Here is a 72,089-nt window from a genome sequence, read left to right on the forward strand (position 1 = left end):
TGGGGGCTGGAGGACTGCTCTGTAGGCTGGAGGACTGTTGTTGAGGACTGTCTTGGAGCTGGAAGCCTCCCAAGAGCTGGGGGACTGTCCTGGATCTGGACGCCTGTCCTCAAGACTAAATGTCTGTCCTGGAGGCTGTCAGACTCTCTTGGAGACTGAGAGGTTGTCTGGAGGGTGGAGGATTTAGCTGGAGGCCAGTCCTCAAGGCTGGGGCCTGTCCTGGAGTTGGAGGACTGTTCTGGAGATTGGTGTACTGTCCTGGATATGGAGGAATGTGCTGGAGCTGAAGGCCTGTCTTGTGTGCAAGGGATCACATTTGTTATGCTGTAGTTGCTGTTTGTTTCTTGTTGCGTTCTGTGTTCGTCTGCTGAACCTGCAGACACAGGAAAGTTTGACAACCCCTGTGGGCTTCCCTAGCACATCTTCAGGTGTGTTGGTTGTTACTACTGATGATGCAATTCACTGTTTGTTTCAATATACATGCTATAAATAAGTCCAAATCTGAATTTAGACAATCCTGTGTGTGATTGCGTGAATCTCTGTGCGTTTGTGAATGTAGAGAATGTGGCTTCATGCTTATGCTCTGTTTGTATAACTGAGGGTGTGTATGAGGGTGTGCCTACAGGTTCTTGCAGCCTGCTTCTGGGTGGTGTGGACCCCACATGGAGCGTTGCCCTTTTAAGAGCACAGGTGGAACCCAGGTGTTATTACCTGAAGCAGGAAGTAGCTGTTGTGGGAGAGCAAAGGTGACAGATTTTTGTCTTTTATTTCCCTGAGTCCCATCCCCACTGCCCCACCTTCCCACCCCTGTCGATTTGCCCCTACCACCCGCACCTCGACCCTGCCCCCCACCCCCCCGTGCCTCATGCTGGGACAGGACTCAACCTCGAACCTTACTACTCAGACTTGGGAGTGGAATGTATTGCAGGTAGGCAGGGGAACAAAGAGGGAGGAGGAGGGAGGGTGAAGGATGGAGGGAGAGGAGATGGGGTGGTGAGAAGGTGATGGGGAGGTGAGGGAGGGAGCAGAGCGGTGCTGAGGGGATGAGGAGCAAGTGAGAGAGAGTGTGATGAGAGACCTGTCATTCAGCCATCAATCCATTCACACTATTTTGCTCTTGAGCCAATACTAGTCCATTGAGGGAGCTCCACTAGTCCTTCCGCTCCAAACCACAGAACTCCTGGGAACAGGAAGAGTCCATTTGTTCATTCAGCGTCTACTAGCTCCCCAATGCCCCATACTTCCTGAGACTTCCCCCTCCTTACAGCCATAGGGGACCTCAGGTTAGGGGAAATTCCTATGGCGATCTCTCCAGTGAAGATCCCTACAATGGAGATCATGGAGCGGTCCACCTTCACAGAGATCCCCATGCAGATCCATCATGTGGTGATCCCTGTGGAGATCCACGGGAGATGCCTCCTGGTGAGATTCCTCCTCTGTGCACTGGCTTGTTCTCTCTCTGAAGAATAGGACACAACAAAATTTAAAAAGGCCACTCTGCCCCTCTAAACTACACCACAACTTAATACCATCACGGTTGACATGACCCACACCTCATTCCTCCTACCCCTTACTCTCAGGCCCCATCTTTGCCTCCTTCCTTCAGGGCACTGGGCTAGGATTTGGGATGTAATGGCACAGCTATCTGAAGCATTGGTGGCAGCACAGCTGAAGTAACGTTCACGCAACGCAATGCAAGTAACGCAAACATTTACGTTCTGTTTGCCCTGCTGAAGAAAGGATGCTGCTGAGATGGGAAGGGGAAACAGGTGGGAACGGCAGGGTTAGAGGGGTGTGTGGGTGATCGGTGGATGGAGAGGGTGGAGGAAAAGAAAGCAACAGGGCAATGGTGTTGGGGCTGGTGGAACGGGGTAGATCAGGAATAGAGTACAAGGGAAGTCTCCATTCGGCAAGGAACTGAGCTCAGGACTCAGACAGTTATGTTGCAGATTTATAAAACTCAGGTCAGGCCTCATCTGGAGTGTTGCTTACAGGAAAGATGTTCATTCCGATTGTCTCTTTGACAGGCAGGGTATCGGTATTTGCTAAAGAACGTGTGGAATTCTTGTCTTTTTGTGTCAATGCATTAAGTTCAAGAGTCAGGAAGTTAAGTTAGAGCTTTGTAAAACTGGTCAGGCCACATCAGCAGTACTGCAGTCAGTTCTAGCTGCCCTATTACAGGAAGGGTGTGGGAGATATGGAGACACTGCAGAAGAGGTTCACCAGGATGCTGTCTGGATTAGGGGTATGAGCTGTAAGGAGAAGCTGGACAAGCTTGCAACACACTTGAAATGTTCCAGGAAATCAACACTTCAGGCAGCATCAATGGAATTGAATAAACAGTCAATGTCTCAGGCCGAGACCCTTCTTCAGGACTGAGAAGAAAGGGGGAAGGCACCAGAATAAAACCGGATTGGAGAAGGGAAGGAGGCTAGCTGGAAGGTGATAGGTGAGCGGGAAAGATAAAGGGCTGGAGAGTAAGAACTCTGATAGGAGAGTAGAGTGGACCATCGGAGAAAGGGTAAGAGGAGGGGATCCAAGGGAAGGTGATAGGTAGGTGAGAAGAGGTAAGAGGCCACAGTAGTGAACGGAAGAAGAGGTGAGAGGGAGAGAAGAATTGTTTTACCAGAAGGAAAATTCAATGTTCAGGCCTGCATGTTGGAGGCTACCCAAAAAGAATATAAGGTGTTGCTCCTCCACCTGAGAGTGACCTCACCTTGGCCAAGAGGAAGCCATGGACCAACATGTCGGAACAGGAATGGAAATCAGATTTAAAATGTTTGGCCACTGGGTAGTTTGTTTTTTTTGGCAGATGGTGCAAAGGTTCTCAATGATGCGAATTGACCCTTCCCAATTTACGAAGGGTCTCACCAATGTAGAGGAGGCCGCTTCAGAAGCACCAAGCACCCTGAGCAGATTCGCAGGTGAAGTGTTCACCTCACCTGAATGGAGGTGAATAGGCACTTAGGCTGCTCGCAGGGATCAGTAACAGGAGGGAAGGTTAGCGGGGAAGGACGAATGGACAAAGGATTTACAGAGGAAGAGGTCCCTGCAGAAAGCGAGGGTGGATGGGGTAAAGTTGTGTTTAGTGGTATGATCCCTTTAGAGGTGGTGGAAGTTGAGGAGAGTGATGTGTTGGATGTGAAGGCTCATGGGGTGGTAGGTAAGGACAGAGGACCTCTATCATTGTTAAAACAGAGGGAGGATGGGGTGAGCGCAGATATCTGAGAAAAGGATGAAATGCGATTGAGGACAGCATCAATGGTGGAGGAAGAAGGAGGACATCTCTGCTGTCCTGGAAAGGAAAGCCTCATCCTGGGAACAGATGGGGTGGAACTCAGAAAAGTGAATAGAATTTTTACAGGAGACAAAGGTGGGAAGAGGTATAGTCAAGATAGCCACGCAAATCAGTAGGTTTATAAAAGCTGTCTGTCGACAGTTGGTCTCCAGTGATGGAGACCGAGAAGTCGAGAAAGGGGAGGGAGGAGTCAGAAATTAATCAAGTGAATTTAAGGGCTGAATGGAAGTTGGAGGCAAAGTTGATGAAATTGACGTGTTCAGCACGGATGTATGAAACAGCACCGATGCAATTGTCAATGTAGCAGTGGAAGAGTTGGGGAACATTACCGGGGAGAACATGGATGTTTTTATCTGGACTAGTGGAGCTGACGGGAGACCGGATCAAATTTTTTTAAACACAGTAAAATTTATTCATAATTAAAACATTATCAAATATATTACATTTATGAATATAAATATTATAGAATTGAGGTTGAGAGGTATTAGACATTTCCCCCAAGGTGGAAATGTCTAATACATGGGAAATACTAGTCAAGGTGAGAAGGGGTAAGTTCATAGGAGATATGAGGGGCAAGTTTTTACCGAGTAATGGGTGCCTGGATACGCTGTCTGCGGTGGTGGTAGAGGCAGATATGATGGAAGGAATAAGATGCTGTTAGATGTTTGGATATTTGGGAAAACATTGAAAAGTTCATTGTGTATTGAGTATAATTGTTTTCACTCGTTCAGAATAGCACCAAAGGACAAAGGACCTGTTGTTTTGCTGCAATGATTTATTTCCTGTGTCCTGCGTTCAAGGAAGGGACAGAGATGGAGCTGTTCCCAGAAAGCTGGGAGATCTATGTCTATAGACCACCCAGAGCATACCTGATGTGGTGTTCCTCTGGGGGTGTGCTGTGTCACAGCCTGAGGAAAGGCACTTCAGGGAGGGGATTCAGAGAGAAGCTCCAGACTCCATGGCAGATGGAGTACCAGGAAGAGGAGGCAATAGATCCCGAAATTGACATCACGGGTATATAGGGTTGTAAAGAGAGCTTTATGCACAATGGAGTTGTAAACCAGAGCACTGAGTACAGGAGTCAGGATGAGATGCTGGTGAGGTTGAGTTTGTAGTACTTCATGCAGTTCCAGTTACCTACCTACAGGAAAAATATATCAGTAAGATTGAAAGGATGCAGAGAAAACCTACAGGAATTTTGCCGGGACCTGAGTTGTAGGGAAAGGTTGAATAAATTAGTACTTTATTCACTGGAGTGTAGGAGAATGATGGAGATATACAAAATTATGACAGGTATACATAGAGTAGATAACAGCAGCCATTTCAGATTCAGATTGTTTATTGTCATTTAGAAACCACAAATGCAAAGCAGTTAAAAAATGAGGCGACATTCCTCCAGAATGATATCACAAAAGCATATGACAAAACAGACTATACTAGAAAATCCAATTCTTCTTACACTGGGTGAGACTAGGACTAGAGGTCACAGGTTAAGGGTGAAGGGTGAACTATTTAAGGGGAACCTTCGGGAGCTCTTCACTCAGAGAATGGTGCAATTATAGAAAAGGCTGCCAGCAGAAGTGGTGGATGTGGGTTCGATTGTTACACTTAAAAGAAGTTTGTATAAATCTATGGATTGCAGGGGTATGAAGGTGCAGATAGGATTAGGCATATCAGGCCATCATGGACTAGATGGGCTGAAGAACCTGATTTTATACTGTAGTATTCTCTGTCATTCTACGACTCAGCATTTGTCAGTGGGGTTACCTCCCGTGATTGCTTAGTGGATGATGTAGTCTTGGTGGGCCAAAAGGCCTCTTACTGTGCTGTCGTTCTGTTGTGATAGTAGATGGTTGCCTCTCTGACTGGAGACCCGTGACTGGTGGAGTGCTGCAGGGATCAGTGCCGGGTCCGTTGTTGAGTGCCATCTATATGAACAATCTGGATGATAACGTGGTTAACCGGAGCAGCAAATCTGAGGATGATGCTAAGAAAATAGGCTGAAAAATTGGAGACTGAATTTAATGCAAACAAGTGCGAGGTTTTGCACATCAGTAGGACCAACCTTGATAGGGCGCTGACGCGTATGGTATAACAAAGGGATCTGGGAATGCAGGTCCATAACTTATTGAAGGTGGCATTACAGCTCGATAGGGTTGGAAATAAAGCTTTTGGCACATTGGTTTTCATAAATCAATGTACTGAGTACAGAAGATGAGATGTTATGTTGAACTTGTATAAGACATTAGTGAGACCTAATTTGGAGTATTGTGTGCAGTTTTGGTCACCTACCTATGGGAAAGATATAAATTAGGTTGAAAGAGTGCAGAGAAAATTTACAAGGACGTTGCCAGGTCTGGAGCTAAGATTGAATAGGTTAGGACTGTTTTCTTTAGAATGTAGAAGGTTGAAAGGGGATTTGATCAAGGTATACAAAATCATGAGGGGGTGTAGATAGGGTAAATGCAAGTAGGCTTTTTCCATGGAGGTTGGGTGGGACGACAACCAGAGGACATGGGTTAAGGGTGCAAGGTGAAAAGCTGAAGGGGAACGTGAGGGGAAACTTCTTCACCCAGGGTGGTGAGAGTGTGGAACGAGTTGCCAGCATGTGCTGCGTATAAGCTCCATTTCAATGTTTAAGAGAAGTACATGGATAATAGGGATATGGAAGGCTATGGTCCCAGTGCAGGTTGATGAGAGAAGGCAGTTTAAATGTTTTTGGCATGATATGCCGAAGGGCCTGTTTCTGTGCTGTACTTCTCAATGACCGTGTATGACTGTATGACCCAGTGGTAATCAGCGGGATTGAGCACTGGACGGCCGGTGCAGAATAAGAAGGGCCTGTTTGATGGGCTGTATGGCCTCACCCTCTTGCCCACAGCACCCTCCTCCATGCTGTGGTTGGTGTTCCTTTGAGGGGATGTCAGGTTGCGTTTCCGGTGGAACCAGTTTGTGTGGGTGTGTCACATACTTGCCTGTCCCAGTGCCATCCAGAACGTCATTACAGCACAGTGCTGGTTACAGACCCTGGATCCAGCACCCAGCTGGAGCAGGCTCTCGCATACCGCTCAGGACTGACATCCTCCCTCCCATCAGCCGACAGAACAGTCCCAGCTTCCAGCACCATACCTGGACAGAACCCCAATCCTGGCCGTGGATCAGAAACTCGACTCTCCCTTTCCCTCTGGTCTCTAGGAAAGCAGATACAGGTTGATAAGAGGGGCCACTGCCACCCTGCAGGACGGGTGAGTAGAGAGGGTTCAGAAAAGATTCACCAGGATGCTGCCTGGATCAGTGGGTCTGAGCTACTGTATAACGAGTGCTTGGACAATCTTGTGTTGCTTTTTCTGGGGCACTGGAAGCTGGGTGGAGATCTGATAGAGATTTATAAAATTATGTGAAGCATAAATATTCAATCATGGTTGAAATGTCCAATACCAGAGGGTGACATGGGGAAAAGTTTTGAGGAGATGTATGCGAGGCACATTTTGCAGGGTAGAGAGGGATGGGTGCCTGGCTGTCGTAGACTGGGGGAGTATTTTGTCGAGCAGCTTCACTCCATCTGCAAGTGGGATCTCTCGGTAGCCACCTATTTTAATTCCAAGCCTCGTCAGTACCTCATAGTCCATCTAGGTTGTCTCCTGCCTGATGGCACGAATATCGATTTCTCCAACTTTTGGTAATTTCTCCCACTAACTGTCTCCTTTTCCATTCTCCATTCTGGCTTATGTCCCACTCTTTTCCCACCTCATCTGAGCAAACACCTCCCACCCCGCACTTCGGTGCCCTTCCTCCTTCCCTTTCTCCCATGGTCCACTGTCCTCTCCTTTCAGATTTATTCCTCTCCAGCTCTTTACCTTGTCCACCTACCACCTCCCAGCTTCTCATTTACCCCCACCCACCAAACTTCCCGCTCACCTGGTCTCAGCCAGCACCTGACAACGCCCCTCTTCTTATTCTGGTGTCTTCCCCCTTCGTTTCCAGTCCTGATGAAGGGTCTCGGCCTGAAAATGTCGACTCCATTCCTCGCCTTAGATGCTCCGTGGCCTGCTGAGTTCCTCCAACACTTTGTGTGTGTTGTTCTCCGATGCAGTGCCAGGGGTGATAGTGGAGGCAGACGTGATAGAGGCGCTTAAGAGTTGTTGACCACACGTGGAATGGAGGGATATGGACCATGTCCCATGAGGAAATGTTGAGTGAACTAGTATTTTCTCTCATGTTCAGTGAATGAGAGTTAACTTGGCCTTCGTTAATCAGGGATTGAATTCAAGAGCTGTGAGGGAATGTCACAACTCCATAAAACCCTGGTTAGGTGAGACTTGGAATATTATGTATGATTCTGGTTGCCTCATTGTGGGATGGATGTGGATTCTTTAGAAAGGATGCCGAGGAGATTTACCAGGACGCTGCCTGGATTGGAGAGCATGTTTTAAGAGAATAGGGTGAGTGAGCTGGGGCTTTTCTCTTTGGAATGAAGGAGGATGAGAGGTGATCCGATAGAGCTGTTCAAGACGATAAGATAGAATGGACAGCCCGAGATTCCTTTTTCGCGGGGCAGCAGCAGCTGGCACCAAAAGACATCATTTTAAGGTGAGTGGAGGACTGGTGTGAACAAGGATCACTTTAGGGGAATGTTCAGGGTATGTTTTTTACACAGAGTGGTGAGTGTGTGGATCGTGCTGCCAGGGTTGGTGAGAACACACACGTAGATTAAGGACATTGGAGAGATTCTTGGATGGACACATGGATGAAAGAAAAATGGTGGCTCTGTAGGAGTGTATGGTTAGATTGATCTTGGAGTAAGTTGAAAGGTTAGCACAACATCATGGGCCAAATGGCCTATACTGTGCTGATCTGTGTTCTCTGTACAGCAGAGGGGATTAGTAATAGTGTTGTCATGGACAGCACAGATCTGCAGCTGTGCTATAGTATTCTGTATTCTCTCTGTATGACACAGAGGAGGTCATTTGGCTGTCATGTGAGATGTTATCTCTGCCTCATGATAATGTGTTGCAGTGAGATCACTGTTCATCCTCCCAAGACCCAGAAACTCTCTGCCACCAGCACATAATTCTCCAAAATTTCACTATCTCCAACAGGATCCCACCACTAAGCACATCCTCCCCCCCCCCCCCCCACCCCGCCACACTTTCCACAAGGATCACACCCTATGCACACCCTTGTCTACTCATCCCTCCCCACTGATCTCCCTCCTGGAACTTCCTTGCAAGCGGAACAAGTTCCTCACCTACCCCTACAACTCCACCCTCTCTCCCATTCAGGGCCCCTAACAGGTGAGGTGGCACTTCACCTGCGAGTCTATTGTATCCAGTGCTCCAGGTGTATATTGGTGAAACCGGACGTAGATTGGGAGACCGCTTCGCCGAGCACCTATGCTCTCCATCTGCTAGAAAAAGAGAAATCTCTCAGTGGCCACCCATTTCAACTCTACTTCCCATTCCCATTCCGACATGTCAGTGCATTTTCAAAACTTCTCTTCTTACCTGCCCATTGCCTCCCTCTAGTGCTCCTTCTCCTTTCCATTCTTCCACGATCTTCTGTCCTTGCCTATCTGATTCCTCCTTCTCCAGCCCTTTATCTCTTTCAGCAGTCAATTTCCCAGCTCTTTACTTCACCTCTCCCCCCTCCTGGTTTCACCTTTCACCTGCCATCTTGTATTTCTTCCTCCCCTCCCCCCACATTCTTATTCTGTCTTCTTCCCCCTTCGTTTCCAGTCCCGATGAAGGGTCTCGGCATGAAAATGTCGACTCCATTCCTCTCCTTGGATGCTACCTGACCTGCTGAGTACCTCTAGCATTTTGTGTGTGTTGAGGGGCCAGATTGTGATGAACTTGTGGAATTCATTGCTACCAGGCTGGTCTGTTTCTACACAGTGATCCTTGCTCACACCAGGAATCTCCATCCCCACACATATTGCACAGAGCCCTCAGGAACGTGGTCATCAAACCAGTCCCCTCTCCATCCACTCAAACACATGGGTACAAACCAAAATGGTTTGACCTTCCCCATAGACATCCCATCCTATCTGAGGATAAGTCAATAAACCATTTCTAAACCACTCCTAATGGATTACTACTGAGCTTAAATACAGTCCACGGTGCTCCAATGTGGTCTCTCTGACTGTTTGGAGTACTCCAGATGTGATCTCTCTCTAGATTGTTCCCAATGTGGTCTATCTGACTGTTCAGAGTACTCCCAATGTAGTTTCTCTGAGTATTCAGAGTGCTTCAAATATGATCTCTCAGACTGTTTGGAACGCTCCTGATGTGGTCTACCTGACTGTTTGGAGTACTCCAGTTGTCTGTCTGACTACTCACAGTGCTCCTGATGTGGTCTCCTTGGTGGGATTGCTTCCAATCTTGTCTTTCTGATTATTGGGAATGCTCCAGGTCTGGTCTCTCTGACTGCTCGGATTGTTCCTGATGTGTTCTTCACTTTATGAATCCTCAGGATGTGGTGTGACCATTGTGTTGATTAACTGCAGCACCACACACCCTCCAGCCCACTCCCTGTGTTCAGTCTCCCAGCATTAGAAATAGGATAAGAATTAGGCCATTCGGCCCATCGAGTCTGCTCCATCATACTAACATGGCTGAATTATTATCCTTTTCAACCCTATTTTCCTACCTTCGCCCTATAAACCTTGATGCCTTGTCTAATCAGGATCCTATTAACCTCTGTCTTAAATATACGCAGACTTGTCTTCCACAGTCCTCCACAGATTCTCTACACTTTGGCTAAAAGAAATTCCTCCTCGTCTCTGTTCTGAAGGTACTCCCTTCTGTTCTGAGGTTGTGTCCTTTGGTCCCAGGGTCCCCACCTTTTGGAAGCATTCTCTCCCTTTCTGTCTAGGCTTTTCAATATTCGATAGGTTTTATTGAAATTCCACCCCCCCCCATTCTTCTAAACTCCAGCAAGTACAAGCCCAGAGTCAAATGATTCTCATACGTTAACCCCTTTATTTCCTGCAATCATTCTTGTGAACCACCTCTGGGCCCTCTCCAATACCAGCACATCCTTTGTTAGATAAGGTGCCCAAAACTGCTCACAATAAACTAGATGTGGTATGACCAACTCTTGGCCACTGGCTACACTGCCAGTGTCTCTGGGTGCTGGTACCCAGGGTCCCAGATCGGACCTTACATCAGAGCGCACCCTGTTATTGAACAGCGGCTAAATACCTGCTCCCATTTCCACACAAACCTCCTCCCATCTGCTGCAGAAACACTCTGCACCAATCTCCCCCCCCCACCCCCCCCAAATCGTGAACACCCTACTGAACGGTCCCTTGTGAAGACCCCCAGGTATGCTGACCCCACCCACATTGCGTGGTCTCCCAGTCAGGCGACACCTCCCATTCACAATGTGTGCCTCTACCTGTGGGATGGTCCATCTTCAGAGATGGCTCAGAGACTGGTGGAGCTGTCCACAGGATGCGGAGAGACGTCTGTGCGTGGGCGAGGCAGCTAACAGATGGGGATTAATCCCGATGAACATGAGGTCATGTAGTGCTGAGGCCTGGACACACACCACAAATGCTTGAGTCACTCTGAGTGCTGGGGAGCAGGCACTTCTGTGTAACTTGTGTCAGGAAGAGTATGGTCACGCACTTCAGTAGAAATAAAAGGGTAAGCTATTTTCAAACTGGAGAGAAAATTACCAAAAATTGTGGTGCAAAGGGACTTGAGAATCCTTGTGCGGGATTCCCTAAAGGTTAATTTGCAAGTTGAATTGGTGGAGGAAGGCAAATGCAGTCTAGCACTCATTTTGAGAGGACTAGAATATAAAAGCAAGAATGAAATGTTGAGGCTTTATAAACCATTGATGAGGCCTCACTCGGAGTATTGTGAGAAGCTTTGGGCCCCTTATCTTAGAAAGGATGTGCTGACTCTGGAGAGGATCCACAGGATGTTCAGGAAATGATTCCAGGTTTGACATATGAAGATGGTTCTGGGCCTGTACTCACTGGAATTCAGAACAACGAGGAGTTACATCTTTAAAACCTATCAAATGTTGAAAGGCCTTGTGACACAGTGGATGTGGAGAGGATGTTTCATATAGTGGGGAAGTCTAGGACCAGAGGACACAGCCTTAAAATAGAGGGTGACTTTCAGAATGGAGATGAAGAAGAATTTATTTAGCGCGATGAATCTGTGGAATTTGTTGTCACAGGAGGCTGTGGAGGCCAAGTATTTGTGTATAATTAAGGCAGAAGTTGATCGATTAGTCAGGGCATGAAGAGACAGAGCAAGAAGCTGGGTGATTGACGCTGAGACGGAAAAGGGATCAGCCATGATGAAATGCTGTAGCAGATGTGATGGGCCAAATGGCTCAGTTCTGTTCCTACATCTTATGGACTCTTGGTCATGTTCAAGGATAGAACAGGTAGATAATGATTGGCAGCACATGGGGTACTGGGTTTGTTTTTGTCACATGTAATGAGACATGGTGAAAAGCTGGTCTTGGATACAATTCATACGCTACCAGAGCCTTGGCGGCCACTTTTTGTCAAGTGGTTGAATTGGAGGAAAGATTCTGTGAGTAGTCCCCACGTCCTTCTCACAGCCCAGGTTTTTTTGTGAGGCCGAGTTGCGAGCTCGACACTCAGCCCGGCACGGATGGAAAGCGTGCCTGGGAGCGGCTGGATTGGATCCAAACTCGGGAACATTCACTCCGGAGACCAGCGCCACCAGCCGGCATATGAGGTCATTACACAGCGCAAAACAATAATACAATAAGGTGTAATGGTTCCAGAGAAAGTGCATTACAGGTAGACAATTATACGGAAGATCATAACGAGATAGATTGTGAGGTCAAGGGTCCATCTCATTGAACAAGAGATGTATCCAAAGGTCTGATAATCTCAAGACAGAAACTGCCCTTTAGCCTGTGGTTGGAGCTTTCAGGCTTTTTCTGATGTGAGTGGGGAGAAGAGCGAATGACCGGGGTCATCATCAGTTGGGGCAGGGAGGGTTATGCTCCAATTTTAAACAAAGTTGTTCGGACCACAGTTGGGGTACTCCGTGCATTCCTATTCATTGCACTGCGAAGGGAGGTCACTGCACTGGAAATGGTGTGGAAGAGCTTTGGTGAGAGCTGGGAGAGGCTGGGAATGTTCCCTCAATAGGAGGTTAGGAAGGGCCGTGACTGAGGTGGATAAAGATACAAAGGGGTAGGCTGCACAGAGAGACAGTAGAGAGATTCAAGGGCATCAGAGTGGTACCAGAGAAGGGTAACTAACTGATACACACTGTGGGGAGAGTTGGTGTAGTTGGGACACCATGTCTCTGGACACCCACTGGAATGGGTCAGGGACCAAGGCCATGTGCTAGGACAAGGGTAGGCAACCTACGGCCCGCGGGCCAATAATATGCTTATCCGGCCCACGAGCGATCTTTCCTTATTCTGAGTGTTTCATGCGACCACACTGATGGACATGCATGGTGTCTTGTTACACTGGCTCCAGGTTCCGTTTTGTTCCAAACCAAACACTGGTATATGCGAAAGACGGGAAGACAGACTACCTTATTAATAATGTATTAGATACTCTCCGCGCACGCGCAGCTTTTCAGATGGGATCATTCAAATTTGTTAAGAGCGTCACTGTGCTTTAATAAGAAATTCACGCTAAATATCCAGATATTTACATGGGCTACGATGCTTGTTGAGTAACTCTCGTTTCGAAAAAAAATCCAAGAAAAAATTTCCAATGGCAATGAATGGAAAACGCAGGAAGGTAGACACTGAGTGCCGACATCAAGCAAGCTGGGAAACCAGTTTGTCTCATTTACCTAGAAAATGTTGCTGTGAAGAAGGCGACATTACGAGACCCGCCATAGTGGAAGTTTTAGCAAGTTTACAGTGCAAGCAAGGAAAGATGAAGTTGAGCGAATGAAGGCTAGTTTCGGAAAACAAACGTCATTTTTTTTTTTGTCAAGAAAAGCAGTGAAAATGAAGGAAATACCCGTGCCAGCTGTGAAGTCTCAAAACGTATCGCAGAAAAGATGAAGTCTTTTACAGATGGAGAGTTTGTCAAGGAATGTTTACTGGCAGTGGTGGATATTGTTTGTCCTGAAAAGAAAGCTTTACTTGCATCTATCAGCCTGTCAGCAAGAACGATCACCCGGCGAGATGAAGAAGAAATGTCAGCAGATGTTAAAAGTTGTTTCAGGGATGCCTGCAACAGATTGCAATGTTTTCCAATTGCCCTTGATGAGAGCACAACTTGAGAGACACTGCTCAACTTGCAGTGTTTGTGCGAGGAGTGACCTCCACTTCTCAAATTTTTGAAGAGATTCAATTAATTCCTATGAAGGACACGGTTACTGGATCCAAGTGGGAAGTATCCTAATCTAGTTGACCATGCAAAAAAGACGCCATCATTGTTTGGCTGCACTTATCTGTGTGAGCAAATATTTTCAAAAATGAAGCACACCAAGAGCCATTTGAGGACAAAATTGACTGAGGCCCATCTTTTGCTCTCGGCATCAACAAGTCTGCCACCCAATATCGAGAAGCTTTCAAGCAACAAACAGCATCAAGTTTCATATTGATTTATCAACTGTTTGCATTATTTTTTTTATACTTACCATCATTCAATGCATCATGTTCATACGTTTCATGTTTAAAGATTCTTTGTGTCCTTTTAATCGATTCAAAAGATGCCTTGTTTGAAATAAATTGCAACTAAACTGAGTTCTTTGATTATTAATTGGCATCCTTGGTTAAGCACAAATGATTGTCTAGCATGCGTTATTCATTAATTTGAGGCAACACATAACTAGATGTATTTAAATGGATAATTCCCATATTTCAAGATTTTTTTGGCATTTATCTGGCCCACAGAGGCAAAAAGGTTGCCGACCCCTGTGCTAGGAGATGGGATTAACAGGATGGGGGGCCCACCAGTCAGGATGGATGTGATGTGCTGGATGGCCTGTTTCCCTGCTGTACCATTCTTTGACAACCTACCTTGGTCACAGATATCTGTGGAAGAAGTGCGAGGAGAGAAAATCATCTATGGCACCTCGGCAGATGCTGTTGTGGCCGGTCCTCCTCTTTGGTAAGTTGGCACAGGGTCACAAAGTTATTAATGTCACCCGTATTTCATTTTGTGCACTGTCTAGAAAGATCATCCCATACAACAAAGACAACAGAATGCAGAGTAGAGTGTTACAGTTCCAAAGAAAGCACAGTGATGGGAGACAAGAGGTGCAAGGACCAAGATGGGAGGTAGATTGTGAGGTCGAGCCCATCTTACTACCCTAGGACGGTAGGACAGTAACAGTGGGGTAGAAGCTGTCTTTGAGCCTGGTGCTAGGTGTTTTCAGGCCTTTCTATCTTCTGTCTCATTGACAGAGAGGAGAAGAGGTAATGTCTGGGGTGGGACGGGTTTTTGTTCATGCTAGCTGTGTTACTGAGGCAGTGGGGAGTGTAGACAGCGGGGAGACTGAGACCTGTTCCCACGATGTGCTGAGCCCTCAGCAGTCTCTTGTGATCACGGAGAGAGCAGCTGCCATGCCAAGCCAAATGGTCTGGGGCGAAGGCTTCAGAATTAGAGATCACCCAGTGTGGGTGGAGATGAGGAGGGATCCCTCCTCTCTGAGGGCTGAGAATGTTTGGAATCCTCTGTTGGACAGATCCAGTGTTGACCTATTAACACCAAAGCCATTCCCATTCCCCAGTCCACCACCAACTGAGCCCACATTCTACACCTCCCTCACACTGGGCAGGGGAGCGGCAATCCACAGCAGCTGACTAATTCACTGATCCCGCCGTTGATCAAACATTGAGTTACATTGTAGCTTTGTCAAACTGGTCAGGCCACGCCTGGAGAATTCCAGTCTTGCCATTATAGGAAGGGTGTGGAGACCTTGGAGAGGGTGCAGAAGAAGTTCACCAGGATGTCATCTGATTAGAGGGCACGAGCTATGAGGAGAGGTTGGCTGTACTTTTTTTTTCTCTCTCTGGAGCGATAGAAGTCAAGGGGAGCTCTGGTGGAGGTTTATAGGATTATGAGAGGCAGAGATAAAGAGAGCTAGTATCTTTTTCTCCTGGGAAAAAATGTCTAATACCAGAGGGTATGCATTTACAGGAGGAGGGAGGAAGTTCAGAGGAGATGTGCGGGGCAAATTTGCTTTTCACACAGAGAGCAGTGGGTGACTGGAATGAGCTGCTGGGGTGGCATTGGAGACAGATTCGACAGAGGTGGTTAAGAGGCTGTGAGGCAGACACGGTCCTGTGCAGAGATTGGAGGGAGATGGACACACTGCGTAAGCAGAAGGGGTTAGTTTAGTTCGTTTGATGACTAAAAGATGAGCCAAAGGACCCATTCCTGTGCTGTAACGAGGGCAGTAGGAGAAACGGAGCCATGATGGGATGTTGAAACAGGGTCTGTACTGCTCTCCGCCCTGGTTATGAAGGGAGTATGGGAATGGGGTTGGAGGGCGGTGTTTGTAGTTTGGACTGGAGGCCTGTGAACAGTGTCGTGCCACAGGAGTTGGAGCTGGGACCCCTGTCACCGGTTGTCTGTGATCTGGCTGAGACTGTAGCCGGCATGGTGAGTCAGTTGGTCAGTGGGAGACTGTGGGGTCAGTGCTGTTCCAGACGGTGAGGAGGCTCTCTGTGTCTACAGTTCCCTGGCCATTCCCTGATGTGATGGGAATGCCAGTCGAGGTGACGGTGGGGGATAATCCGGTGCAGACAGGAGTCGGCTGGGATACTACACTGTCCGTCTCCACCACCTCCCAGCACTTCATCGTGGAATGGCAGGATCCCACGGGCAGCACCATCCTCACCCTGATCAACGGGCAGCTCTTCATCAAGGCTGGCACTCGGTACACGGACAGAGTGAATCTGCTGCCCAATAGCTCCCTCACCATCAGCTCCACCACCCAGGCGGACGAAGGCAACTACTCAATCAAGGTGGAACCAAACAGTGGGCAGGGACTCACCACCACCACTCTGACCATCAGTCTCCTGGTTTACGGTGAGTCCTTAGACCAAACACCTGATTACTGCCATTCTCAGTCTGTACCCTCTCACTCCCGAATGGAACCGCTCTTCCTCCACAATTCAGACTCGCCTTCTCCGCCACCTCATCACCGGCACCCCTCCCCCCCACAATTTCCTCTCACCTCTTTCCCCTACCCTCCCCATCTCATCATTCTGACTCCACTTCTCCCCCTACCCACCACAATCCTCTCTCCCTCCTTATCATACACTTTCCCCCTTATCTTCCATTGCTCCCAACTCTACACCTCATCCCTTCCTCTGCATCCTCACTGTCCTCCCCTCTCCCCTTTTCCTTCTCAGCTGCCTCCTCACTACACAATCCACTCACTCACTGTTTTCCCCCTGCTCCCCACTTTCCTCAATACCACCACAGGATGGGGGTCCCTCCCCTCCATCCCCTCTTCAGTCTCTCTCCTATGCATTCCCCCATCCAACAGGACAGACTATCTTCTCCCAAAGACCCGGAGAGGGATAACATGGACTCTCTGCCCATCTGCCCATCCCACACACTCCTTCCTGCACTCATCCTGGCTCCCCAGTCTTCACCCTCACACTCCTCCCTTACCCATTCCCTTTGGCAATCTCTCTGCCATCTGCCTGTCTGCTCACTCCAGGCCTCTGCCCCTCCCTATTCCCTCCAGATCCCTCATCCTGCTCTTCCCCTCCAACTCACCCATCCACCGAAAAGTCCCACTTATTGTTTCTGTCTCTCCCAGAAAGCTGGTGATGGGGATGACACACTCTGTCCTTTTTCCCTCCCTCTCCCCCTCTTCCCCAATGACCCAGTCTATCTCCTCCACAGAGCCTGTGACAGGGCTGACACACTCTGTCCCTTTTACCTCTCCCTCCCCCTCCCCCCTCTTTCCCAATGACCCACTGTCGTCTCCTCCACAGAGCCTGTGACAGGGCTGACACACTCTGTCCCTTTTACCTCTCCCTCCCCCTCCTCCCCAATGACCCACTGTCTGTCTCCTCCACAGAGCCGGTGACGGGGGTGACACACTCTGTCCCTTTTACCTCTCCCTCCCCCTCTTCCCCAATGACCCACTGTCTGTCTCCTCCACAGAGCCCGTGACAGGGGTGACACACTCTGTCCCTTTTACCTCTCCCTCCCCCTCCTCCCCCTCTTCCCCAATGACCCACTGTCTGTCTCCTCCACAGAGCCCGTGACAGGGGTGACACACTCTGTCCCTTTTACCTCTCCCTCCCCCTCTTCCCCAATGACCCACTGTCTGTCTCCTCCACAGAGCCCGTGACAGGGGTGACACACTCTGTCCCTTTTACCTCTCCCTCCCCCTCTTCCCCCTCTTCCCCAATGAGCCACTGTCTGTCTCCTCCACAGAGCCCGTGACAGGGGTGACACTTTCTGTCCCTTTTACCTCTCCCTCCCCCTCTTCCCCCTCTTCCCCAATGAGCCACTGTCTGTCTCCTCCACAGAGCCCATGACGGGGGTGACTCTTTCTGTCCCTTTTACCTCTCCCTCCCCCTCCTCCCCCTCTTCCCCAATGACCCACTGTCTGTCTCCTCCACAGAGCCCGTGACGGGGGTGACTCTTTCTGTCCCTTTTACCTCTCCCTCCCCCTCCTCCCCTCTTCCCCAATGAGCCACTGTCTGTCTCCTCCACAGAGCCCGTGACGGGGGTGACACACTCTGTCCCTTTTACCTCTACCTCCCCCGCCTCCCCCTCTTCCCCAATGAGCCACTGTCTGTCTCCTCCACAGAGCCCGTGACGGGGGTGACACACTCTGTCCCTTTTACCTCTCCCTCCCCCTCCTCCCCCTCTTCCCCAATGACCCACTGTCTGTCTCCTCCACAGAGCCCGTGACGGGGGTGACTCTTCCTGTCCCTTTTACCTCTCCCTCCCCCTCCTCCCCTCTTCCCCAATGACCCACTGTCTGTCTCCTCCACAGAGCCCGTGACGGGGGTGACACACTCTGTCCCTTTTACCTCTCCCTCCCCCTCCTCCCCCTCTTCCCCAATGACCCACTGTCTGTCTCCTCCACAGAGCCCGTGACGGGGGTGACTCTTTCTGTCCCTTTTACCTCTCCCTCCCCCTCCTCCCCTCTTCCCCAATGAGCCACTGTCTGTCTCCTCCACAGAGCCCGTGACGGGGGTGACACACTCTGTCCCTTTTACCTCTCCCTCCCCCTCCTCCCCCTCTTCCCCAATGACCCACTGTCTGTCTCCTCCACAGAGCCCGTGACGGGGGTGACACACTCTGTCCCTTTAGACCATAAGATACAGCAGCAGCATTAAGCCATTAGGCCCGTTGGGTTTTCTCCACCATTTCATCATGGCTGATCCAATTTTCCTCTCAGCCCCAGTCTCCTGCCTTCTCCCCATATCCCTTCATGCGCTGACCAATCAAGAATCTTTCAACATCTGGCTGAAATATACATTCAGATCTGGCCTCTCTAGCTACCTGCGGCAAAGAATTCCACAGATTCACCGTGCACTGGCTGAATTTCCTCCTCATCTCCGTTGTAAAAGGGCCGCTCTATTCTGAAGCTGTGCCCTCTCCGTCAAGACCTTTCACCATTCGATAGGTTTCAAAGAGGTCAGACGTTATTCTTCTGAATTCTGACAAATACGGGCCGTTCTATCCTGCAATCATTTTCATGAAATTCCTTTGAACCTTCTCCTGTCTCAGCACATCCTTTCTAAGAAAAGGGGTCCAAAACTGCTCACAGTACTCACCTGTGCTTTATAAAGTCTCAACATTACATCCTTACTTTTACATTCTCGTCCTCTTGAAATGAATACTACCACTACATTTGCATTCCTCACCACACTAACCCTGCAAATTAACCTTTAAGGAATCCTGCACAAGGAGTCCTTGGCACCTCAGTTTTTTTGTATTTTCTCTCCATCCTTCTACCAAAGTGCATGACCTTAAACTTCTCGTCACTATATTCCATCTGTCATTTCTTTGCCCATGCTCCTAATCTGTCTTTCCTTATGTAGACTCTCTGCTTCCTCAACACTACCTGCCTCTCCACCTATCTTCACATCATCTGCATACTGCAACAAAGCCATTAAGTCCATCATCCAAATCATCGATATATAATGTAAAAAGAATCGGTCCCAACACTGACCCCTGTGGAACATCTCTAGTCACTATCAGCCAACCAGAAAAGGCTCCATTTATTCCCACTCTTTGCCTCCTGCTAATCAGCCACTGCTCTGTCTATGCTAGAATCTTTCCTGTAATACCATGGGCTCATAGCTTGTTAAGCAGCCTCATGTGTGGCACCTTGTCAAAGGCCTTCTAAAAATCCAAGTATACAATTCAACTGATTCTGCTTTGTCAATCTTGCTTGTTATTTCTTCAAAGAATTCCAACAGATTTGTCAGGCAAGATTTTCCCTTAAGGAACCATGCTGACTGCTGCCTATTTTATCGTGTGCCTCCAAGAAGCCTGAGATCTCATCCTGAATAACTGACTCCAACATCTTCCCAACCACTGAGGTCAAACTAACTGGCCTATAGTTTCCTTTCTTTGCCTCTCTCCCTCCTTTAAGAGTGGAATGACATTTGTAATCTTCCAGTCTACTGGAACAATTTCAGTATCTAGAGATTCTTGAAAGACCATTACTAATGCCTCCACAATCTCTTCAGCCACCTCTTTCAGAACTCTGGGGTGTACACCATCTGGTCCAGATGACTTATCTACCTTCAGACCTTTCAATTTCCCAGAACCTTCTCTCTAACTTCACACCCTTCATGCCAACTGACAACAGAACTTACACCATACTGCTAGTGTCTTCCACAGTGAAGACTGATGCAGAATACTTATTAAGTTTGTCCACCATTGCTACCTCTCCAGCATTGTTTTCCAGTGATCCAGTAGCTGCTGTTGTCTCTCTTTTACACGTTATATGTCTGAAGAAACTTTTGGTATCCTCTTTAATATTATTGGCTAACTTACTTTCGTATTCCATCTTTATCTTCTTAATGACTTTTATAGTTGTTTTCTGTGGGATCTTAAAAGATGCCCAGTCCTCTAACTTCCCACAAATTTTTCCTCCCTTTGGTTTTAACTTCTCTTGTGTGCCACGGTTGTGTCATCTTTCCTATAGAATAATTCTTCCTCTTTGGGATGTATATATCCTATGCCTTCTGAATTGCTTTCAGAAATTCCAGCTTTGTTGCTCTGCCATCATCCCTGCCAGTGTTCTTTCCTTATCAATTCTGGCCAACTCCTCTTTTCATGCCTCTATAATTCTCTTTACTCCACTGTAAAACCGATACGTTTGACTTTAGCTTCTCAAATTTCGGGGTGAATTCGATCATATTCTGATCAATTTCCCTGAAGGGTTCTTTTACCTTACGCTCTGTAATCAATTCTGGTTCATTGCACAACGTCCGATCCAGAATAGCTAATCCCCTAGTAGGCTCAACCATCTCTCATAGGCACTGTAGAAATCCCCCCTCCTGGAATCCAGCACCAACCTGATTTTTCCAATCTACCTGCATATTGTCACCCCCCCATAACTATTGTAACATTGTCCTTTTGTCATGCATTTTCCATCTCCCATTGTAATTCTTAGACCGCATCGTTAATGGGCCATTTCGCCCTTGCAGTTCCTTAGCTCTATCCACAGTGATTCAACACTTTCTGATCCTATGTCACCTCCTTCTAATGATTTGATTTCACTTTTTACCAACAGAGCAAGTGGCCCCTTCTGCCTTCTGCCTGTCATTTTGATACAATGTGTATCCTTGGACATTAAACTCCCAGTTATAATCTTCTTTCAGCCTTGATTCAATTATGCCTACAACATACCCGTCAATCTTTAACAGTGCTGCAAGTTCACTTACTTTATTCCGTATATTGTGCACATTTCAATTATGGTGGTGGCATCTGTCGGTCTCAAGCGACCATGGATCTGCGCCTGGAGTTTCCAGGGCGCAGGCCTGGGCAGGGTTGTATGGGAGACCGGCAGTTGCCCAAGCTGCAAGTCTCCCCTCGCCATGCCACCAATGTTGTCCAAGGGAAGGGCACTAGGACTCATGCAGCTTGGCACCGGTGACGTCGCAGAGCAATGTGTTGTTAAGTGCCTTGCTCAAGGACACAAACACGCTGCCTGAGCTGAGGCTCGAACCAGTGACCTTCAGGTTACTAGTCTGATGCCTTGTCCACTAGGCCACGCGCCAACACGTTTCAATTATAATACCTTTAGTTCAGTATGTACCCTTTTTGAATTTGTCTGCCTCTTACATTGCAACTCATCCGTTTTGCCCTGTCAACAGCCTTTCCTTACATCTTGCCTCTGTTTGTAAACCAGCTCTGTCTTTTTAACCTTCCACTCTCCCCCAAAGAGTTCCACTAACTACGTGTGTCTCCCCCACAGAGCCGGTGACAGGGGTTACCCTGAGCAGGCCCCAGAGCGGAATCCCAGAGCGTACAGCCAATTTCTCCCTCTCCTGTTCGGTTCTCACTGGCACCCGCATCTCCTTTTCGTGGCTTAAGGACGAACAGCCCCTGGTCAACTCGAGCCGGGTCAGAGTGGCGGGCAATGAGATGAGCATCCGGCAGGTGGTGCGTGCGGATGCCGGGCAGTACACCTGTGTGGTGAGGAATCCCATCTCCAGCGGCTCCCAGCAGCGGAGCCTCACCGTCTACTGTGAGTATCACTGAGGAGGGCGAGCGAGGGAGGGGAGCTGGTTGTGTAGAAGAATGGAGCGAGGGACGGCAGTAAGGAAGGATTCGAGTGGATGGGAAGAAAGCCAGTCAGAGGAGAGGGCAGTACAGAAGAATGAAAGAAAGGGCAAGGGAAGGGGAAATGACTGGGAGTGGGCAAAGTGGGAGAAGGGATAGGAAATAGGAGAGGAGGAGAGAGGGAGTTTGGAAGGGCAATTGGAAGGAGGAGGATGGGGAAGGGTAGAGTGGGAGGAGGAGTGAAGACAGAGAATGAAGGGGTGGGAGGGGGAGGGTTTGGAAGGGGTAGAAGCGAGGTTTTAAGTGGGCAGGTGGAAGTGGAGGGTTTGGAAGAAGGAGAGGGAGAGGAAGGATGAGGAAGTGACAGAAATGAGGGAGGGTTGAGTTTTGAGGAAAGATGAAGAGGGAGGGAAGGAAGGGGAAGGTGAGGGGAAGGGAGGGGTGTTTGTTTTGAGTAGGAAGAGGAAAAGAGAGGGGAGGGGCAGGTTTTGGAGATGGCGAGAGAAGGGATGGGAGAAGGTGGCTGGAAGGAGAAGGGAGGGGGAGGAAGGGGAAGGGGGAAAGTGGGAGATGGGAGAAGGGAGGGAGGGGTGGGTTTGGGAGAGGGAGGAGAGGAGGGAAGGTGTGAAAGAAAGGAGTGGTTTTGGTTTTAGGTAGGAAGAGAGAGAGGAGGAAGAAGGGGAGTGGTGGGTTTTGGGGATGGAGAGGGAGAAGCGGGAGAGTCAGGGGAGAAGGGATGGAGAGGGAGGAGAGGAGGGAGGAAGTGGTTGGTTTTGGGGAAGAAACAGAACAAGGATGGGGGAGTGTGGAGTGAGGGGAGGAAGATTGACTGTAGGCCAAGGAGGAAGTGGGAGTGAGTGAGGTGTGATGTGGAAGAAGGAGTCGGAGAGGAAGAGAGGCTGAAGGAGGAAGTGGAGGGGATGGAAGGAGGGATGAGGGCTGCATGAATGCCAGGTGGTAGACGTGTATGGTGGGTTACACTGTCAGCCAGAGCTCCCTGTGTCAGTGTCTATTGTGTCGGCAGGGCAGAGCAGGGTGGGGAGGAGGGTTGAGGAAAGGTGTTTGGGCAAATGGGAATGAAAGGGATTGGAGCAGGCATAGAGAGTGTGGGTAGGAAGAATGTTGGGAGTGGAATGAGGGGAAGAGACACAGGGACTGTGGTGTGAGCACTGTGGCAAGAGGAGGTAGGGACAGAAGGGTAGGAAGTAAAGGGGAAGGGAGAGAGAGAATGTGGGAGAGGAGCGAGCGAGAGGGGTGAAGGAAGGGAATGTAGAGAGGGTATTTAGGGAGTGGTTAGAGGAGGGAGACTGGGAAAGGAGGGAGGAGAAAGATAATGGAGAAAGTGTTGAACTAGGGTAGGGGAGAGAGTGTAGGAGGGAGAGTATGTGGGAGAGGAGGGAGGGGAGAAGGATGAGGGAGGGAGAGATGTGAAGGAGAGGAGGGGTTGGGGAGGGGGGATGTGGACAGAGAAGGAGGGATGGGAGAGGAGTGCTCAGATCAGAACTGATTGGGAGTAGAGTTCAGGGACAGAGAGTAGGCCCAGAAATGGCCCAGAAATGGGACCAACCTCAGTGATACAGAAACAAACACACACTCACTGACAGAAAAGACACTTTCACAGATAATCTACACACCCTTCAGATATCGCACAGACTTACACCCCCCAGACACATTCCTCACAGACACACACCCCTCAGACAGATATCTCTCAGACTCACACCCCTCACACAGATATCTCAGAGACTCACACCCCTCACACAGATATCTCGCAGAAACTCACACCCCTCACACAGATATCTCGCAGAAACTCACACCCCTCAGACAGATATCTCTCAGACTCACACCCCTCACACAGATATCTCAGAGACTCACACCCCTCACACAGATATCTCGCAGAAACTCACACCCCTCACACAGATATTTCTCAGACTCACACCCCTCAGACAGATATCTCTCAGACTCACACCCCTCACACAGATATCTCAGAGACTCACACCCCTCACACAGATATCTCGCAGAAACTCACACCCCTCAGACAGATATCTCACAAACACCCCTCAGACAGATATCTCACAGACATCCCTCAGACAGATATTTCTCAGACCCACACCCCTCAGACAGATATCACATGGACTCACACCCCTCAGACAGATATCTCTCAGACTCACACCCCTCACACAGATATCTCTCAGACTCACACCCCTCACACAGATATCACGCGGACTCACACCCCTCAGACAGATATCACACGGACTCACACCCCTCAGACAGATATCACACGGACTCACACCCCTCACACAGATATCACGCGGACTCACACCCCTCAGACAGATATCACATGGACTCACACCCCTCACACAGATATCACGCGGACTCACACCCCTCAGACAGATATCACATGGACTCACACCCCTCAGACAGATATCACACGGACTCATACCCCTCAGACAGATATCACGCGGACTCACACCCCTCAGACAGATATCTCACAAACACCCCTCAGACAGATATTTCTCAGACTCACACCCCTCAGACAGATATCACGTGGACTCACACCCCTCAGACAGATATCTCTCAGACTCACACCCCTCAGACAGATATCTCGCAGACTCACACCCCTCAGACAGATATCTCGCAGACTCACACCCCTCAGACAGATATCTCACAGACACACACCACTCAGACAGATATCTCTCAGACACACCCCTCAGACAGATATCTCACAGACACACCCCTCAGACAGATATCTCACAGACACACCCATCAGACAGATATCTCACAGACACACACCCCTCAGACAGATATCTCTCAGACACACACCCCTCAGACAGATATCTCACAGACACCCCTCAGACAGATATCTCACAGATATATGTACTCTCACATGCCATGGTGTATCACAGATACACGCACACATTCAGACACACTCACACACACAGAAATGTTTCCAAAGACACACAAACTTTCACACTCAGAGCTACATCACAGACAGGCACAAACTCTCAGAGACAGTCACACAAACACACACACACCCAGATATGCACACTGCGACACACACACTCGCAGGAAGATAAAGAGAGTGATGCCCACAAACAAATACCCAGATTGTCATTCTTCCAGACACCCTTATGGTCTCTGTCTATCCCACAGATGGCCCAGAATCGCTAGTGGTGAGCCGTCGGTTCCAATCAGACTGTGTTACCCCAGACCAGGTCATTCTGGGACGAGGCGGGAGTTTGATTTGCCAAGCAGACTCCGTGCCTCAGGCCAACTTCAGCTGGACTCTGCAGGGACAGGCGCAGGCACAAGGCAGCACCCTCTCGATCAACAGTTTGACCTCCAGTGACTCAGGATTGTACACCTGCACCGCATCCAATGCCCAGACAGGATTGGAGAGGGCAGTGTCCACTAGGGTCGTCGGTGTGGGTGAGTGAAACCGTTCTCAGAGTTGGAACCATGGCAATTCGATCAGCGAGGCTGTCTCACACACACACGCCACTCTGTCCCAGCCCAGGGTCTGGATCAGATCGCACTCTATAATCCACTCTTGGGGATCTGTGATTCTCTGCATCAATCCACTCATCCCCTGGATCAGATCACATCCTATAACCTACTCATGGGGATCTGTATTCTTTCTATCCCCTCGATTAGGTTCCTGCCTGTAACCCAGTCCCAGGAATCTGGTATTCTATATATAAAACTGCCAGACACCTGGATTAGATCCCAGCCTGCAACTCACTCCAGGGGATCTGTTATTCTATACATAAACCCCCGACATCCTGGATTAGATCCCAGCCTGTAACTCACTGCCTAGGGGAGGGGAGGGGGGGCGCCTTTTTCTGTCTCAGCTCAGACTGACCCTCCCTTCTGTCTGCAGGTGGATGTCTGAGTGCTGGAGGGGTGGCGGGGGTCGTTATTGGAGCAGTGGCTGCCCTAATCCTTATTGTCCTGCTGATTGTCTACCTGTTGAAACGCTGGAGTGAGTATAACTGCAGTCTGTGTCTGGACCAAGGGGTAATCACGCAACCACTTTCAGTCACTCTCTGACATACACACATACATAACCCTGCATACACACACACTCAGACACACCCACACAGAGAGACACCTACACAGCCTCATACATACAGACAAATGCATACTCATAGATACACCTGCACACATGGCGCGTGCACACGCACATGCACGCACACCCACAGAAAAACACACACACCAGTGCACACCCACACACACACACAAACACATGCGCACGTGCACGCAGAAACTCTCTCTTTCTCACACACACACAAGCGTCTGAATGGGAGTCACAACAGCCGGGCAGAGACATCACCAGTCTGCCCTGTACAGCTTCGTTCAGGGAGCTGATTATTCAGAGAGAAGGGATGGGAGAGTGCAGATGGGGAAGGAGGTGAATGCTGATGGAAGGAATAGGAAAAGAGGGAGTGGGGAGGGGGTAAAGTAGGGACAAAGGGCCAGGGAAGAAGAGGGGATCTGTGAGAAAGCTGTGGACTGGGGGGGGGAAACAGGACTAGTGAAAGGTGATGTGGAAAGTGGAAGGGGATGGAGCAGGGAGTGAACCAAGGGGGTGCAAAATTGGAGTCATGGAATAATTTTGGTAGAATGGGAAGCGAAGGTGGAACCAAGGGTGAGAGGCAGGCGTGGGAGAGGGGGATGTTGTGGGCAAGGGGGAGGGTTACAACAGGACACGAGGTCTATGCCCCCAAATTTCTCCCTCCCCTGCTCCACTGACTGTCCTTCTCTAACCCTACAGGAAATAGGAATAACCCCTCAAAGAAACAAGCAGAGGTTGCAAGATCAAGAGAGGTGGATGCCAAGGTGAGATGCCCTCTAATTGCCCCCTCCTGTCTCTGTGATCCACTCCAGCCCCTACATTTCCCTGTCTCTTTGACACACTATGACCCCTATATCCCTATCCCTACATCTCTGACCCCTGTCCTGCTCCTACACCCGTTCCCCTCCCTGTGAACTCTCCAGCCCAACACCCCACCTCATCTGTGACCCGACCCCCACACCCTCACTGTCTCCTACACCACCTCCTGTGGTCTCTACCCTGCTGCCCGTCTCTGTCACCCTGTCACAGCACCAGACACTCATTCAATTATGACCTTCAGCACTGTGTGTGTGTGTGTGTGTGTGTGTGGAGTGGGGAGCTTGTTAATGGGCCACTGTGAATTGCCCCTCAGTGTGTGGGTAAGGGGTAAGATTTTGCTGGGTGTGTGTAGTGGTAGTTATATCTATGTCACTCAGTTAGCTGCTCCCTCATGGGAGGACCTCACATACTGTACAAGGAGCATTATCAATAAAGTTCAGTTCAGTATCCTGCACGCTGACATCCTGACGTGCTCTGCACTGTCCCTCTATAAAGAACAGAACATCGTAAAAAAGTGGTTGATCTATGAAAAATATTCAGAGACTTATCAACCTAAACTGCCTATGCTAGTTTCCAATCATACGCACCATAAGGCTGAGCAGATAGCTAGCCTGGGCAACACCTTCAAGCTACACCCAGAAGCGGACACATTGACTTCAGACCTGTTGCCCTGACGTCGCACGTGATGAAGTCCATGGAGCGGCTGATAATACAGAATCTGAGGCCACAAACCAGGCACGCCCAGGATCCTCTTCAGTTTGCGTATAAGGAGAAGGTGGGAGTGGAGGATGCTATCACGTATTTGCTGCACAAATCACTCTCTCACCTAGATGGGGTCAGTTGTGCTGTGAGGATTACATTCCTTGACTTCTCTAGTGCCTTTAACACCATCCAGCCCAAGATCTTAAGGCACAAACTAACGGAGATGGGAGTAGACTCTCACATGGTGGATTGGATAGTGGACTACTTGACAGATAGGCCTCAGTATGTGCGGTTGGGAGACTGTAGGTCTGACACGGTGGTCAGCAGCACAGGGGCGCCGCAGGGAACCATACTCTCTCCGGTCCTGTTCACCCTGTACACATCAGACTTCCAATATAACTCGGAGTCCTGCCATGTGCAGAAGTTCGCTGATGACACGGCCATAGTGGGGTGTGTCAGGAATGGACAGGAGGAGGAGTATAGGAAACTGATACAGGACTTTGTGATATGGTGCAACTCAAACTACCTGCATCTCAATATCACCAAGACCAAGGAGATGGTGGTGGACTTTAGGAGATCTAGGCCTCATATGGAGCCAGTGATCATTAATGGAGAATGTGTGGAGCAGGTTAAGACCTACAAGTATCTGGGAGTACAGTTAGACGAGAAGCTAGACTGGACTGCCAACACAGATGCCTTGTGCAGGAAGGCACAGAGTCGACTGTACTTCCTTAGAAGGTTGGCGTCATTCAATGTCTGTAGTGAGATGCTGAAGATGTTCTATAGGTCAGTTGTGGAGAGCGCCCTCTTCTTTGTGGTGGCGTGTTGGGGAGGAAGCATTAAGAAGAGGGACGCCTCACGTCTTAATAAGCTGGTAAGGAAGGCGGGCTCTGTCGTGGGCAAAGTACTGGAGAGTTTAACATCGGTAGCTGAGCGAAGGGCGCTGAGTAGGCTACGGTCAATTATGGATAACTCTGAACATCCTCTACATAGCACCATCCAGAGACAGAGAAGCAGTTTCAGCGACAGGTTACTATCGATGCAATGCTCCTCAGACAGGATGAAGAGGTCAATACTCCCCAATGCCATTAGGCTTTACAATTCTACCGCCAGGACTTAAGAACTTTTTAAAAGCTATTATTAATGCTTTTTGAGATAGTGATTTAGATGCATATCTTATTTTCTACTGAGTTAAGTATTGTATGTAATTAGTTTTGCTACAACAAGTGTATGGGACATTGGAAAAAAGTTGAATTTCCCCATGGGGATGAATAAAGTATCTATCTATCTATCTATCTATCTATCTATCTATCTATCTATCTATCTATCTATCTATCTATCTATCTATCTATCTATCTATCTATCTATCTATCTATCTATCTATCTATCTATCTATCTATCTATCTATCTATCTATCTAATAACCTGTGGCCACTAGCCTGGAGAAGTGCCCAGAGACACAGACAATGCAGAGAAGTCAGTCAAACTCTTTGGGGGGTAAAAAATGACTTTTGGAGTCCAAATAAGTAAAATACTAAACAAACGAACATGAAAATGAAGCAATAACATGCAGTACCTACATCTACTCACCTCACAAGCTTCTCAAGAAATTTGATTTCTCTAAACTAAGGGCTCAGACAGTTTGAGAAATTTAGGGTAGCAAGCAATTTCACTCAAGCTTCAGAATAGCAGCAAGTTAGCACAATGGTAGTCATCATGGGTGAGAAAGCAGATGACACCATGGGTGGATTAGGACTGATAGATGCTCAGGTAAAAGAGTACAAATCAGACAAGGAGAAATTTAGGAGTATTTCACAAGGTGGGATTTAAACTAGAGTTGCAGGGGGATGGGAACCAGAGTGCCAGAACAGTTCATGAGAGGTTGTGGAGAGAGATGTTGGTAAGACCTCAGACGATGTCAGGAATCAGAATGTTGAGCAGTATGTGAATAGAGTCCTGAGGTGTGTATATTTTAATGCAAGAAGTATTGCAGGAAAGGCGAGTGGTCTCAGGGCATGGATCGACACCTGGAATTATGGTATTGTAGCCATTAGCGAGACTTGGTTGCAGGAGGGGCAGGACTGACAGCTCAATAATCTGTGGTTCCGTTGTTTTAGATGTGACAGACTGGGAGATATTAAAGGAGGAGGGGTGGCATTACTAGTCAGACAGTCAGGACAGACTGAGAACTCGTCTGGAGAGGCACTATGGGTGAAACTGAGAAATAGGAAAGGTATGACCATGTTAATGGGGCTATATTGCAGACCTCCCAACAGTCCAAGAGCAAGTTTGTAGAGAGATTGCAGATCATTGCAAGGAATATGAGGTTATTATAGCAAACACGAGGAAATCTGCAGATGCTGGAAATCCAAGCAACACACGCAAAATGCTGGTGGAACGCAGCAGGCCAGGCAGCATCTATAGGAAGAAGTACTCTCGACGTTTCGGGCCGAAACCGTACTTCTTCCTATAGATGCTGCCTGGCCTGCTGCATTCCACCAGCATTTTGTGTGAGGTTATTACAGCAGGTGATTTTAACATTCTGCACATTCACTGAGACTCCCATACTGTAGAAGGATGAGATGGGATAGTGTTTATCAGTGTTCAGTAAAATATCCTTCATCAGTACATTGATGTCTCAGTGAAAGAGTGTGTGAAACTGGATCTGCTGTTAAGGAACAAGACAGGCCAGGTGACAGAAAATTGTGTAGGGGAACACTTTGCATCTAGTGACCACAATGCCATTAGTTTAAAAGTACATATGCAAAAGGAAACATCTGGTCCACATGCTGAGTTCTAAATTGGAGAGGGGCCCAGACTATCAGAAATTATCTAGCAAGTGTGGATTGGAACAGGCTGTTTTCTGGAAAAGGTGTACTTGGTAAGTGGAGGCCTTCAAAAGAGAATTTTTGAGAGTGCAATGCTGGAATGTGCCGGTCAGCATAAAAGATAAAGATATCAAGTGTAGGGAACCTTGGTTTTTTGGAGAGATATTGAGGCCCTGGTTAAGGAAAATAGGAGGTGCATAACAGGTATAGGCAGGTAAGAACAAATAAGGTGCTTACAGAGTATAAGGAATGTAAGGGAACATTTAAGAAAGAAACCAGATCGTTTCTGATATGACAAAATTGGTCCTCTGGAAGATCAGAATGGTAATCCATGTGTGGAGCCAAAACAGATGGGGGTGATCTGAAACAATTTTTTTACATCTGCATTTAATCTGGAAATGGACATAGAGTCTATAGAAGTGAGATAAAGTGGCATCAACTTGATGGACCCTGTACAGATTATAGAGGAGAAGGTGTTTGCTATCCTGAGGCTAATTAGGGTGGATAAACCTCCAGGGCCTGATAAGGTGTTTCCTCGGATCCTTTGGGAGGCGAATGCAGAAATTGCAGGAGCCCTAGCAGAGATATTTAAACCATCCTTAGAGACAGGAAAGGTACCAGAGGATTGGAAGATAGCCAATGTTGTTCTGCTGCTTAAGAAAGGTTCTAAACATAAACCAGGAACTTGTAGGCTGGTGAGACTGACATTAAATGTGGGGAAAGTTATTGGAAGGTATTCTAAGGGAACAGATATATCAGTATCTGGATAGACATGGACTGATTAAGGATAGTCAGCATGGCTTTGTGCATGGTAGGTCATGTCTATCCAATTTTATAGAATTTTTGGAGGAAGTTACGAGAAAAGTGGATGAAGGCAAGGCAGTGGATGTTGTTTACATGGACTTTAGTAAGGCATTTGACAATGTTCTTCATGGTAAAGACGCTTCAGTAGCTCGACATTCGGAATGAGGTAGTAAATTGGATTAGACATTGGCTTTGTGGGAGAAGCCAGAGAGTAGTAGTAGATGGTTGCTTCTCTGACTGGAAGTCTGTGACTAGTCTGTCAATGGATGATATACTCATCATTGGAGGCTCAAGAGTGGAACATGACAAAAGAGTTGAAGCTGCCTCGCAGAAACTGAAACAGACTGTAATCTACTGAACAAAAAGATTTGCAAAGTTGGAAGTAAAGTTCTCAGGCCATCAACTGGTCTTAGAAGAAATGCAAAAAGATTCAGACAAATTGGCAGGAGTTCAGAACATGAAACAATGTATCAGAGGTCCGTAGTTTCCTTGGCATACTAGACCGGCTGGAAAAGTTAATTCCAGATTTAGAAGAGAAAACAAAGCCACTACGTAACCTCTCAGAGGTTACTATGTAACCCCGCATAACTTGTCCACTCTATCATCCTGCCTTTTATCAACTTGTACACATCTATCAAGTTACCTCATCTTCCTTCATGCCAAAACCCCTGGTTCATTCAACCTACATGCTCTCTAATCCAAGCAGCATCCTGGTAAATCTCCTCTGAACTCTCTCTAAAGCCTCCGCATTCTTCCTATAACCAGGCAACCAGAATTGAACATAATATTCCAAGCGTGATCTAACCAGGGATTTATAGATCTGTTCCCAGCTCTTGAACTCAATCCCCTGATTCATGAAGGCCAACACACCGTCCACCTATCAACTTGTGCAGCAACTTGAGGGATCTGTGCCCCTGGATGCCAAGATCCGCCTCATTTTCCAAAGAAGATGGCACATGTTGCAACTTGGAGCAACAGACTGTTTTCTGGAGGGGCTCAGTGAGTCCACCCTCTGAGGCCAGAACTGGGCCCGAAACATTGACTGTCCTGTTTCCTCCATTGATGGTGCCCGATCTGCTGAGTTCCTCCAGCACTTGGTGTGTTCCTTGCCCAAGGTCAAGAAGAGACTTTGGTCAGTATGGACTGGTCAGGCGGAATCACTCGTTCATGTGTTGTCTCATTCTATGGCAGGTAGCAGAGGATAAGTATTTACTGCCTACTATCTGACTTCCTCTGGATCTCAGGGTGGATCCACACTAACTACACTAAGCTTGAGCCAGGGATAAAGAGCAGTGAAGGTAGGGGTCAGTGTCCTTGGGTCCCACATCATCAGGTTCAGGAACAGTTCATAATCTATGACCATCGGACTGCTGAACCAGAGTGGATAACTCCAATCACCTCGACACTGAACTGATTCCACAACCTACAGACTCACTTCCAAGTACTCGACAACGCACGATCGCAGTATTTTTTGCACAGTTTATCAATCTTTGTCTACTTATGTATAGATTTCTGTAAAATTCATTGAATTCTTCATTTTCATGTAAATGCCTCAAGCAAATGAATCTCAGAGTTGTATATGACAATAAATTTGCTTTGAACTGTGAACTTTCAGACATCTCGATCACAGGACAGATGAGATGTGGAGATGTCATTCCCAGTGAGAGTCTCAAGTCAGGACAGTCATTTAACATTGGGCTGGGAGGTGATGTCGAGCAGAGGGTGGGCAATCTTGGGAACTCCTTGCCCCAGAAGAAGGTGGATTTCTGGGAATTTGTACAGACAGAGGGGTATAAATATATCCAAGGCTGGAGGAGGATAGGGATCAGAGACAGATAGTGAGGAAGTCTGCAGCAGACTGACTGTGGAGCAGGATAAAAGGGGCCAAGTAGGCAGCCTCTGCATCGGGAGGGAGGGAGGGAGGGAAGGAGAGGGAGAGAATGGTATAGGAATCTGTGGTCAATAGGCTGAAGGGTCATACTGGGCTCCCTTCTGCTTATTGAAACTTCCTGCTGTCCCTCCCTCCACAGGTCCTGCCCTGGATCTACAAGCACCAACAGGAGACTCCAGGGTTCACTACACCGCCACCCTTCGAAAGAGGGGGTCCAGATGGGAACCACAGCAGCTACCCGGTGAGTGAGGAGGGTCCTTTCCTACCCACCCTCATCCCTAAACTCATCTCTACACCTACACGACCCCTTTAGCCATCTTCTCCTTACCCGCACCCCCTCTTTCCTACGGATCTCTGCTCCCTCTCTACCGCTAGTGAGTGAGGAGCTTTCCTAATCCCACCCACCTATACCCACACATTACACCAAACCCAACTCCATCAAACCTTAACCACACCACCCCTACACTCCCTTCCCTTCGCCTGCCCTGCCTGGGTCCAGCAGGAAGCGGGTTGGTTATTATGTTCGGTTACAGATCTTACGCTGGTGGTTCTGTGTAGAGGTGTGGGATGTGATCCCACATGGACAGGGTCACAGCAATGGCTGGGAGGAATGGGAGGGGAGAGGTTGTTGGGATGGCAAGAGATGGTGTGTGTGACTAGACTGGAGGGGGTGAATGGCCTGTTGATATGGGAAAGATTATGGGATCTCCTGGAAGCAGGTCTGATGTGATCTTTCTTTCTTTCTCCCTCTCCTCACCCCTCTCACACCTCCTCCTCCACTCTTTCTTTCCCTCCTGCTCCCCTTCTTCCCTATCCCTACCCCTCCTCCACTCTCACTGCTCTACTTCCCTCATCCAACCCCCCTCCTCCATTTCCCTTCTCTGTCCATCACTGCTCACCTCTTCCCCTGAACCCTCTTTCCATCTCCCTATCCCTCCTCTCATCCCCTCCACCCTCTCCATACCTCGCCCAATCCTCCCCCGCCCACCTGCACTGGTCTCCATCACTCCTCTCCCTCCTTCTGTCTCACATCACTCCTCCCCTCCCCACCCTCTCCCTCATCACTCACCTTCCCTCCAACCCCTCCCACAGCCTTCCACAGGATCCATGGTTCCCTCCACTCTGAATGGAGCATCTGTACCCCACAGTGTGGCCCCAACCAGCGGCCGCCAATCCACCCTGGTCTGAGGGCTGGGGCAGCGGAGGATGGGGGCAGTGGGAACGTGGACCACTGAGCCACCCCTCCCGTGATACTGGTTATGGAGAACTCAGCGGAATTCCACAGAACCATCATCCTCCCCGATTTCTGGCCCCGACGGGGATATTAATACGGACTGTGAGGGTACGGACAGACGCCTCACATTGATGTGTGATTGAGTGTTTTCACAGGTCCAGCATATTGAGGAACCCTACCTCATGGAACAAGCCTCGAGGGCCAATGCCTCACTACAAACAAGCCATCCCCACCCCTCAGTTCACATGAAGGATTCTAATACAACCTTAAACCTCATCCTAGTCCGGTTCCCGACTCTGAAACCAAGAATTCACCGGGGACAAGGGCTGGACCATATCAGGATTGAACTGGATCGGGGCCATATACAAGGTCCCAAACATGGATTTATCCAAAATGGAGGCCTGTGCACGTATCAGGCTGCACTGGGTCACGGACCCGGAAAAGGCCGGATCAGTGACCTAAACGTGGACTGGGCCATAGCGGGTCCTGAACACGGATTGAGCCGTTTGACGCTTGAACGTGGACTGCATCTGATTCAGTCCTGGAATCCTCAGGGATGTGTGAACTCTCACATCGACTCAGGGCTCTCCGAGCCCATTACACATTGTTGCTGGATGCTCCAAGTTTCAGGTGGAGAGGGTGCATTAACCTGGGGCACATGGAGTGAAGCATTGAAAGACTTAAAGGGGATTTGAGGGGCAACTTCTTCACCCAAAGGGTGGTGGGTATGTGGGATGAGCTGCCAGGGGAAGAGGGCAAGGCACAGCGAGAAGCTCTCTCCAAACTGTTCCACTCCCGGGATCAGACACAGAATGAGATCCCTCTACACTGTCCCATCACACATTCTCAGGGTCAGACACAGAGTGAAGCTCCCTCCACACTGTCCCATCACACATCCCCAGGGTCAGACACAGAGTGAAGCTCCCTCCACACTGTCCCATCACACATCCCCAGGGTCAGACACAGAGTGAGATCCCTCTACACTGTCCCATCACACACTCCTGGGGTTACACACAGAATAATGCACACCGTCCCATCACACATTCTCAGGGTCAGACACAGACTGAAGCTCCCTCCACACCGTCCCAGCACACACTCCCGGGGTCAGACACAGAGTGAAGCTCCCTCCACACTGTCCCATCACACACTCCCGGGGTCAGACACAGAGTGAGATCCCTCCACACCGTCCCATCACACATTCTCAGGGTCAGACACAGAGTGAAGCTCCCTCCACACCGTCCCATCACACATTCTCAGGGTCAGACACAGAGTGAGATCCCTCTACACTGTCCCATCACACACTCCTGGGGTTAGACACAGAATAATGCACACCGGCCCTTCACAGATTCTCAGGGTCAGACACAGAGTGAAGCTCCCTCCACACCGTCCCATCACACACTCCCAGGTTCAGACACAGAGTGAAGCTCCTTCTACATTGTCCCATCACACACTCCCGGGGTCAGACACAGAGTGAGATCCCTCCACACCGTCCCATCACACATTCTCAGGGTCAGACACAGAGTGAATCTCCCTCCACACCGTCCCATCACTCACTCCCGGGTCAGACACAAATGAAGCTCCCTCCACATCATCCCATTACTCACTCCCAGGGTCAGACACAGAGTGAGCTCCCTCCACACCATCCCATCAATCACTCCCGGGATCAGACACAGCAGGAAACTCCTTCCACACCGTCCCATCACTCATTCCCGGGGTCAGAAACAGAGTGAATCTCCATCCAGACAGTCCTGTCACACACTCCCTTGTCAGACACAGAGTGAATCTCCATCCATACTGTCCCATCACACATTCTCTGAATCAGACACTGAGTGAATCTCCCTCTGCACTGCCCCACACACAACCCCGGGATCAAACACTGAGTTAATGTTGCTCTACAGTGAGGTTCCTCTACACTGATTCTCTGTCTTCCCCCATTCCCTCATTCCAGACTCCACTTCCCTCACCCCTATGGGAGAGAATGCCCCCTCTGATCCCACTCTGAACCCCTCACCCTATCCTGTACCCTCTGGCTTTACATACCTCTGCCATAGGGATAGGATTCCCGCTATCTGCCCTATCTGTGACCACATAGTATTGCACAACCCCGTCAGGTCTCCCTTCAGCCTTCTCTGTGCACGTAGAACTGTCCCAACCTTCCAGTCTCTCCCCAAGACTGTCCTCCGTCCCAGGGAATGGACGATGAGAGCTGAATTGATAGAGATGTACAGGATTATGAGAGGCATTGATAGAGAGGGTAGCCGTAAGGTCATGGGACATTCATTTAAGGTGCGTGGAGGAAAATTCAGCAGAGAAGTCAGAGGTAGGCTTTTTTAACAGAGTGGCAATTGCCTGGAATGCACTGCTGGTGGCGGCATTGGAGGCGGATACTTTGTGGAGATTTAAAAGACCAATTTAAAGACAACTGGATTATGGGCTATGTTGGAGGAAAGTTTTAGATGGATCATGGAGTCAATCAATAACATCGTCAGCACAACAGCGAGGGCCAAGTGACCTGTACTGTGCTCTGTTGTCCTATGTTCTATATCCAGCATGTCCATGGGCCCTCTATGGACCTTCCAGAGCTGCATCGTGGAAAGTATCCCGTTGGGTTGTACCACACATCTGGACCATCAGAACCCGTAGAGAGAGGTAATCACTACCCACTCTGTCACAGGATCCTTCCATCTTGTTCATCCTGTCCATCCTCACCCTGCATAACCTCAGAACGGCCAACAGTACGGTCAGGCATGCCAGCCACTCTTGTCCATTTCCTGATCTCTGTTTTACCTTCTTAGAAATCCCAGACAATCAGACTCTCGGAACAACTGGTTCCAGTCTGCGGATTGACTCCTGAACAGATCAAGTCTTTCGCACGTCCTCTTCCCGGTGGGGCTGCCCTGTTCTCGGACCCTTAACTCTCCCTCCCTTGGTTACTCCATTACTGTCACTTTGTCAGTTCTTCATGCACTACCTCAGTTTACATCACAATCAGTTTGTGTTGAGTTTTTCATTGCATTTATTATTGGAATATCTGCACTGTTTATTTTGTCAGCCTCATACAATCACCTAATGCAATTAGAGTTTAAAAGTCCACAGTCCTGTTGTGATTTTCCTAGATTGTAGATATGAACATGGTCACTTTGTTGAGCCACTCTTCCTAATGTGTCCATTGGGCTGTGTAAAGGCATGCCTAAATACTTATTTAATAAATAACTAATTTGAGCAAATTGTCATCTGTGGAGGCAAGAGAAACGGGAGGGAGAAGAGGGAGGAGGGAAGTGGGGGAGGGGCGAGGAGGAGGTGATGTGTGAGAAAAAGGAGAGGGAGGGAGAAAGGGGAGAAGATGACGAAAAGGAGAGAGTGAAATGGAGAGTAGAGGGAGTGAAGGGTGGGTGGGTGGTGGAGGAGACCATAATATATAGGAAAAGAGTTAGGCCATTTGGCCCATCGCGTCTGTTCCGCCATTTCATCATTGCTAATTCATTTTACCTCTCAGCCCCAATCTGCTGCCTTCTCACTGTAGCGCATGGGAAGCGGAAGAGGAGGACACAAACTGGGCAGAGAAGGGAGAAGGTCAGAGAAATCAAGTTAAGATTAAGGATTACTTTTGTTTGTCACATATACATCAAAAGATCCAAGCATACAGTGAAATGTGTCATATGCATCGGCGAACACAGTCTCAGGATGTGCTGTCCGACTCTTATCACGCTTCCTGGGCCACAACTAACCAATCCGAACGTCTTTGGAATGTGGGAGGACACCGGAGCACCCGGACATGGTCAGACTCCTTACCGTGACGGGTGATTGCTGGTACAGTAATCACTACGCCTCTGTGTTGCCCAATGTCCTGCACTCAGCATCAGAAACCCCTTCTCCCCTATCATCCCTCTCATGCACCATGCCATTCCCCCTCCTCAGTCCAGCCGCTTGACCATTTTCCTGTGAGAGCGCAGCCCGCATTCCCACCTGAGAGGCAAATTTAAGATGGCCCTGCTGAGGGCGAACAAAAACTTACTGGTTATTCCCAAAACAAGAAATACAATTACATAAGAACATGAGAAATAGGAGCAGGAGTAGTCCATCTGGCCCGTCGAGCCTGCTCCGCCATTCAGTCTGATCATGGCGATCTGACCATGGACTCATCTGCACCTGCCCGCCTTTTGCCCATAACTCTTAATTCCCCTACAATGCAATAAATAAATGCTTTATTTATAAGGCTTTTTCCGTAAAAATAACTATGGCCAACAATCACCACAAAAAACGAAGAGGCAAGCGAAGGCAAGGCTGGGTCGAGGGTTGATGCGTGCAAGTGCGAGTCGTGGTCAGGGCAAGGTCAAGACATATTCGAAACGAAGTCGGAGCAAGTGGAGTGGAGAAAAAGTGGAAAGGCAGATTCAGGACCCATCCACCTAATCCAAGAGCGAGGTTTGATCAATCTAAGTGCTGGGCTGCTTTGGAAAGGGCAGGTACGCGGTGTCCAGGCCCAGAGCGTATCAATGCAACAAGGCCCAGGTCCTGGTGCATAGAACAATCCGACGTTCAGACAGTTTAAACTCCGGGCCAGGTGGATTGAAAAAGCAGAGTGTTGACTAAAGGCGAGAGTCGAGCTGGTTCTGCTCACTGCCCCATGATGTTTACTCCACTCTGAGGCTGAGGCTGAGGCTGTGAGGACTTCTCCGGGTTTCACGTCTGAGGACTTGCTTTAGTACATTTGCAAGATTTGTTGCTTTTTCTCTCTCTACGTATTGGGTGTTTCTCAGTCTTCCTTAAGCAATAGGTTCTTTTGGCCTTCTTGTTTTGTGTCTGTCTGTAAGGAGATGTATCTCAAGGTTGTATCATATATACAGGTGTCTCCCCCCCCCCCCTTACAAAGGTAGAGCGTTCCTATGAAACCTTTCTTAAGCCGAAATGGCGTAAAGCGAAGAACCATTAATTTATATGGGAAAAATTTTCGTAAAAGCAAAAATCTCTTTGTACAGCGAAAACAAGTTACTAATGTAGGTCTTTTGTAAAAGCGAAGTGGTGTAAAGCGAACATTTGTAAAGCGGGTGACACCTGTACATACTTTGATAACAAATGCACTTTGAGGAGAACACCACCGCCCATAAGTTCCCCTCTGCCGTCCCTCTTGGAAACCTATTGGCGGTTTCTTCAGTGACTCTGGTTGTGAGCCCCAGATGAAACTTCTCACCATCGAGGAGTCAGGGAGGGAGGCGGTGATACGTACAGAACTGTGCCAGGTCCCGGGAATGACTGAAACCAGGAACAGGGAGTGTGGAAGGGCGTAGGGCTGGAGGGATGTCTCCCCTCTCACCCGTCCCACTCCATTACAGTTTCCTGGGGTAAGTTGTAGGGGGCTGAACAGGTGGCGTGATGGTGGTGGTGTCACTGCCTAATGGTTCCCCCGTATGGGAGATGAGTGTGTCCCGTCCTCACTCTCCCTGCTGTGTTTACACAGATGTGTGTGGGTGTGAATGAGTGAGTGTAAGTCCTTTCCAGCATGAAAGTGTGTCCGGACATGGTTGACAGTGAATGGTAGAAGGCAGGTGTGCAAGGACTGTGTGTACAAGCCAGTGTGAAGTGGGTGTGTAGACATGAAGTCAATGGTGAAACGTGACTGGAGATTGGATAAGGAGAGGAAAGGGGATTACAGGCTGAGTGGGGTATGGATTTGGTGATCATACCACAGACTCACCACAGTTATACTGAGAGAAAGAAATTCTTACTTTTCAGAAAGTAGATATTCAATGCACCAATGATTGTGACACCAGTCAGTTAACCCAAAGCAATTCCCAGCGACATTGAGGCACTCAGACCATCATCTTGATGGAGGTAGGGAAGATCAGTCCCATTGGGAGTTTGGACAGAGTGTAGCAGAACCCCAGGAGTGGCTCACAGGTTGGGATCTAATCCAAGGGTTCGGGAGGGTTTGTATATAGATTAACAGTGTGTTCCAGCCTCAGAACTAATCCCAGTTTTGGGGTTTATATACTATAAAATAGATCTCTGAGTATGGATGACAGGTTGAGGTCTATCTGGGGTGTCACGGGGGTTTATATATGGACTAACAGATTCTGGACGTGGTTTACAGGCTGGTATCTAATCCAGGGATTCTGGTGGTTTATATATACAGTAGAATAACTACTCCTAGAGACTGGGTTACAGACTGGAGACGAATCCTGGGGCTGGAGGGTTTATATATAGAATACAGGTTCCCTAGAGTGGGTTACAGGCTGGAGATTAATCCATGGGTTCGGAGGGTTTATATACAGAATAATATTTTGCATGCATCAATCCTGAGGTGACATAGAGGGTGAGAGTGTTTTAAAGAAGGGGGTTCAGGCAGTTGGCACTCATTGCACACCACACTTCATGATTCGATTGTGTACAGTTAAAGATTTGGCAAGGATGAAGTTAGGTTTAAGTGGAGTGGCCGTAGTGTGAGTGGGCCATTGTTAGAGTGCGGAGTTGAGGCTTTAGCTCATCAAGAATTCAGCGAGGAGGGGCAGAGGCTGCTGTAGTTATTTTCATTATTTATTCTTTATTATTATGCACATTTAGAGCAGTGCGGTAGCCAAGCAGGAGAGTTGAATGCTCCTCTTGCAGGATGTGGGAAGGCAGGGAGACCTCCAGTGTCCCTGACAACGACACCTGCAAGAAGTGCATCCAGCTGCAGTAAGAATTGGATCAACTCTGGATCAGTCAGGAGGCTGAGGGGTTGACAGACAACATACAAGGAGGTAGTTACATCCAAGGTGCAGGACACAGGTAACTTGGTGACTGTCAGGAGGGGGAAAGGGGCAAGTCAAAGAGTGCAAACTACTCAGGTCGGCATTCCCCTCAATAACAGGTATACCACTTTGGATGCTGTTGGGGAGGGATCGCCTAACAGAGGAAAGTCACAAAGGTGAGGTTTCTGGCACTGAGTCCAGCTCTGTGGTTCATAGGGAAGTGGGGAGAAGAGGCAAGCTGTAGTGATAGGGTATTTACTGGTTTGGGGAACAGAAAGGAGGTTCTACCAGATCCCGCTCTGGGACATGGTCAGGGTCACTGGCTCTGGGGGAGAGACAGAGGAGAGGTCTCATTGAGGAGAGGAGGGGGGGAGGGGACAGAGTATGTCACCTCCATCACTGGCTCTATGAGGGGAGACACGGTTAGTGGATCTCATTAATGGGGGGGTCAAGGAAGCGGAGGGAGGGTGGGCATTGTGGGAGGGGAGAGGAAGGAGAAGGGGTCACTGCAATATTGGGAGGGTAGTGAGGGAGAGAAGTGAGGATGAGGGAAGGGAGAGAATAGAGGGGAGTGTACTTGGGTGGGGAGGGCAGTTGAGGAAAATGTGAGGCAAAGGCAGAGGAGGAAAGGAGGAGCGAACAGTCGGAGCCTCCTTCCTCACTGATCCAAGGGGAACATTCAGTCAGTGAGGTCTCATCGGCGGTGGGGGAGATGGAAGAGGGTCAATGAGAGTGGTTTGAGAGGGGGAGGGGGCAGGTGGAAGGTGCAGAGGAGGTGATGGTCAGAGTATTGGTGGTGGCTCCCTGCCCGCTGGGTAGTTCCATCCTGACTGTGCAGTTGTCGTTGTCGGCCAGGGTGGTGGGGCTGATGGTGAGGGAGCCATCGGGCTGTAGACCCACTCTGTCCGCGTACCGAGTCCCATCCTTGATGACGAACTGCCTGTTGATCAGGGTGAAGGTGGTGCCACCTGGGGGATCTCCCCACTCTACCACTTTCAGCTCGTAGCTGGTGAAGACGGAGAGTGTGGTCCCAGCGACACCCATCTGCATGCTTCACTGCTTTGTCCATTCTAGTGCTGGTGGAAATCTCTGCCTCCTCCACCCTCGCAGTGCATTCCAGATCCTGGCCTCCCCAGGGGGCAAAAGTATTCATTCAAGTCCCTCAGAACATCTGCCCCCTTACCCTGAACCCTCTCCCTCCAGACTAATACCTTTCTGAGTAAATGTAGGCACACTGTAATAGATGGACAATGGTGCCCATTTAGATCATCTGCTAACCACTGGTTTTTCCCAGAACATCTGGCCACCGTTTCGATGGGCAAACATCTGTCTCTGGAATGTGCAAGTGAGCTCCCTCTGAACCAGTCCCAGTCCCCGAGTCCTCTGCAACACAGGAGTATAAGCGTTCCCAACCCTTGGAGAGGAGAGACCCCTCCTCATCTCCTTCTACAGTAGGTGATCCCTCACTCTGAAGTCGACCCCAGCCCACGACGTAGACCCTCACCTCCCCACGCCAACTTACTGATCAAGGTCGACAGCACACCAAGTCGTGCCAAGCAATTTGCTCCATGGTCAATCCCAGCCCTTCCGCTTCCTCTGTAGAAAAGGTCAAAATCAAGATTATTGTCCCCTGCACAAATCCCAAGAGCAATAAGAAACTGACCGTCAGCAGCAGCAGCACAGGCACATGCATCAGACACACAACATTCACAAGAAAATACACATTGGACATAAATTGTACACAATTTGTAGAAGAAAGGACATAATTAAAACAAAAATTGCGAAGTCCAGTTTATTACAAAATGATCAAAGTGGTCACAGTGAGGCAATGGGGTTGTGCCACTTGGTTCGAGAACCGAACGGTTGAAAGGTCTTTTGAGACCTCTTGTCCAATGGGAACTACCAGAAGGAGGCATGGCCTGGACAGTGGCAATTTTTATGATGGATATTGCCTTCTTAAGGCAGTGACTCCTATAGTGGGAAAGTTTCTTCGTGTTTGGTGAATAAACAGATCTTCTCAATCACCTAAGAAACTCGAGACCAAATGTGCAAACCGGCTGCGGTTAGCAGATTCTTTGCCAACTCTGATGTGTACAACAATGAGGGGATGCCTGTGAATTTCCAGATCGCTCTGGATCTGAGCTTCGCGACATAGTCAGGTGTGTATAAAGCGTAGAGCAGGGTCCTCAACATACAGCCCCTTCTAATAATCCCAGCACTTGGCCCATAACCATTACCTTTCACGCACACCTGCACTCTCAACATAGGGACCATCCAATTCCCCAGTGTAATTTCAATTCCCCGTCCCATTCCCATCCCAACCTGTCTGTCCTCAACCTCCTCTACTGCCAGGCTGAGGCACACCGCCTCATGTTCCCTCCTGGGTAGTCCACAGAGCAACGGGATGAGTATAGAGTTCCTCATTGTCGGTAAACCTTCCCCTGGTGGGACACACCCCTCCCACAATCACCTTTTCTTTCGATCCTCTGCCATCCTCCACCTTTTCCTCTCTCCCCCTCTTTGATCCACCCTCCTAATACATATATAGGTTACCCTCAGTCCCTTTCCCTCTCCTCTCAGGTTGCTGGTCCTTCTATTATTTTAACCTGGTATGGTGCACCCTGGAATTAATCAGATTCCAACACTGATAGCACTTCTCGCCTCCAGCAGCTAACTCCTCCCTTCACCCTCCCCGCTCCATCGTCAATACATCCAACTGTCAGTTTTAGAAACTCTCTCTCCGTCTCCCCCCACTGATATCATTGAAGAGACTCCTGCATAGGGACATAGCTCACGGACGGATGGAGAGTTATGCGGAATGGAAGGGTTAGATTGATCTTAGAGAAGATTAGAAGGTTGGCACAACATTGTACTGTGAGTGATAATCAATGTTCTACGTTCTCCTTCTACCCCTGTCTCCCACTTCCATCCCTTTCCTAATGGGGACAATTAGCCCTATGCCCTTCATCCCCTCATCATCACCTCTGACAACTCTCTTCTCACTGTATTTGCACTGCTACACCAACACTCCCTTCCCCACTCTTTGCCCTGATGCAGGGTCTTGCCTTGATACACTGATAATCACCTCTCCACCACACCACTCTTCCTACCTCTCCATTTTATGTGAAACACAAGACTTCAAGGTCACCATAGTGATTATACCTCAGCCCCTCCCAATGAGTTGTATGAATATACAATGCCTGCTGCTTATTGGCTGATGTAGCTCACAACAATCCAATCAGAAATGCTTCATTAGCCCTGCCCTATCAGGTCAACAAACTTCCAAATATTCCAGAACACACGCTCAGCTGCTAGGATTGAAAATCAACCTATAGTTGGACTGGAGTCACATATAGACACAAACTGGGTAAGGACGGACGAGTTACATGCAGACCCAGTACTGGGGAAGGACAGATTGGAGTCACATGTAGACCCAGGGTAAGTAAAGACAGACTTTATTCACATATAGGCTCAGACTGGGGAAGAAAAGTCTGGGGTCACATACAGACCCAGAAAGAGTAAATACAGATTGGAGTCTGTATAGACACAGACTGGATAGGGAAAGATTGCAGTCTCATGTAGACCAGGTAGGGTAAGAATGGTTTGGAGTCACATATAGACCCAGACTCGGTAGGGACAGACTGGAATCACAGATAGACCAGAAACACACGATTGGACGGATTGGAATTACATATAGACTAAGAGTGGGTAAAGATGGACTGGAGACACATATGGAACCAGATTGGGTAAGGACAGACTGAAATCACATATAGACCATGGTTTCATGAGGAAACCTTCCTCCTGTGTCGTTGGACTGAACGCAGATTAGGAAATTGTTGCATACACACCAACAGTGTGTCCATAGTGATAATCCCCGTCTCCCAGTTACATTTCAATTAACCGTCCCCAACCTGTCTGTCCCTGACGATCTCCAGCACCTGGCAGAGGCACAACCCTGAGTGCAGGAACACCACCTCACTGGGAGGTCTCCTGACAAATGGGGTGAGCACAGATTTCTCCAATATCAATAAACCCCCCCCCCCACCACTCCCAGAGAGAGCTGTCCTTGCTACAATGACCTCTTCTTCAGATCCTCCTTGATGCACCATCAATAACTCACGCTGAGACGTAGGAAGCGAGGTATCGGCTTTTATTGACTGGAAGAATGAACAACACTACATCCTGGGGAATGAGGCAGGGCAACAGGCCTCAGTCGCCTTTATACAGGGGTCTGTGGGCGGAGCCACAGGAGCAGTCCATACAGGTATATGTAGTTCACCACATTCACCCCCCCCCCCACTTTGTTTTAAAAGAGTCCCCAGGTGGCAAAGTTTCTTACAAGTATATTTACAGGTTAAGTCTATCAGGTGGTCGAATCTTTTGCTGTGATCTGCATAGCTCCGGCTGCAATTGCACAGGTGCCGGAGGTGGTGATTGCATCGGAGACGGAGAGTGGGTTGGTTCTGGCCCAACTGGAGGTGTCAGGGATCCCTCGCGTGTGAGCGAGGTCCCCGGAATAGACGCGTACGAGATGCCCGGTACATGAGCATCGTGAGGAGTCTGGGTGTGGCACGGTGCGTGCGGTGTCACCTCGGGTACAGGGTTCATAGTTACCGTGGAGTGTACGGGGTAGTGGTCTGCTGCTCCAGCGGATGCCAGGTCACGGACAGAGACCGTGTCCTCCCGCCCATCAGGCAAGACCACGTAGGCACACTGGGGGTTAGCATGCAGGAGGTGAACCCTCTCGACCAGCGGGGAGTATTTATTACTCCTCACATGTTTATGTAGCAGCACTGGCCCCGGGGACGTCAGCCAAACTGGTAGGGTGGTCCCAGTGACAGACTTCCTGGGAAAAGAGAATAGGCGTTCATGAGGGGTGGCATTAGTGGACGTACACAACAGGGAGCGGATAGAGTGGAGTGCCTCAGGGAGGACTTCCTGCCATCGGGAGACCGGCAACCCTTTTGACTTAAGGGCTAAAAGTGTGGCCTTCCACACTGTGGCATTCTCCCTCTCCACCTGTCCATTCCCCGGGGATTATAACTCGTGGTTCGACTAGTAGCAATGCCCCTAGCTAGCAGGAACCGGCGCAACTCGTCACTCATAAAGGAGGACCCTCTATCACTGTGGATATAGCAGGGATATCCGAACAGAGTGAAGAGCTGGTGCAGGGCTTTTATGACGGATGTGGTAGTAGTGTCGGGGCAGGGTGACGCCGGCAAAGATGGTTGTTCACATCCGGGCATGCAAGATGGCGGCCCCCAGGTCTCAGACGCAGCGCTGCTCGACCCCGCGCGCGGTTTAGACTTACAGACCTTGGCGAAATGGCCCTTTTTCCCGCAGCTGGAGCAGGTCGCTTTGCGAGCTGGACAACTGTTTCTAGAATGTTTCAGGAGCCCACAAAAGTAACAAAGTTTACTGCCTGACGAGTTCGGGGAGTTCGTGGAACCGCGACTGGCAGTGGCATTGGCGAATTCGCTCGCGGGAACCGGTGGCGGCAGGGCCGGAGACGTCCACGGACCCGGCGGGGAATCACGCGGCTGGACAGCGTCGGCGTAGAGCAGAGCAGCCTCCAGCGTATCAGCCGTCTCGATCGCTGAGCGTAAGGTCAGATCAGCTTTTTCCAGCAGCCGCTGGCGCACATACACTGACCTAATTCCGGTCACAAAGGCGTCTCGGACCAAGAGTTCCGCATGCTGTTCCGCTGTGAGTGTTTTGCAGTCACAAGTCTGCACGAGTGCCTGTAGAGCTCGGAGAAATTCAGCAGTCGACTCCGTAGGCCGCTGTTTGCGTGTGGCCAAGCGATGTCTGGCGTAGACGGCGTTCACCGGCCGCAGGTACTGTCTTTTGAGGGCGTCAAGCGCCCCTTCGTAGGTCGAGAGGTTCCTGATGAATGAATAAACTTTTGGGGCGACTCGCGAGAGGAGAAGTCTGTGCCTAACAGCGGGTTCAGTTGCACGAACCTCCTCCAAGTATGATTGGAAGCATGCAAGCCAGAGTTCAAAGGCAAGAGCTGCTTCAGGGTCTTGGGGGTCCAAATCCAACCGTTCTGGGCGTAAAACGGTTTCCATGCTTTAACTTCCAGTCAATAAAATTGATGCACCATCAATAACTCACGCTGAGACGTAGGAAGCGAGGTATCGGCTTTTATTGACTGGAAGAATGAACAACACTACATCCTGGGGAATGAGGCAGGGCAACAGGCCTCAGTCGCCTTTATACAGGGGTCTGTGGGAGGAGCCACAGGAGCAGTCCATACAGGTATATGTAGTTCACCACACTCCTACTGTCCACAACTTTCCCCACTCCTTGTCTCACCTCCCTACCACACACACAGCTCATCCACAGCCTCACAAACCCTCTCCTGCTCAGTTCCTGTTGCCACAAGCCCACACCCCTCTCCTCCTGGTTCCCATGATCACCTGTGATCCTTATCAAATTACGGCACTGATATCCCTTTGTGTTTCCACTTCAGTAGGTTTCAATAGGTACATTTAATGTCAGAGACATGCATACTGAAATTCTTTTTCTTCGCACACACCCACGCAAAACAGGAGTGCCCCGAAGAGTGAATGACAGTTAAATGTTAGAACTCCAAAGCCTCTCCCTCTCTCCCCTCCCACGCATAAGCACCAACAAAGCCTCTCCCTCTCTCCCCTCCCACGCATAAGCAGCAGCAAAGCCTCTCCCTCTCTCCCCTCCCACGCATAAGCACCAACAAAGCCTCTCCCTCTCTCCCCTCCCACGCATAAGCAGCAGCAAAGCCTCTCCCTCTCTCCCCTCCCACGCATAAGCAGCAGCAAAGCCTCTCCCTCTCTCCCCTCCCACGCATAAGCAGCAGCAAAGCCTCTCCCTCTCTCCCCTCCCACGCATAAGCACCAACAAAGCAACGAACCCCCTTCCCCCCCCCCCCAGCAAAAGCATCGGCACGCCCCACTGAGTACACAAGCATGCAACAAAGCATCAATGAAGACACAGACTTGTAGCACCCAAAAGACTACTCGTTCACCCGGTAATTCAACATACCACAGGCTCTCTCTCTCTCCCTCATAAGGGAAAAAAAGGTGTCCCCATTTCACAGCGAGAGGGGAGATGTAACAAAACAACTTGCTGATTCATGGTGTTAAAACTCTGTTGCATTGATTTTTCCAAGCTCTGTGCCCAAAGAACTTGGGTCTCTGGGCACAGAGCCATCGCTGCTTTCGATCTTCCGTGTACCCCCACGATGCACCAGGCGGCGGCACCGGCACCGGCCTTGAATCCACCCGCCTCCAGAACCACAAAGATCTGGCACCCTGAAGGCACACTAGTCTTCCACGCCACGTCCTTGGCATATCCATACCCTCAGTATTCCTGCTTATCTCCCACCAGCAGCCATCTCCACCCCACACACTCACCCCTCCATCCTCACTACCTCTGGCTCTCAGTTTGTAATAAAGAACACTGAGAGACTGAGGAATACAGCATAGTATAGGCCATTCAGCCCACCATATTCTGCCCACATTTTAACTGGGTAAGGGCATACCGAGGCCACGTAGAAACCCAGACCGGAATCACGTATAGACTCATACAGGGCAAAGACAGTCTGTGGTCATATATCAAACTTAGACTGGATAAGTGCAATCTGGAATCGCATATAGACTCATACAGGGTAAGGACAGTCTGGAATCACACATAAACTCAGACTGGGTAAGGATGAACTGGAGTCACATACACACGCAGATTGGTAAGGACTGACTGGAATCACATACACACCCAGATTGGTAAGGACTGACTGGAATCACATACACACCCAGATTGGTAAGGACTGACTGGAATCACATACACACCCAGATTGGTAAGGACTGACTGGAATCACATACACACCCAGATTGGGTAAGGACGGACTGGAGTCACACATAAACCCAGACTGGGTATTTGTGTGATGGACTGGAATACCGTACACACCAAGATCGGGTAAGGACTGACTGGAATCACATACACACCCAGATCGGGTAAGGACTGACTGGAGTCACACATAAACCCAGACTGGGTAAGGACGGACTGGAGTCACATATAGACCCAGATTGGTAAGGACTGACTGGAATCACATACACACCCAGACTGGGTAAGGACGGACTGGAATCACATACACACCCAGATTGGGTAAGGACCGACTGGAATCACATACACACCCAGATCGGGTGAGGACGAACTGGAGTCAGGTATATACTCAGACTGGGTAAGGACTGACTGGAATCACATACACACCCAGATCGGGTAAGGACTGACTGGAGTCACACATAAACCCAGACTGTGTAAGGACGGACTGGAGTCACATACACACCAGGATCGGGTAAGGACTGACTGGAGTCACACATAAACCCAGACTGGGTAAGGACGGACTGGAGTCACACATAAACCCAGACTGGGTAAGGACGGACTGGAATCACATACACACCCAGACTGGGTAAGGACCGACTGGAATCACATACACACCCAGACTGGGTAAGGACGGACAGGAGTCACATATAAACCCAGACTGGGTAAGGACGGACTGGAATCACATACACACCCAGATAGGGTAAGGATGGACTGGAGTCACATATAGACCCAGATTGGTAAGGACTGACTGGAATCACGTACACACCCAGATTGGGTAAGGACGGACTGGAATCACATACACACCCAGACTGGGTAAGGACAGACTGGAGTCACACATAAACACAGACTGGGTAAGGACCGACTGGAATCACATACACACCCTGAACGGGTAAGCACGGACTGGAGTCACGTATATACTCAGACTGGGTAAGGACGGACTGGAATCACATACACACCCAGACTGCGTAAGGACGGACTGGAGTCACACATAAACCCAGACTGGGTAAGGACGGAGTGGAGTCACGTATATACTCAGACTGGTTAAGTACTGACTGAAATCACATACACACCCAGATCGGGTAAGGACAGACTGGAGTCACGTATATACTCAGACTGGGTAAGGACGGACTGGAATCACATACTCACCCAGATCTGGTTAGGATGAACTGGAGTCACGTATATACTCAGACTGGGTAAGGACTGACTGGAATCACATACACACCCAGATCGGGTAAGTACGGACTGGAATCACATACACACCCAGATCGGGTAAGTACGGACTGGAATCACATACACACCCAGATCGGGTAAGGACGGACTGGAATCACACATAAACCCAGATCTGATAAGGACCAACTGGAATCACATAAACACCCAGATCGGTTAAGGACGGACTGGAGTCACGTATATACTCAGACTGGTTAAGTACTGACTGAAATCACATACACACCCAGATCGGGTAAGGACAGACTGGAGTCACGTATATACTCAGACTGGGTAAGGACGGACTGGAATCACATACACACCCAGATCGGGTAAGGACGGACTGGAGTCACTTATATACTCAGACTGGGTAAGGACGAATTGGAATCACATACACACCCAGATTGGGTAAGCACGGACTGGAATCACATACACACCCAGATTGGGTAAGGACCGACAGGAATCACATACACACCCAGATCGGGTAAGGACGGACTGGAATCACACATAAACCCAGACTGGGTAAGGACGGGGTGGAATCACATACACACCCAGATCGGGTGAGGACGAACTGGAGTCAGGTATACACACAGACTGGGTAAGGACTGACTGGAATCACATACACACCCAGATCGGGTAAGGACTGACTGGAGTCACACATAAACCCAGACTGTGTAAGGACGGACTGGAATCACATACACACCCAGACTGGGTAAGGACATACTGGAATCACATACACACCCAGATTGGGTAAGGACGGACTGGAATCACATACACACCCAGACGGGGTAAGGACGGACTGGAGTCACATATAAACCCAGACTGGGTAAGGACCGACTGGAATCACATACACACCCAGATCGGATAAGGACTGAATGGAGTCACACATAAACCCAGACTGGGTAAGGACGGACTGGAGTCACATACACACTCAGACTGGGCAAGGACGGACTGGAGTCACATACACACCCAGATCGGGTAAGGACGGACTGGAATCACATACACACGCAGATCGGTTAAGGACGGACTGGAATCACACATAAACCCAGATCTGGTAAGGACGGACTGGAGTCACATACACACCCAGACGGGGTAAGGACGGACTGGAATCACATACACACTCAGACTGGGTAAGGACGGACTGGAGTCACATAAAAACCCAGACTGGGTAAAGACGGACTGGAATCACATACACACCCAGATCAGGTAAGGACTGACTGGAGTCACACATAAACCCAGATTGGGTAAGGACGGACTGGAATCACATACACACCCAGATCGGGTAAGGACCGACTGGAGTCACGTATATACTCAGACTGGGTAAGGACGGACTGGAATCACATACACACCCAGACTGGGTAAGGACGGACTGGAGTCACATATAAACCCAGACTGGGTAAGGACGGACTGGAATCACACATAAACCCAGATCTGGTAAGGACCGACTGGAATCACATACACACCCAGATCGGGTAAGTAAGGACTGGAATCACATACACACCCAGATTGGGTAAGGACAGACTGGAGTCACACATAAACCCAGATCGGGTAAGGACGGATTAGAATCACATACACACCCAGACTGGGTAAGGACGGACTGGAGACACACATAAACCCAGACTGGGTAAGGACGGATTGGAATCACATACACACCCAGACTGGGTAAGGACGGCCTGGAGTCACATATATACTCAGACTGGGTAAGGACGGACTGGAATCACATACACACCCAGACTGCGTAAGGACGGACTGGAGTCACACATAAACCCAGACTGGGTAAGGACGGAGTGGAGTCACATACACACCCAGATCTGGTTAGGATGAACTGGAGTCACGTATATACTCAGACTGGGTAAGGACTGACTGGAATCACATACACACCCAGATCGGGTAAGTACGGACTGGAATCACATACACACCCAGATCGGGTAAGTACGGACTGGAATCACATACACACCCAGATCGGGTAAGGACGGACTGGAATCACACATAAACCCAGATCTGGTAAGGACCAACTGGAATCATATACACACCCAGATCGGTTAAGGACGGACTGGAGTCACGTATATACTCAGACTGGTTAAGTACTGACTGAAATCACATACACACCCAGATCGGGTAAGGACAGACTGGAGTCACGTATATACTCAGACTGGGTAAGGACGGACTGGAATCACATACACACCCAGATCGGGTAAGGACGGACTGGAGTCACTTATATACTGAGACTGGGTAAGGACGGATTGGAATCACATACACACCCAGATTGGGTAAGGACGGACTGGAATCACATACACACCCAGATTGGGTAAGGACAGACAGGAATCACATACACACCCAGATCGGGTAAGGACGGACTGGAATCACACATAAACCCAGACTGGGTAAGGACGGGGTGGAATCACATACACACCCAGATCGGGTGAGGACGAACTGGAGTCAGGTATACACACAGACTGGGTAAGGACTGACTGGAATCACATACACACCCAGATCGGGTAAGGACTGACTGGAGTCACACATAAACCCAGACTGTGTAAGGACGGACTGGAGTCACATACACACCCAGACTGCGTAAGGACGGACTGGAGCCACACATAAACCCAGACTGGGTAAGGACGGAGTGGAGTCAAGTATATACTCAGACTGAGTAAGGACGGACTGGAATCACATACACACCCAGACTGGGTAAGGACATACTGGAATCACATACACACCCAGATTGGGTAAGGACGGACTGGAATCACATACACACCCAGACTGGGTAAGGACGGACTGGAGTCACATATAAACCCAGACTGGGTAAGGACCGACTGGAATCACATACACACCCAGATCGGGAAAGGACTGACTGGAGTCACACATAAACCCAGACTGGGTAAGGACGGACTGGAGTCACATACACACCCAGATCGGGTAAGGACGGACTGGAGTCACATATATACTCAGACTGGGTAAGGACGGACTGGAATCACATACACACCCAGATCGGGTAAGTACGGACTGGAATCACATACACACCCAGATTGGGTAAGGACAGACTGGAGTCACACATAAACTCAGATCGGGTAAGGACGGATTGGAATCACATACACACCCAGATTGGGTAAGGACGGACTGGAGTAACAAATAAACCCAGATTGGGTAAGGACGGACTGGAGTCACACATAAACCCAGATCGGGTAAGGACGGATTGGAATCACATACACACCCAGACTGGGTAAGGACGGACTGGAGTCACACATAAACCCAGACTGGGTAAGGACGGATTGGAATCACATACACACCCAGACTGGGTAAGGACGGACTGGAGTCACATATAAACCCAGACTGGGTAAGGACCGACTGGAATCACATACACACCCAGATCGGGTAAGGACTGACTGGAGTCACACATAAACCCAGACTGGGTAAGGACGGACTGGAGTCACATACACACTCAGACTGGGCAAGGACGGACTGGAGTCACATACACACCCAGATCGGGTAAGGACGGACTGGAGTCACATATATACTCAGACTGGGTAAGGACGGACTGGAATCACATACACACCCAGATCGGGTAAGTACGGACTGGAATCACATACACACCCAGATTGGGTAAGGACAGACTGGAGTCACACATAAACCCAGATCGGGTAAGGACGGATTGGAATCACATACACACCGAGATTGGGTAAGGACGGACTGGAGTAACATATAAACCCAGACTGGGTAAGGACGGACTGGAGTCACACATAAACCCAGACTGGGTAAGGACGGATTGGAATCACATACACACCCAGACTGGGTAAGGACGGCCTGGAGTCACATATAAACCCAGACTGGGTAAGGACCGACTGGAGTCACATATATACTCAGACAGGGTAAGGACGGACCGGAATCACATACACACCCAGATCGGGTAAGTACGGACTGGAATCACATACACACCCAGATTGGGTAAGGACAGACTGGAGTCACACATAAACCCAGATCGGGTAAGGACGGACTGGAATCACATACACACCCAGACTGGGTAAGGACAGACTGGAGTCACATATAAACACAGACTGGGTAAGGACCGACTGGAATCACATACACACCCTGATCGGGTAAGCACGGACTGGAGTCACGTATATACTCAGACTGGGTAAGGACGGACTGGAATCACATACACACCCAGACTGCGTAAGGACGGACTGGAGTCACACATAAACCCAGACTGGGTAAGGACGGAGTGGAGTCACATACACACCCAGATCTGGTTAGGATGAACTGGAGTCACGTATATACTCAGACTGGGTAAGGACTGACTGGAATCACATACACACCCAGATCGGGTAAGTACGGACTGGAATCACATACACACCCAGATAGGGTAAGTACGGACTGGAATCACATACACACCCAGATCGGGTAAGGACGGACTGGAATCACACATAAACCCAGATCTGGTAAGGACCAACTGGAATCACATACACACCCAGATCGGTTAAGGACGGACTGGAGTCACGTATATACTCAGACTGGTTAAGTACTGACTGAAATCACATACACACCCAGATCGGGTAAGGACAGACTGGAGTCACGTATATACTCAGACTGGGTAAGGACGGACTGGAATCACATACACACCCAGATCGGGTAAGGACGGACTGGAGTCACTTATATACTCAGACTGGGTAAGGACGGATTGGAATCACATACACACCCAGATTGGGTAAGGACGGACTGGAATCACATACACACCCAGATTGGGTAAGGACAGACAGGAATCACATACACACCCAGATCGGGTAAGGACGGACTGGAATCACACATAAACCCAGACTGGGTAAGGACGGGGTGGAATCACATACACACCCAGATCGGGTGAGGACGAACTGGAGTCAGGTATACACACAGACTGGGTAAGGACTGACTGGAATCACATACACACCCAGATCGGGTAAGGACTGACTGGAGTCACACATAAACCCAGACTGTGTAAGGACGGACTGGAGTCACATACACACCCAGACTGCGTAAGGACGGACTGGAGCCACACATAAACCCAGACTGGGTAAGGACGGAGTGGAGTCACGTATATACTCAGACTGAGTAAGGACGGACTGGAATCACATACACACCCAGACTGGGTAAGGACATACTGGAATCACATACACACCCAGATTGGGTAAGGACGGACTGGAATCACATACACACCCAGACTGGGTAAGGACGGACTGGAGTCACATATAAACCCAGACTGGGTAAGGACCGACTGGAATCACATACACACCCAGATCGGGAAAGGACTGACTGGAGTCACACATAAACCCAGACTGGGTAAGGACGGACTGGAGTCACATACACACCCAGATCGGGTAAGGACGGACTGGAGTCACATATATACTCAGACTGGGTAAGGACGGACTGGAATCACATACACACCCAGATCGGGTAAGTACGGACTGGAATCACATACACACCCAGATTGGGTAAGGACAGACTGGAGTCACACATAAACCCAGATCGGGTAAGGACGGATTGGAATCACATACACACCCAGATTGGGTAAGGACGGACTGGAGTAACATATAAACCCAGATTGGGTAAGGACGGACTGGAGTCACACATAAACCCAGATCGGGTAAGGACGGATTGGAATCACATACACACCCAGACTGGGTAAGGACGGACTGGAGTCACACATAAACCCAGACTGGGTAAGGACGGATTGGAATCACATACACACCCAGACTGGGTAAGGACGGACTGGAGTCACATATAAACCCAGACTGGGTAAGGACCGACTGGAATCACATACACACCCAGATCGGGTAAGGACTGACTGGAGTCACACATAAACCCAGACTGGGTAAGGACGGACTGGAGTCACATACACACTCAGACTGGGCAAGGACGGACTGGAGTCACATACACACCCAGATCGGGTAAGGACGGACTGGAGTCACATATATACTCAGACTGGGTAAGGACGGACTGGAATCACATACACACCCAGATCGGGTAAGTACGGACTGGAATCACATACACACCCAGATTGGGTAAGGACAGACTGGAGTCACACATAAACCCAGATCGGGTAAGGACGGATTGGAATCACATACACACCCAGATTGGGTAAGGACGGACTGGAGTAACATATAAACCCAGATTGGGTAAGGACGGACTGGAGTCACGTATATACTCAGACTGGGTAAGGACGGACTGGAGTCACATACACACCCAGAGTGGGTAAGGACGGACTGGAATCACATACACACCCAGATTGGGTAAGGATGGACTGGAATCACATACACACCCAGATTGGGTAAGGACGGACTGGAATCACATACACACCCAGATTGGGTAAGGACTGACTGGAATCACAAACACACCCAGATCGGGTAAGGAAGGACTGGAATCACACATAAACCCAGATCTGGTAAGGACCAACTGGAATCACATACACACCCAGATCGGTTAAGGACGGACTGGAGTCACGCATATACTCAGACTGGTTAAGTACTGACTGGAATCACATACACACCCAGATCGGGTAAGGACTGACTGGAGTCACACATAAACCCAAACTGGGTAAGGACGGACTGGAGTCACATACACACCCAGATCGGGTAAGGACGGACTGGAATCACATACACACCTAGATTGGGTAAGGACCGACTGGAATCACATACACACCCAGATCGGGTAAGGACGGACTGGAATCACACATAAACCCAGATCTGGTAAGGACCAACTGGAATCACATACACACCCAGATCGGTTAAGGACGGACTGTTGTCACGTATATACTCAGACTGGTTAAGTACTGACTGAAATCACATACACACCCAGATCGGGTAAGGACAGACTGGAGTCACGTATATACTCAGACTGGGTAAGGACGGAGTGGAATCACATACACACCCAGACTGGGTAAGGACGGACTGGAGTCACTTATATACTCAGACTGGGTAAGGACGGACTGGAATCACATACACACCCAGACTGCGTAAGGACGGACTGGAGTCACACATAAACCCAGACTGGGTAAGGACGGAGTGGAGTCACATACACACCCAGATCTGGTTAGGATGAACTGGAGTCACGTATATACTCAGACTGGGTAAGGACTGACTGGAATCACATACACACCCAGATCGGGTAAGTACGGACTGGAATCACATACACACCCAGATCGGGTAAGTACGGACTGGAATCACATACACACCCAGATCGGGTAAGGACGGACTGGAATCACACATAAACCCAGATCTGGTAAGGACCAACTGGAATCATATACACACCCAGATCGGTTAAGGACGGACTGGAGTCACGTATATACTCAGACTGGTTAAGTACTGACTGAAATCACATACACACCCAGATCGGGTAAGGACAGACTGGAGTCACGTATATACTCAGACTGGGTAAGGACGGACTGGAATCACATACACACCCAGATCGGGTAAGGACGGACTGGAGTCACTTATATACTGAGACTGGGTAAGGACGGATTGGAATCACATACACACCCAGATTGGGTAAGGACGGACTGGAATCACATACACACCCAGATTGGGTAAGGACAGACAGGAATCACATACACACCCAGATCGGGTAAGGACGGACTGGAATCACACATAAACCCAGACTGGGTAAGGACGGGGTGGAATCACATACACACCCAGATCGGGTGAGGACGAACTGGAGTCAGGTATACACACAGACTGGGTAAGGACTGACTGGAATCACATACACACCCAGATCGGGTAAGGACTGACTGGAGTCACACATAAACCCAGACTGTGTAAGGACGGACTGGAGTCACATACACACCCAGACTGCGTAAGGACGGACTGGAGCCACACATAAACCCAGACTGGGTAAGGACGGAGTGGAGTCAAGTATATACTCAGACTGAGTAAGGACGGACTGGAATCACATACACACCCAGACTGGGTAAGGACATACTGGAATCACATACACACCCAGATTGGGTAAGGACGGACTGGAATCACATACACACCCAGACTGGGTAAGGACGGACTGGAGTCACATATAAACCCAGACTGGGTAAGGACCGACTGGAATCACATACACACCCAGATCGGGAAAGGACTGACTGGAGTCACACATAAACCCAGACTGGGTAAGGACGGACTGGAGTCACATACACACCCAGATCGGGTAAGGACGGACTGGAGTCACATATATACTCAGACTGGGTAAGGACGGACTGGAATCACATACACACCCAGATCGGGTAAGTACGGACTGGAATCACATACACACCCAGATTGGGTAAGGACAGACTGGAGTCACACATAAACTCAGATCGGGTAAGGACGGATTGGAATCACATACACACCCAGATTGGGTAAGGACGGACTGGAGTAACAAATAAACCCAGATTGGGTAAGGACGGACTGGAGTCACACATAAACCCAGATCGGGTAAGGACGGATTGGAATCACATACACACCCAGACTGGGTAAGGACGGACTGGAGTCACACATAAACCCAGACTGGGTAAGGACGGATTGGAATCACATACACACCCAGACTGGGTAAGGACGGACTGGAGTCACATATAAACCCAGACTGGGTAAGGACCGACTGGAATCACATACACACCCAGATCGGGTAAGGACTGACTGGAGTCACACATAAACCCAGACTGGGTAAGGACGGACTGGAGTCACATACACACTCAGACTGGGCAAGGACGGACTGGAGTCACATACACACCCAGATCGGGTAAGGACGGACTGGAGTCACATATATACTCAGACTGGGTAAGGACGGACTGGAATCACATACACACCCAGATCGGGTAAGTACGGACTGGAATCACATACACACCCAGATTGGGTAAGGACAGACTGGAGTCACACATAAACCCAGATCGGGTAAGGACGGATTGGAATCACATACACACCGAGATTGGGTAAGGACGGACTGGAGTAACATATAAACCCAGACTGGGTAAGGACGGACTGGAGTCACACATAAACCCAGACTGGGTAAGGACGGATTGGAATCACATACACACCCAGACTGGGTAAGGACGGCCTGGAGTCACATATAAACCCAGACTGGGTAAGGACCGACTGGAGTCACATATATACTCAGACAGGGTAAGGACGGACCGGAATCACATACACACCCAGATCGGGTAAGTACGGACTGGAATCACATACACACCCAGATTGGGTAAGGACAGACTGGAGTCACACATAAACCCAGATCGGGTAAGGACGGACTGGAATCACATACACACCCAGACTGGGTAAGGACAGACTGGAGTCACATATAAACACAGACTGGGTAAGGACCGACTGGAATCACATACACACCCTGATCGGGTAAGCACGGACTGGAGTCACGTATATACTCAGACTGGGTAAGGACGGACTGGAATCACATACACACCCAGACTGCGTAAGGACGGACTGGAGTCACACATAAACCCAGACTGGGTAAGGACGGAGTGGAGTCACATACACACCCAGATCTGGTTAGGATGAACTGGAGTCACGTATATACTCAGACTGGGTAAGGACTGACTGGAATCACATACACACCCAGATCGGGTAAGTACGGACTGGAATCACATACACACCCAGATAGGGTAAGTACGGACTGGAATCACATACACACCCAGATCGGGTAAGGACGGACTGGAATCACACATAAACCCAGATCTGGTAAGGACCAACTGGAATCACATACACACCCAGATCGGTTAAGGACGGACTGGAGTCACGTATATACTCAGACTGGTTAAGTACTGACTGAAATCACATACACACCCAGATCGGGTAAGGACAGACTGGAGTCACGTATATACTCAGACTGGGTAAGGACGGACTGGAATCACATACACACCCAGATCGGGTAAGGACGGACTGGAGTCACTTATATACTCAGACTGGGTAAGGACGGATTGGAATCACATACACACCCAGATTGGGTAAGGACGGACTGGAATCACATACACACCCAGATTGGGTAAGGACAGACAGGAATCACATACACACCCAGATCGGGTAAGGACGGACTGGAATCACACATAAACCCAGACTGGGTAAGGACGGGGTGGAATCACATACACACCCAGATCGGGTGAGGACGAACTGGAGTCAGGTATACACACAGACTGGGTAAGGACTGACTGGAATCACATACACACCCAGATCGGGTAAGGACTGACTGGAGTCACACATAAACCCAGACTGTGTAAGGACGGACTGGAGTCACATACACACCCAGACTGCGTAAGGACGGACTGGAGCCACACATAAACCCAGACTGGGTAAGGACGGAGTGGAGTCACGTATATACTCAGACTGAGTAAGGACGGACTGGAATCACATACACACCCAGACTGGGTAAGGACATACTGGAATCACATACACACCCAGATTGGGTAAGGACGGACTGGAATCACATACACACCCAGACTGGGTAAGGACGGACTGGAGTCACATATAAACCCAGACTGGGTAAGGACCGACTGGAATCACATACACACCCAGATCGGGAAAGGACTGACTGGAGTCACACATAAACCCAGACTGGGTAAGGACGGACTGGAGTCACATACACACCCAGATCGGGTAAGGACGGACTGGAGTCACATATATACTCAGACTGGGTAAGGACGGACTGGAATCACATACACACCCAGATCGGGTAAGTACGGACTGGAATCACATACACACCCAGATTGGGTAAGGACAGACTGGAGTCACACATAAACCCAGATCGGGTAAGGACGGATTGGAATCACATACACACCCAGATTGGGTAAGGACGGACTGGAGTAACATATAAACCCAGATTGGGTAAGGACGGACTGGAGTCACACATAAACCCAGATCGGGTAAGGACGGATTGGAATCACATACACACCCAGACTGGGTAAGGACGGACTGGAGTCACACATAAACCCAGACTGGGTAAGGACGGATTGGAATCACATACACACCCAGACTGGGTAAGGACGGACTGGAGTCACATATAAACCCAGACTGGGTAAGGACCGACTGGAATCACATACACACCCAGATCGGGTAAGGACTGACTGGAGTCACACATAAACCCAGACTGGGTAAGGACGGACTGGAGTCACATACACACTCAGACTGGGCAAGGACGGACTGGAGTCACATACACACCCAGATCGGGTAAGGACGGACTGGAGTCACATATATACTCAGACTGGGTAAGGACGGACTGGAATCACATACACACCCAGATCGGGTAAGTACGGACTGGAATCACATACACACCCAGATTGGGTAAGGACAGACTGGAGTCACACATAAACCCAGATCGGGTAAGGACGGATTGGAATCACATACACACCCAGATTGGGTAAGGACGGACTGGAGTAACATATAAACCCAGATTGGGTAAGGACGGACTGGAGTCACGTATATACTCAGACTGGGTAAGGACGGACTGGAGTCACATACACACCCAGAGTGGGTAAGGACGGACTGGAATCACATACACACCCAGATTGGGTAAGGATGGACTGGAATCACATACACACCCAGATTGGGTAAGGACGGACTGGAATCACATACACACCCAGATTGGGTAAGGACTGACTGGAATCACAAACACACCCAGATCGGGTAAGGAAGGACTGGAATCACACATAAACCCAGATCTGGTAAGGACCAACTGGAATCACATACACACCCAGATCGGTTAAGGACGGACTGGAGTCACGCATATACTCAGACTGGTTAAGTACTGACTGGAATCACATACACACCCAGATCGGGTAAGGACTGACTGGAGTCACACATAAACCCAAACTGGGTAAGGACGGACTGGAGTCACATACACACCCAGATCGGGTAAGGACGGACTGGAATCACATACACACCTAGATTGGGTAAGGACCGACTGGAATCACATACACACCCAGATCGGGTAAGGACGGACTGGAATCACACATAAACCCAGATCTGGTAAGGACCAACTGGAATCACATACACACCCAGATCGGTTAAGGACGGACTGTTGTCACGTATATACTCAGACTGGTTAAGTACTGACTGAAATCACATACACACCCAGATCGGGTAAGGACAGACTGGAGTCACGTATATACTCAGACTGGGTAAGGACGGAGTGGAATCACATACACACCCAGACTGGGTAAGGACGGACTGGAGTCACTTATATACTCAGACTGGGTAAGGACGGACTGGAATCACATACACACCCAGACTGCGTAAGGACGGACTGGAGTCACACATAAACCCAGACTGGGTAAGGACGGAGTGGAGTCACATACACACCCAGATCTGGTTAGGATGAACTGGAGTCACGTATATACTCAGACTGGGTAAGGACTGACTGGAATCACATACACACCCAGATCGGGTAAGTACGGACTGGAATCACATACACACCCAGATCGGGTAAGTACGGACTGGAATCACATACACACCCAGATCGGGTAAGGACGGACTGGAATCACACATAAACCCAGATCTGGTAAGGACCAACTGGAATCATATACACACCCAGATCGGTTAAGGACGGACTGGAGTCACGTATATACTCAGACTGGTTAAGTACTGACTGAAATCACATACACACCCAGATCGGGTAAGGACAGACTGGAGTCACGTATATACTCAGACTGGGTAAGGACGGACTGGAATCACATACACACCCAGATCGGGTAAGGACGGACTGGAGTCACTTATATACTGAGACTGGGTAAGGACGGATTGGAATCACATACACACCCAGATTGGGTAAGGACGGACTGGAATCACATACACACCCAGATTGGGTAAGGACAGACAGGAATCACATACACACCCAGATCGGGTAAGGACGGACTGGAATCACACATAAACCCAGACTGGGTAAGGACGGGGTGGAATCACATACACACCCAGATCGGGTGAGGACGAACTGGAGTCAGGTATACACACAGACTGGGTAAGGACTGACTGGAATCACATACACACCCAGATCGGGTAAGGACTGACTGGAGTCACACATAAACCCAGACTGTGTAAGGACGGACTGGAGTCACATACACACCCAGACTGCGTAAGGACGGACTGGAGCCACACATAAACCCAGACTGGGTAAGGACGGAGTGGAGTCAAGTATATACTCAGACTGAGTAAGGACGGACTGGAATCACATACACACCCAGACTGGGTAAGGACATACTGGAATCACATACACACCCAGATTGGGTAAGGACGGACTGGAATCACATACACACCCAGACTGGGTAAGGACGGACTGGAGTCACATATAAACCCAGACTGGGTAAGGACCGACTGGAATCACATACACACCCAGATCGGGAAAGGACTGACTGGAGTCACACATAAACCCAGACTGGGTAAGGACGGACTGGAGTCACATACACACCCAGATCGGGTAAGGACGGACTGGAGTCACATATATACTCAGACTGGGTAAGGACGGACTGGAATCACATACACACCCAGATCGGGTAAGTACGGACTGGAATCACATACACACCCAGATTGGGTAAGGACAGACTGGAGTCACACATAAACTCAGATCGGGTAAGGACGGATTGGAATCACATACACACCCAGATTGGGTAAGGACGGACTGGAGTAACAAATAAACCCAGATTGGGTAAGGACGGACTGGAGTCACACATAAACCCAGATCGGGTAAGGACGGATTGGAATCACATACACACCCAGACTGGGTAAGGACGGACTGGAGTCACACATAAACCCAGACTGGGTAAGGACGGATTGGAATCACATACACACCCAGACTGGGTAAGGACGGACTGGAGTCACATATAAACCCAGACTGGGTAAGGACCGACTGGAATCACATACACACCCAGATCGGGTAAGGACTGACTGGAGTCACACATAAACCCAGACTGGGTAAGGACGGACTGGAGTCACATACACACTCAGACTGGGCAAGGACGGACTGGAGTCACATACACACCCAGATCGGGTAAGGACGGACTGGAGTCACATATATACTCAGACTGGGTAAGGACGGACTGGAATCACATACACACCCAGATCGGGTAAGTACGGACTGGAATCACATACACACCCAGATTGGGTAAGGACAGACTGGAGTCACACATAAACCCAGATCGGGTAAGGACGGATTGGAATCACATACACACCGAGATTGGGTAAGGACGGACTGGAGTAACATATAAACCCAGACTGGGTAAGGACGGACTGGAGTCACACATAAACCCAGACTGGGTAAGGACGGATTGGAATCACATACACACCCAGACTGGGTAAGGACGGCCTGGAGTCACATATAAACCCAGACTGGGTAAGGACCGACTGGAGTCACATATATACTCAGACAGGGTAAGGACGGACCGGAATCACATACACACCCAGATCGGGTAAGTACGGACTGGAATCACATACACACCCAGATTGGGTAAGGACAGACTGGAGTCACACATAAACCCAGATCGGGTAAGGACGGACTGGAATCACATACACACCCAGACTGGGTAAGGACAGACTGGAGTCACATATAAACACAGACTGGGTAAGGACCGACTGGAATCACATACACACCCTGATCGGGTAAGCACGGACTGGAGTCACGTATATACTCAGACTGGGTAAGGACGGACTGGAATCACATACACACCCAGACTGCGTAAGGACGGACTGGAGTCACACATAAACCCAGACTGGGTAAGGACGGAGTGGAGTCACATACACACCCAGATCTGGTTAGGATGAACTGGAGTCACGTATATACTCAGACTGGGTAAGGACTGACTGGAATCACATACACACCCAGATCGGGTAAGTACGGACTGGAATCACATACACACCCAGATAGGGTAAGTACGGACTGGAATCACATACACACCCAGATCGGGTAAGGACGGACTGGAATCACACATAAACCCAGATCTGGTAAGGACCAACTGGAATCACATACACACCCAGATCGGTTAAGGACGGACTGGAGTCACGTATATACTCAGACTGGTTAAGTACTGACTGAAATCACATACACACCCAGATCGGGTAAGGACAGACTGGAGTCACGTATATACTCAGACTGGGTAAGGACGGACTGGAATCACATACACACCCAGATCGGGTAAGGACGGACTGGAGTCACTTATATACTCAGACTGGGTAAGGACGGATTGGAATCACATACACACCCAGATTGGGTAAGGACGGACTGGAATCACATACACACCCAGATTGGGTAAGGACAGACAGGAATCACATACACACCCAGATCGGGTAAGGACGGACTGGAATCACACATAAACCCAGACTGGGTAAGGACGGGGTGGAATCACATACACACCCAGATCGGGTGAGGACGAACTGGAGTCAGGTATACACACAGACTGGGTAAGGACTGACTGGAATCACATACACACCCAGATCGGGTAAGGACTGACTGGAGTCACACATAAACCCAGACTGTGTAAGGACGGACTGGAGTCACATACACACCCAGACTGCGTAAGGACGGACTGGAGCCACACATAAACCCAGACTGGGTAAGGACGGAGTGGAGTCACGTATATACTCAGACTGAGTAAGGACGGACTGGAATCACATACACACCCAGACTGGGTAAGGACATACTGGAATCACATACACACCCAGATTGGGTAAGGACGGACTGGAATCACATACACACCCAGACTGGGTAAGGACGGACTGGAGTCACATATAAACCCAGACTGGGTAAGGACCGACTGGAATCACATACACACCCAGATCGGGAAAGGACTGACTGGAGTCACACATAAACCCAGACTGGGTAAGGACGGACTGGAGTCACATACACACCCAGATCGGGTAAGGACGGACTGGAGTCACATATATACTCAGACTGGGTAAGGACGGACTGGAATCACATACACACCCAGATCGGGTAAGTACGGACTGGAATCACATACACACCCAGATTGGGTAAGGACAGACTGGAGTCACACATAAACCCAGATCGGGTAAGGACGGATTGGAATCACATACACACCCAGATTGGGTAAGGACGGACTGGAGTAACATATAAACCCAGATTGGGTAAGGACGGACTGGAGTCACACATTAACCCAGATCGGGTAAGGACGGATTGGAATCACATACACACCCAGACTGGGTAAGGACGGACTGGAGTCACACATAAACCCAGACTGGGTAAGGACGGATTGGAATCACATACACACCCAGACTGGGTAAGGACGGACTGGAGTCACATATAAACCCAGACTGGGTAAGGACCGACTGGAATCACATACACACCCAGATCGGGTAAGGACTGACTGGAGTCACACATAAACCCAGACTGGGTAAGGACGGACTGGAGTCACATACACACTCAGACTGGGCAAGGACGGACTGGAGTCACATACACACCCAGATCGGGTAAGGACGGACTGGAGTCACATATATACTCAGACTGGGTAAGGACGGACTGGAATCACATACACACCCAGATCGGGTAAGTACGGACTGGAATCACATACACACCCAGATTGGGTAAGGACAGACTGGAGTCACACATAAACCCAGATCGGGTAAGGACGGATTGGAATCACATACACACCCAGATTGGGTAAGGACGGACTGGAGTAACATATAAACCCAGATTGGGTAAGGACGGACTGGAGTCACGTATATACTCAGACTGGGTAAGGACGGACTGGAGTCACATACACACCCAGAGTGGGTAAGGACGGACTGGAATCACATACACACCCAGATTGGGTAAGGATGGACTGGAATCACATACACACCCAGATTGGGTAAGGACGGACTGGAATCACATACACACCCAGATTGGGTAAGGACTGACTGGAATCACAAACACACCCAGATCGGGTAAGGAAGGACTGGAATCACACATAAACCCAGATCTGGTAAGGACCAACTGGAATCACATACACACCCAGATCGGTTAAGGACGGACTGGAGTCACGCATATACTCAGACTGGTTAAGTACTGACTGGAATCACATACACACCCAGATCGGGTAAGGACTGACTGGAGTCACACATAAACCCAAACTGGGTAAGGACGGACTGGAGTCACATACACACCCAGATCGGGTAAGGACGGACTGGAATCACATACACACCTAGATTGGGTAAGGACCGACTGGAATCACATACACACCCAGATCGGGTAAGGACGGACTGGAATCACACATAAACCCAGATCTGGTAAGGACCAACTGGAATCACATACACACCCAGATCGGTTAAGGACGGACTGTTGTCACGTATATACTCAGACTGGTTAAGTACTGACTGAAATCACATACACACCCAGATCGGGTAAGGACAGACTGGAGTCACGTATATACTCAGACTGGGTAAGGACGGAGTGGAATCACATACACACCCAGATCGGGTAAGGACGGACTGGAGTCACTTATATACTCAGACTGGGTAAGGACGGATTGGAATCACATACACACCCAGATTGGGTAAGGACGGACTGGAATTACATACACACCCAGATTGGGTAAGGACAGACAGGAATCACATACACACCCAGATCGGGTAAGGACGGACTGGAATCACACATAAACCCAGACTGGGTAAGGACGGGGTGGAATCACATACACACCCAGATCGGGTAAGGACGGACTGGAATCACACATAAACCCAGACTGGGTAAGGACGGACTGGAATCACATACACACCCAGATCGGGTAAGGACTGACTGGAGTCACACATAAACCCAGACTGTGTAAGGACGGACTGGAGTCACATACACACCCAGACTGCGTAAGGACGGACTGGAGCCACACATAAACCCAGACTGGGTAAGGACGGAGTGGAGTCACGTATATACTCAGACTGAGTAAGGACGGACTGGAATCACATACACACCCAGACTGGGTAAGGACATACTGGAATCACATACACACCCAGATTGGGTAAGGACGGACTGGAATCACATACACACCCAGACTGGGTAAGGACGGACTGGAGTCACATATAAACCCAGACTGGGTAAGGACCGACTGGAATCACATACACACCCAGATCGGGAAAGGACTGACTGGAGTCACACATAAACCCAGACTGGGTAAGGACGGACTGGAGTCACATACACACCCAGATCGGGTAAGGACGGACTGGAGTCACATATATACTCAGACTGGGTAAGGACGGACTGGAATCACATACACACCCAGATCGGGTAAGTACGGACTGGAATCACATACACACCCAGATTGGGTAAGGACAGACTGGAGTCACACATAAACCCAGATCGGGTAAGGACGGATTGGAATCACATACACACCCAGATTGGGTAAGGACGGACTGGAGTAACATATAAACCCAGATTGGGTAAGGACGGACTGGAGTCACACATAAACCCAGATCGGGTAAGGACGGATTGGAATCACATACACACCCAGACTGGGTAAGGACGGACTGGAGTCACACATAAACCCAGACTGGGTAAGGACGGATTGGAATCACATACACACCCAGACTGGGTAAGGACGGACTGGAGTCACATATAAACCCAGACTGGGTAAGGACCGACTGGAATCACATACACACCCAGATCGCGTAAGGACTGACTGGAGTCACACATAAACCCAGACTGGGTAAGGACGGACTGGAGTCACATACACACTCAGACTGGGCAAGGACGGACTGGAGTCACATACACACCCAGATCGGGTAAGGACGGACTGGAGTCACATACACACCCAGATCGGGTAAGTACGGACTGGAATCACATACACACCCAGATTGGGTAAGGACAGACTGGAGTCACACATAAACCCAGATCGGGTAAGGACGGATTGGAATCACATAAACACCCAGATTGGGTAAGGACGGACTGGAGTAACATATAAACCCAGATTGGGTAAGGACGGACTGGAGTCACGTATATACTCAGACTGGGTAAGGACGGACTGGAGTCACATACACACCCAGAGTGGGTAAGGACGGACTGGAATCACATACACACCCAGTTTGGGTAAGGATGGACTGGAATCACATACACACCCAGATTGGGTAAGGACGGACTGGAATCACATACACACCCAGATTGGGTAAGGACTGACTGGAATCACAAACACACCCAGATCGGGTAAGGAAGGACTGGAATCACACATAAACCCAGATCTGGTAAGGACCAACTGGAATCACATACACACCCAGATCGGTTAAGGACGGACTGGAGTCACGCATATACTCAGACTGGTTAAGTACTGACTGGAATCACATACACACCCAGATCGGGTAAGGACTGACTGGAGTCACACATAAACCCAAACTGGGTAAGGACGGACTGGAGTCACATACACACCCAGATCGGGTAAGGACGGACTGGAATCACATACACACCTAGATTGGGTAAGGACCGACTGGAATCACATACACACCCAGATCGGGTAAGGACGGACTGGAATCACACATAAACCCAGACTGGGTAAGGACGGACTGGAGTCACATACACACCCAAATCGGGTGAGGACGAACTGGAGTCAGGTATATACTCAGACTAGGTAAGGACTGACTGGAATCACATACACACCCAGATCGGGTAAGGAATGACCGGAGTCACACATAAACCCAGACTGTGTAAGGACGGACAGAAGTCACATACACACCCAGACTGCGTAAGGACGGACTGGAGTCACACATAAACCCAGACTGGGTAAGGACGGAGTGGAGTCACGTATATACTCAGACTGGGTAAGGACGGACTGGAATCACATATAGACCCAGATTGGTAAGGACTGACTGGAATCACATACACACCCAGATTGGGTAAGGACGGACTGGAGTCACATACACACCCAGACTGGGTAAGGACTGACTGGAGTCACATACACACCCAGATCGGGTAAGTACGGACTGGAATCACATACACACCCAGATCGGGTAAGGACGGACTGGAATCACACATAAACCCAGATCTGGTAAGGACCAACTGGAATCACATACACACCCAGACTGGGTAAGGACAGACTGGAATCACATACACACCCAGATTGGGTAAGGACTGACTGGAATCACATACACACCCAGACTGCGTAAGGACGGACTGGAGTCACGTATATACTCAGACTGGTTAATGACTGACTGGAATCACATACACACCCAGATCGGGTAAGGACTGACTGGAGTCACACATAAACCCAGACTGAGTAAGGACGGACTGGAATCACATACACACCCAGACTGGGTAAGGACATACTGGAATCACATACACACCCAGATTGGGTAAGGACGGACTGGAATCACATACACACCCAGACTGGGTAAGGACGGACTGGAGTCACATATAAACCCAGACTGGGTAAGGACCGACTGTAATCACATACACACCCAGATCGGGTAAGGACTGACTGGAGTCACACATAAACCCAGACTGGGTAAGGACGGACTGGAGTCACATACACACTCAGACTGGGCAAGGACGGACTGGAGTCACATACACACCCAGATCGGGTAAGGACGGACTGGAGTCACGTATATACTCAGACTGGGTAAGGACGGACTGGAATCACATACACACCCAGATCGGGTAAGTACGAACTGGAATCACATACACACCTAGATTGGCTAAGGACAGACTGGAGTCACACATAAACCCAGATCGGGTAAGGACGGATTGGAATCACATACACACCCAGATTGGGTAAGGACGGACTGGAGTAACATATAAACCCAGATTGGGTAAGGATGGACTGGAGTCACGTATATACTCAGACTGGGTAAGGACGGACTGGAGTCACATACACACCCAGATTGGGTAAGGACGGACTGGAATCACATACACACCCAGATTGGGTAAGGACGGTCTGGAATCACATACACACCCAGATTGGGTAAGGACGGACTGGAATCACATACACAACCAGATTGGGTAAGGACTGACTGGAATCACATACACACCCAGATCGGGTAAGGACGGACTGGAATCACACATAAACCCAGATCTGGTAAAGACCAACTGGAATCACATACACACCCAGATCGGTTAAGGACGGACTGGAGTCACGTATATACTCAGACTGGTTAAGTACTGACTGGAATCACATACACACCCAGATCGGGTAAGGACTGACTGGAGTCACACATAAACCCAGACTGTGTAAGGACGGACTGGAGTCACATACACAACCAGATTGGGTAAGGACTGACTGGAGTCACACATAAACCCAGACTGGGTAAGGACGGACTGGAGTCACATACACACTCAGACTGGGTAAGGACGGACTGGAGTCACATACAAACCTAGACTGGGTAAGGACGGACGGGAATCACATACACACCCAGATCGGGTAAGGACGGACTGGAGTCACGTATATACTCAGACTGGGTAAGGACGGACCGGAATCACATACACACCCAAATTGGGTAAGGACGGACTGGAATCACATACACACCCTGATTGGGTAAGGACTGACTGTAATCACATCCACACCCAGATCGGGTAAGGACGGACTGGAGTCACGTATATACTCAGACTGGGTAAGGACGGACTGGAATCACATACACCCCCAGATTGGGTAAGGACGGAGTGGAATCACATACACACCCAGATTGGGTAAGGACCAACTGTAATCACATCCACACCCAGATCGGGTAAGGACGGACTGGAGTCACGTATATACTCAGACTGGGTAAGGACGGACTGGAATCACATACACACCCAGACTGGGTAAGGACGGAGTGGAGTCACGTATATACTCAGACTGGGTAAGGACAGACTGGAATCACACATAAACCCAGACTGGGTAAGGAAGGGGGGGAATCACATACACACCCAGATCGGGTGAGGACGAACTGGAATCACGTATATACTCAGACTGGGTAAGGACTGACTGGAATCACGTACACACCTAGATCGGGTAAGGACTGACTGGAGTCACACATAAACCCAGACTGTGTAAGGACGGACTGGAGTCACATACACAACCAG

At 49.4% G+C, this 72,089-nt stretch overlaps 1 protein-coding gene across 1 annotated transcript; it reads left to right on the top strand.

The window, feature by feature from the left end:
- Positions 1–7,792: 7,792 nt before the first annotated feature.
- On the top strand, positions 7,793–37,557 carry LOC140732221 (cell adhesion molecule CEACAM6-like). The gene is made up of 9 exons (XM_073054532.1): positions 7,793–7,888; positions 14,302–14,381; positions 15,954–16,307; positions 21,688–21,960; positions 25,146–25,421; positions 25,873–25,974; positions 26,767–26,831; positions 33,250–33,351; positions 34,203–37,557. Exons 2-9 carry the CDS (start codon positions 14,339–14,341, stop codon positions 34,296–34,298), a joined length of 1,311 nt encoding a protein of 436 aa, XP_072910633.1. The 5' UTR covers positions 7,793–7,888; positions 14,302–14,338; the 3' UTR covers positions 34,299–37,557.
- The last annotated feature ends 34,532 nt before the right edge of the window (positions 37,558–72,089 follow it).

This window comes from Hemitrygon akajei, chromosome 1 (genome assembly GCF_048418815.1).
Source record: "Hemitrygon akajei chromosome 1, sHemAka1.3, whole genome shotgun sequence".
Taxonomy (NCBI): domain Eukaryota; kingdom Metazoa; phylum Chordata; class Chondrichthyes; order Myliobatiformes; family Dasyatidae; genus Hemitrygon; species Hemitrygon akajei.

What these genes read in the sequence shown, in the direction of transcription:
- LOC140732221 (XM_073054532.1), top strand. Translation starts at nt 14,339, where the DNA reads ATGGCACCTCGGCAGATGCTGTTGTGGCCGGTCCTCCTCTTTG. An exon ending in CTACCTGTTGAAACGCTGGA is followed by an intron (nt 25,975 to 26,766) that starts GTGAGTATAACT and finishes CTAACCCTACAG; the next exon opens with GAAATAGGAATAACCCCTCA. An exon ending in GGAACCACAGCAGCTACCCG is followed by an intron (nt 33,352 to 34,202) that starts GTGAGTGAGGAG and finishes CCCCTCCCACAG; the next exon opens with CCTTCCACAGGATCCATGGT.